Source organism: the organism of the source record quoted next, unplaced genomic scaffold (assembly GCF_019419815.1).
Source record: "Pyrus x bretschneideri cultivar Hongxiangsu unplaced genomic scaffold, Pyrus_bretschneideri_v1 Contig2, whole genome shotgun sequence".
NCBI lineage: Eukaryota > Viridiplantae > Streptophyta > Magnoliopsida > Rosales > Rosaceae > Pyrus > Pyrus x bretschneideri.
The window spans coordinates 1546627-1618715 of NW_025999501.1; the positions used below are offsets into that span (position 1 = coordinate 1546627).

At 38.4% G+C, this 72089-nt stretch overlaps 4 protein-coding genes and 1 pseudogene across 6 annotated transcripts; 3 read left to right on the forward strand and 2 right to left on the reverse strand.

The window, feature by feature from the left end:
- Positions 1 to 30158: 30158 nt before the first annotated feature.
- On the forward strand, positions 30159 to 32370 carry LOC125476699 (uncharacterized protein DDB_G0290685-like). The gene is made up of 3 exons (XM_048583071.1): positions 30159 to 30436; positions 30645 to 30832; positions 31760 to 32370. Exons 2-3 carry the CDS (start codon positions 30780 to 30782, stop codon positions 32313 to 32315), a joined length of 609 nt encoding a protein of 202 aa, XP_048439028.1. The 5' UTR covers positions 30159 to 30436; positions 30645 to 30779; the 3' UTR covers positions 32316 to 32370.
- Positions 32371 to 32381: 11 nt separating this feature from the next.
- Positions 32382 to 37918, reverse strand: LOC125476698. Of its 2 annotated transcripts, none has more exons than XM_048583070.1 (14): positions 37753 to 37918; positions 37331 to 37446; positions 37114 to 37201; positions 36309 to 36408; positions 36173 to 36222; positions 35989 to 36060; positions 35654 to 35731; positions 35274 to 35398; positions 34907 to 34979; positions 34364 to 34425; positions 33903 to 34283; positions 33497 to 33599; positions 32868 to 33079; positions 32382 to 32578 (listed from the first exon to the last, which is right to left on the reverse strand). In XM_048583070.1, exons 2-13 carry the CDS (start codon positions 37405 to 37407, stop codon positions 32903 to 32905), a joined length of 1386 nt encoding a protein of 461 aa, XP_048439027.1. In that variant the 5' UTR covers positions 37408 to 37446; positions 37753 to 37918; the 3' UTR covers positions 32382 to 32578; positions 32868 to 32902. The 2 variants fall into 2 exon arrangements, with proteins under 2 accessions (XP_048439027.1, XP_048439026.1); XM_048583069.1 differs by having other exon boundaries at positions 36149 to 36222.
- Positions 37919 to 38972: 1054 nt separating this feature from the next.
- Positions 38973 to 45176, reverse strand: LOC125476678 (annotated as a pseudogene).
- Positions 45177 to 46556: 1380 nt separating this feature from the next.
- LOC103934468 (pentatricopeptide repeat-containing protein At4g18520, chloroplastic) lies at positions 46557 to 48777 on the forward strand. The gene has a single exon (XM_009344214.3). It carries the CDS (start codon positions 46817 to 46819, stop codon positions 48668 to 48670), a length of 1854 nt encoding a protein of 617 aa, XP_009342489.2. The 5' UTR covers positions 46557 to 46816; the 3' UTR covers positions 48671 to 48777.
- Positions 48778 to 56424: 7647 nt separating this feature from the next.
- LOC103934469 lies at positions 56425 to 62568 on the forward strand. 2 transcript variants are annotated; one of them, XM_048583072.1, is made up of 7 exons: positions 56425 to 56664; positions 57537 to 58859; positions 59162 to 59217; positions 59604 to 59834; positions 59960 to 60251; positions 61710 to 61906; positions 62102 to 62568. In XM_048583072.1, the coding sequence occupies exons 2-7, from the start codon at positions 57630 to 57632 to the stop codon at positions 62253 to 62255; spliced, it is 2160 nt and encodes a 719-aa protein (XP_048439029.1). In that variant the 5' UTR covers positions 56425 to 56664; positions 57537 to 57629; the 3' UTR covers positions 62256 to 62568. The 2 variants fall into 2 exon arrangements, with proteins under 2 accessions (XP_048439029.1, XP_048439030.1); XM_048583073.1 differs by having other exon boundaries at positions 57603 to 58859.
- The last annotated feature ends 9521 nt before the right edge of the window (positions 62569 to 72089 follow it).

Sequence of the window (72089 nt, forward strand, 5' to 3'; positions counted from 1 at the left end):
TGTAAGTGGTGGGAAATTTTATTTTTTAACACAAGAATCTCATCACTTATATAGAGACGTGGTGTATCACTCCATGTTCTGGACACATTGAAAAATCTCTCGTCATCTCGACTACTATTGGGAAACAACACCACAAAAATAAAACTGGGAAAATGTAATTCAATTTGAAGTCTTTCTCTTATTCTAAGCAAAATAATAATAATAATAATAATGGCTTAATGTTAGCTGACAATGGAGAGAAAACAAAGTGTAAATAGGGGGTGGGGTGGGGTGTATGCGCACCAGCTCATGTGGTGTTTTTTATGCTCTTTTTATTTCCTTTTTATTTTGTTCCTTATCATTAAATAAAGTTAATGAATGGTTTTTTTTTATTAAAATGTAAAGATTTGAAACCCCTTTTTATTAGTTTTTCTTTATTTTTATGCATGTCAGAGTACTTTTGATTTTTTTTTTTATGTATTATGCTTTTCTAGTAGGATAAAAATTAAGATTGCTTTACTATACCTAATCTTTTAAGGTTTAGGATTACTTTCCTGTTTATTTTATTGTTGGCCTTAGTTTGAGATCGATACCATCAAACCCTTGAATATTCATATTCGGTAAATCTATGTTGTGCATGGGCATTAAATGAACATGCATTAACCCTAATTACTTGTATACAAGTCTAACAAACCTAACCTGAGTTTGTAGCCATCTTTAGCACTTGATGAGTTAATTCTTATGAGAATGATTAGCCTTCTCCTCTCTTGTGATCACGTTAGGATTCTCTGGTTTGTAATGGGACAAACCAATCTATATGGAACAAAGGATAGATCACTGAGAAGAGGGACCAAGCATCACTATATACACATTGCAACTGCTTCCTCCCATTAAGTGAGCAGTTGCAATCAGTTGTCAAAGAAACCATAACCGCATCATTCTAATTTCAAATTAGTTTCTTATATTTTTCCTCCAAATGGTTGTTATCCCTGGAAGGGGGATGAGTTTAGCCTCACAATAGGCTAGCAAAAATGTGGTTCAAATTCACCTTTTGCGAGAATTGAACCTAAGACCTTTTACTTACAAATGAAGAAAAATAGTACTAGACCGTAGTACCAAGTGGAAACCCTAAATAAAGTCTTGCTTCATATATAGCACATATTACTTATGTTATTGCACGACTTGGTGTTTGATCATGCTTACTAAAGAAAACCACACATTTATTGCTTTCTTATTTGTTTCATATTTGTCTTTATAAATACACCGTTGTAACACAGTAATTAAGTATAGCAAATTCTTTAGCCATGTTACCGTCTTGATTATTTATAGTCTTTTTTTTTTTTTAATTTTATTTTGTGTCTATAAAATAAGAATCAGAATTTGTCTCTGTCTTTTGAATTTGTTAACATGAGCAACAATGACACATGTACAAATGCTTAAGCAATGTTTCAATATGGATGCATTTTTTGACTTGAAGTCAAAGCATTTGGAATTTGTGGCTTTCACATGAACAAGTTTCCATTTCTTCATATTCCCTTTTATAATTTACGTGTGATGTATTTCCAAAAGATGGCACAAGGTACACGCAAAGTGCAGCAGAACATGGCCTAACTAGCCAGTTGATTAGTCCTGCGATAAGATTCTAGTCCCATGTAATTTTGTGAACCAAGCGATCCACACGAATGGACCTTTGAAAATTCACTAAATACAAAAGCAAGAGCATTTCAGAGAATACCAACCATTTGGGTCTCAATAGATCCCTCCATTTATACCTACAATCCATTATAAATGGCCTAAAAGATTCTCCATTAGCATGCTGGTGATTGTCGAATTACTCAAATTCCTATTCGTTGTGGGGAAATCATAGGAATAATTAATTGAATTGATGATCATCAACCCCGCGCTGTGAGTTCTATCACAAAATCACTCGTACACCAAACATGTCGATACTCCTCTTAATTAAATAATTTAAGTTATTGGCTCTAGTTTGCGGTTTAGTAAGATATTGTAGCTGTGACTATCATGAATAATGAGTTTAATATCAATTCTTATGACTGCACATTGTAACATATAGTGCAAATTCTCCAATCTCTCGCCACTAGTAAGGAAGTATTTTCTTAATTTATCCAAGCCACTTTTTATCACCATTTGGCATAGAAAAGAGTTAGACATTGCTTTAATCTAAGCCGCTTTTTATCAACGTTCCTTTCTCTTTTGATTGTCATGGCATATATATATGGAACACTAGGACCCTTTGACGTCATTCACTTAATCAATAAGTAGCTAGGGTTTAAAAAAGAAAATAAGTAGCTAGAGTTCATCGGGGCTGCAATAATTTGGCACTTCATACCCTTTGTCCCCCCTCCATTCTTTTTTCTCTACTTTCTGCAGAGATATTTGCCTCTAAAAAAATTGTATAAATAATCCATTCAATTTTAAAACGCCAACAATAATTGAAAAAAATAAATGATTAAAATGATTAGATACTAAATTTTAATTGTTGATTTGATTAAGATTAAAGATTGACGACTTAGTGATCGAATATTTGATGATATAGCGATGGGATTTTGATGATATAGCAATCATATTCCAATGACATATGAAAAGATCATTTTAACCATTTATTTTCAGGTCCAAGTACCATGAGTGTGATCCAAATTGTGTTGGTACTTTGTACTACTGTTTGGGAATATAGAGCAATTTGGTTAAACAAAGAAGGTGTTCAACAACAACCATACATGTTTGCTTGATTCTGTTGATCTTTTGCTCTGTCCTCGTGCATTATGCTTATTTTGGTGGTGTAAGAGGAAGACCTTTATGAACCATATATACTGGTTTGATTTGGTTCCCCTAGGCCTAAGTCAAGTGGCACTACACTACAATTTGGATTCCTTAGTGTAAAAAGACAATAAAACAACAATAGTAAGGTTTTAACGCACTCTTTTCATACAAATGTGATTCATATACAGTAATATGATTCACTTATATTACAGAATGTATCATTAAATATGTCGATTTCCGTGACCAAAATTTTATTGGAATAGTAATAAATTAATTTTAGATGCATTTCTTCCTATCAAAAGTCAATTGAAAGTTGTTTTCTTATTTGGTTTGAATCTATGAGCTTAATATATTCATTCTTAGATATCAAACTTGGGCTGAAAAGGGACAATCCATGTACTAAAAACAAACCAGCTGAAGTGTTCTCTTAAAGTTATGGACAATAACTTGTCCAACTGTCACCCTGAGGAAAAGAAACTTTTTTTACTATTTCCCATAGCTGAGGAACACTCTTTTCTTTATCCATTCTTCATATTACCGTTTAGGATAATATTAGGTAGATCAAATTTTCTAACTAAAATTAAAAATTATATAACGTATCACTAATAGGAAATAAATACGTTAATCAACACTTAAGTAATAATTCAATTATCAACAATCACGTCATATAATTTACAAAATTTGATTTAAATAAAGGATCTCTCTAACATTAACCTAACTCTTATTGCAATTCAGCTTGGAAAATGAACGAAAACAAAAGCAAAATTTGAGCGGTGAAATTGTCAATACCACGTTGGCAAAAGGAAAAGACAGAGTCTTTTGCTGATGGATAACCTAATTTATTTTTTCTTTTTTCTTCTGGATAAATGCATGTAACTTTTTGAAGAAAAACTAATAAAAATAGCTTGAAAACTTTGAGGTTTGACGATAAGGACAAAATAAAGGGTAAAGTGAATAGTACCAAGATTGACTTTTTAGTGTAAAAATGTGGTTTTTCGTTAAAGTGAACAGTATCAGAAACTTTTCGTTAAAGTTCTCCTTTTCTGATGAAGTTGAAAGTTAGGGGTGTGCAAGTGCAACAACAATAAATACTTATACAATAATGAATTTTGGGATATATATTTTGTGATTTTCAATTTTAACTTATTGACCAGTATTCCGCGAAAACAAATTCACTTGAAAATTTTCCTACTACCTATTTTACCCACAGCATATCATTAATTTCACCGAATCTTAAATTTGTTAGTTTATTTTTGTTCTTAGTTTTTATGGTCTTCTACGGAGATTAACCAAGTAAGATCATCTATGTACCACACTACTATATGGCGCAGACTCGATACCACATAACTTCGTGACACAAAGATAACGTTCCTTTATAGCACTCACATTTCACAATTATCTTAAATATGCATACGATAAATCATTTCATAAAATAGATCGATGACTGAATTTAAAAACAACAATTTAGTAGAAAACATTTTATAAGTTACTCTTTCAGAAATTCTCTTTACTTGTTTCGAAGTTCTATTTTAACGGTATATCACAATTTCATGAACTTTGGGCTTAACCAGCTCAAATAAACCTGGAAACCCCAATTCTAGTGGGTGAACTCAATTCCCAAGAGAACCCAAAAGAAAGCCCATTCTGGAAACCAAATTCTAGAGATCCACCCTATACCGAATAAGAGATCCATCCCCCTTCACCAAAATAATATGAGATCCATTCTTCTCTTTTCAGATTGATCCAATGTTCTTTATATGATTGGATTTCTTTCTGTCTGCTGTGTTCTTCTCTTTGCTTGTTCCCAAGTTCTCAAATCAGAATTGAGTTGTTCATCCGATTACAGTTTTGTTGTATCCTAGAGGAAAGACCGTCATAACCTGCGAGACATTGTTTTCACGACAAAGACTAACATGCCTCAACTTAAAATTTTGTCAATTCCGGCATCAGCAAAGAAGAGTTTTTACACTATAAAATTAGTATTTTAAAGTTATTTTGTTGACCTTATTTAGCACTGAAAATTATCATTAACTTATATTTATTGTATGTGAGTACTTGCAGGAGAAGTAGCTCCAACAAGAAGTGTGTGGGATCGTTGGGTCTCTCTCTATCCCACAAAAGTGGCAAGCAAAAATGGTATGTATGTTGAGAACTTATTGAGTCTCTCTCTCTCTCTCTAAAATTAGGATCCTCTGCAACAAATCAACTTCATCCAGATCATTTCTGGCGGCTCTAAAAATAGGATCCTCTACAACAAATCAACTTCATCCAGATCATTTCCGGCGGCTCAGATTTCGCTCCTAAAACTTCATATATATCGGCTCTCACTACTCCACTTTACACAATCTGACCACTTTTCTTTAGTCCTCACTCACACCTTATGTATCACTTAACTCATCACACGTGCTTTCTTCCTTACCATTTTTTTTCTATTCTTCAACAATTTATGATATACATGTCCATATAAGAATTTAACATTTCTCTTCTGGATTGGGTGAAACTTAAATTGGGTGAAAGAATGAGCGAACTTTCAGGTGGAACATAGAGTACAGACCACCCTATTATTTATCAAGATCAGACATGACAGATCACCTAGAAGATTTTCCCTCCCTACAAGGTTCTGTGATTCTAGAGAGCTTAACTTTTTCTAAGAAGTCGGGTGAAAGGGTTAACAACGAAGACTTGCAAGCTACCATGGTGTAAGTGTTGAAGAGTATGAAGAAGATATCTTTGGAGACTAAAGGAGAGGTCAGCACACTTTGTTCATTAACCGGAAGTTTGCAAAGAAGGTTAGAGTTGAAGTATTCTACCCCAAAAGATGGTCATGTGAGGGAGGTAATGAGAGAGGCGAGACCTGAGAAAAAGAGCCAATAATTCCCCTGTTTTCTATGCTTGAGGATATGAGGAAAAAGAAAAAAGAGCCTAGAACCAGCCAGCCAATAGAGGAGGAGATCCAATTGTGTACAATTTAGGGATTGGACCCATGACCTAATAGTTAAGGGAAGCTGTTGTTGAAGAAATCCTAAGCAAATATGATGATTGACATATATCCATTCCTAGAAGCCCCAATCAATATGATCAACCTTAACTGGGTTGAGAAAAGAAAAGTAAAGGCTATATGGGAAGAGATGAATGAAAGAAAGCAAGCTGGTAGGCCATCTAAAGGTATTAGGAGGTTGCTCAATAGACCATAAGTAGTTGTGATTAAGGGAGTAGTCTTATGCAATAAGTGTCAATATGAATATGAATTGAAGGTGCTCTCATGGGGCACCATTATTGACCAAGAGTTAGTTAGAAGGAAAGAAATAGAGGAACAAGATGCCCGTAGAAGTGTTATGCAGGCAGTAGAGAAGGAAACCTCCAAGAATGTATTCCAAAGGTTAGGTGGAGACTCTAAACCTAAAGGCTTATCTGAGGTATTCAAGAACTATGAAGTCTCTGAAGAAGCTGAGGATAAGGAAGCCAACATGCCAAAGGGGGTAGAAGTTAGACCTCCCCAGCCAAGTTATCATAATAGTTCAAGGCAAGGATGGAGAAAGAAGACCAAAAACTCAATTCCCCTAGTTACTAAGAAGGATTCAGCTCGACTTGGTCGTAAGTGGTACATAGTTGGGAAGGATGGGAAGCCTATTAGAGAAATGGGAACATCTATGATCAAGAAGGTCTAAAGGCAGCATAAGGTTCACATGAACTCATTAAAGATCTCTACCATTTCAGAAGCCTTTGGAAATGTCAAGTTTGAAAAGGCTACGCAAGGTGGACAGCTCTAATAGGGGAGTAAGAAGGAGGTAGAGAAGACTAATAGTAAAATGAAGGGTGAATGAGATCATGTATGATAGGAGCATATTTATGCGACTTAATTGGCTTGTTCTCGTGCATTTACGTTGTGTTTCTTTAGTTATTTTAGTCCTTTATGCCAATTTCGTGTGTTTCTAGGTTCATATGGCTAAGGAAGCAAAAAGGTGCATTTTGGAGCATTTTGGAGCAAAATTGGGCTTAAAATGGATAGCTTATGTTTGGAGCCAAAGTGTTAGACGAAATTGAAGCCTTGTATGCACTTTAGGACATAAAACAAAGGGCCTAGCCCAATCAAACAAAGCCTTAGAACCAGCAAACCATCTATTCCCTCTTTAATCCACATGCATTCATCATCATTCACCCTAGCTTTAATTCACATGCAAACACATTCAATTTCAGCATCCACAAGCCCTTGCCGTGCATCCCATTTGCATTTCCAGCTTCCCACATCATCATTGCACCACATTCTCTTCCATATTCCCTCTTTAATCCACATGCATTCATCATCATTCACCCTAGCTTTAATTCACATGCAAACACATTCAATTTCAGCATCCACAAGCCCTTGTCGTGCATCCCATTCCATTTTCCAGCTTTTCTCCTTCATTGCAGCCACACTTCCACATGCATTCCCTCTTTTAATCATTCCCTCCTAGCTGTCATATTCCCTCTTTTAATCATTCATCCATCTATAAATAAGCATCCATTGCAGCCACAAAAGATCATTCATTCCACACCTCCATTCACCACAGAAATTCTTCCATAATCTACACCATCTTCCCCTTAGAACATCTTGTGTCGTGCATTCCCCTTCATTTCCAGCATTTCTCTTCCATTTCAACCACTCCCCATCCCTCCAAAACACTAGCCAACCATTCCCCACTCCATTCCACATACAAACACCATCCCAAAACCTATCCTTAGACCTTGTGCCACAACAAAGAGGAGGAGAATGGCCTAAACGTTCATACAATTCAAGTTTGAGTTGTTGGAATTTTTAGGTGTTTTCTTTTCCTTGATTTCAATGATTAAATTTACTTATCTTTGTTTTGTACGTATGAGGAACTAAATCCCCCATTAGCTAGGGGGTGATTCGAAACCATGTTTACGCTTGCAATATGAATTGATTACCTTTGGTTGGAATTTCATGAGTTGTGGATTCAATTTGTTTAACTATTTGATTGATAACCTATTTATGTATGTTTATTGAGAGTGCACGCTTAATTTTCATGCATGAATATGACGCTAGAATATAAGTGAGTTTCACCTAATAGTTATGAACTTATATTCACAAGTAGTGGAGGTTGCTTATAAACAATCGCGTTAAATGAATTCTTGGCACTAGTTTCATGCTCATCATAGTAACGAATGTCTCGTCAACACTTATAGTTTTCATGATGCTTAATGATTCTTGCTTGTATCTCTATTATGCAATTCATGTAGGGAACTTGTGGGGAATGCTTTGGGTTGTCGCATGCAATCATCCAATTCATTAACTTAAGGAAAACTTGACGGTTAATTTAAGCGGACCTAATTAACCCGGAGTGTTGAGTTTCATAATTCATCGAAAGACCAACCAAAAATCATCTTGTATGCAAGTGTAACATGTGTGGAGAAGAACCTTCTAGCTAGCATTCATCCATATTTTCATCACATTCATATTTACATTTTGCCCTTAATTACAATTTGTGCATTTTAGTTTAATTTTGTCAAAACCTCAATCCCCCCCCCCCATATTTTGTTAGTCTTACACTATCTTATTTTGTGTTTTTAAGTATTTGGAGTCTTGTGGACTTATTTTGAGTTTTCGTTAAGTGAATTAAGTGTTTAAAGATTAGTTTTATTTATTTAAGTCAAGTGTTTAGCACCCCTAGTTAATCCCCGGTTAGAACGATCCCTACTTACATCATTACTACAATTGTCACAAATAGGGTTTAATTTATGTGTCACATTCGTAACGCATCAAATTTTGGCGCTGTTGCCGGGGATTAGCAAAGTTGCTAATCCCTTGGATTGTTATTTTCTGTTTAGTTTTATTTTGTTAAAGTTTTTTTTTTATTTGTGTTTTGTTTTGTTTTGTTGATTTTAGGTACTAGAGAAGCAAGACATGGCACTTGCCAATACTCAAGCTCAAATAACAAATCTTACTTCTCTTTTGTCACAAACGCAAAGAGTTGGTACATTTGATCATAATCAATCAAGGAACGACATGTTTTCCAATACTTACAATTCGGATTGAAGTGATCATTCAAAAACTATGTGGTGGGAACCTCAACATATTCAACAAGAAGGATATTGGCAGCCATATGAGGAGTTCTATTCAACGTCTATGCAGCCACCACAACCTCATATACAATATGCCCAACCAAACTCAGGTTTGTCAATAGATTATGATAAAGTTCTTAATGAATTAATTTCTTCGGTGCAGGGCTCACAAAACCAAGTCAAGGAGGCTCAACAAGGAGAATATTGGCAACCATATGAGGAGTTCTATACAACACCTATGCAGCCACCACAACCTGCCCAAAGCAATGTACGTAATTCAAGTGATAATGATAAGATTTTTCAATTACTTACTACTTTGACGCATGAAGTCCAAACTCAAAACAAAGAGAGGCAAATCCAAGACAAGAGGGTGGACAACTTGGAGAAGCAAGTGGGACAAATTGCCGAGTTCATGGGGCAATTTCGTGAGCAAGGAAGGTTGCCTAGCTCAACGGTGGTCAATCCAAAGGGTGGCTTTGAAACCGCCAATGCAATCACCTTAAGAAGTGGCAAGGAAGTTGGAACCACCTCGGAACCACCAAAATCAAGCCAAGACAAGGAGGAAAAGCTGTTGCAAGAGGAAGAGAGGAAGGGCAAAGCCACGGAAAGGGTGGAGCAACCCTTGCCGCAACCACTTCAAGCTCCTAGGCCGTCCAACAAATGTAAGGTTGTTCAAAATTTAATTATTTCTAACCCCGTTCCACCATATGTCCCTATTCCTTGCAGGATCATGCAATCCAAGGAAGAAGAGGGTGAGAAAGGCATCTTCGAATCCTTTCCAAAGAATCAAGAGCAAGATGTTACTGGGGAATGTCTAGAATTCATCAAAGAGGATATACTTGAGACAACAATTCGCAAAGAAATTGGATTTTATGACACAGGACAAGTCATAACTCTCAAAACACCAAATCTAGCTGAATTTTCTAGTCCTACAACTTTCGAAGGGGTGTTTATTCTTAAGTTTATGTCGGAGCACACAGGTAAGCCACTTCCCTGAATTTCAATTTCCTTTTATACTAACAGGTTGTTGATGATTCAGGCACCCAATCTTGAATTTAAACCTTTTACCGGATCAATTCAAGTATCACCTTCCATTCAAAGATATATTCCATGCCGTGGGTTCCAATTGAGCCCAAGAAAAATGTTCGTCCGGCTGCAAGACGTAAAAGAAAGCGCTACTTGGGAGGCAACCCAATACACTGAATAAAACAAAGCATGTTCATTGATTTCCAAGAAATTACAAGTGCGAAAAAAAAAAAAAAAATTGTATCTAACAAAGAAAGAGAAAGATGGAGCCTTCACAAAGGTTGTTTACGTGAAGCCCCACTACGTGGCAAAACTCTCGGAGCGGGAGGCATCGGAGATAGATCATTCGAGGCCCCAATACTTGGTGGAACGCTAGATGACGCAGGAAAGAGGTGCCTCTGGAAGAAAGCCGCAAGCCTTTGACGGTCACTTTGAATTCGACCTTCAGATTCTTGCAGCTCATCAAGCTTCCTCTTCATGCCTGTCGAATAATTATTGGCAAGCAAGTGCAAACTTTTATTCTCGTACTTAAGCTGTTTGATCTCTTACTTAAGATTTTCCACCTCCGCCATCAATGATTCAACTTGACGGGATCGAGCAAGTAGACCTTGGCCCATGTTGGAAACATAGCCCGCACACTGAACACTGAGAGCTAGGGACTCTTGAACGGCCAACTCATCGGACCGTCCTGAAAGCAGCCTACTGTCTTTAGGAGTGAGGAGGTTCTTAGCTACTATCGTAGCTGTTGTTGCATCCGTCATCACGGAGTCTTCACCTGTAAGAGGGCCATTAGGAGATAAGAAAGACGGGCACCATACATTACCTTGACGCGGCGCAACCGGATCACTGCTGAGACTCAAATCTAAGCAAAGGTTAGATGGGTTAGCCATTTTCAAAAATGTTAAAAGAGAAGGGTTGGATGGAGTAAAATCTCAAAGGGCCGGAGACGATTTTTTCACGGATGGACAATCTTCAAAGTGTGCATGTTAGAGGTGATCGATCACCTCTATAAAGGAAGAGACGACACAACCACCGATTCAAATTGAAAAGACACCACTCTTCAAAGCCGGATTTTCCTGCGTAAAGTTTGCCAACTCTTCAGACGCAATCCCGACTTTTCAGATAAAGTGTGCAACTTTGTCAAAAGATCTCTGACAAAGTTGAAGACGCGTGGAGGCCGAGAATGCAGCTACACACTTTTGCCGACAAGCGTGGGTGACAAAGCCGAAATCCCGGCTTTTCAGATAACGCGTGTAACTTTGTCAAAAGATCTCTGACAAAGTTGAAGACGCGTGGAGGTCATTGCCGCATCCGCACTACTACTTGCCATTACAATTCCTATATACATCAACATTCATGGCAAGGCATACACCTAAAAACGCATGACTTTTCTTCTCGGCAAAGAATGTAGCTGCAACCAAACCTCTCAACATGCTCAGTTTTCTTCTTCTCTTGAGAACATATATTCAACCATTGATGTACCCCCAAAGAAGATACCAGATGCCTGGAGTACAGATGAGGCAAGAGGAAACGGTGGATCAAAGCATGTGGAGACAAGCGCAACAAATATATGTGCTGATTCTTCAAAAGCAAAAGTATCTCATATCATCAAGGGCGAAAGCAAAGGTATCTCATATCATGCTCTTTCCCTGTCTTTTCCTTTGTCCTTGTTATTACTCGCATGGCAAAGTGAAAAGAGCAATCAGCCGGCACTTGGAGTCAGTCTTCCGATCTGGAGTCGACTACCTGGAATCTATTCCCTGGTTGCTTACCTAGCGTTGCTCTTGAGTAGTCATCTTCAACGGTTGATACACTTCCAGAGAAGGGACCACATCTGCTTGGAGAACAGCTAAGACGAGTGACAAGGAAACATCAATCTTGTGGATAGTCAGCAAATGCAACAACTGCATATGCTGAGTTATCCTCTAACCCTCTTCAATACGAATTGGAAAGATTGAACAAAGAAACAGGTCATCACCTCCACCTCGTGCTTGCCTGCCATGTGTCAGAATCCTCCAGCCCAGTTCAAGAGTAGCCTGTGGAAAATCAACGATCGGAAGAAACCAGAAAATCTTCCAGTCAAACTAAAGATCAAGCCTCAATGCAATCACCAAGGAGAAGATGGAATTTACACTCCATAACCAGATTTGCGTCCCTAAACTCTTCTCTTTGTTAGTTACATTCTACCATGTTTAGTATGTTTAGTTGCTGTTTATGTGTTTACTTTTGTTTGGTGTGAATTTAGGCTTAAAATATTGAGGACAATGTTTGATTGAAGTGTAGGGGGTAACTAAGTATGTTGAGGCAAATTCGTGGGATTTTATCACCCATAACTTCAAGTGTTGTTCCTTGCTGTTTTAAAATGTTTTTAAGCTGATTTGGAGTGTTTTAGTGTGTTTTGTTTTATAACTCCGAAAATCACATAAAAATTTGAAAAACATGTTTTGAAAAGCCTAAAAAGAGTGTTTTGAGTCGTTTTTGTGTTTTTGTGTCTTAGGGTACCTTCCAACACAATAATGAGGATTTGGTTTTTAATTGCATGACTGTTAAGAAAGAGTTATAAACATGGAGAAAAGTTTGATATACTCTTGGTATATGCTTGGTTATGGTTATAATGTATGACTTCACATGCAATCCTAGAAGAAAAAAATTAGTTTTTGTAACATGCTTGAAGGAAGGAACTCAAACAAACATTACAACCCTGAGAGACTTGAGCTTTAAACATTCTTTGGAGAGTATTAATCTGTGATTCTTGTTTTCAAACTCGTTGCATGATCTCATTATTCTTGCTTGGTTGCTAATTAGAAGGCGTTTCATTATTTAGTTCCAAATGCTAGAACTTGCATCCATTCCAGTCAAAGCATGATTGCATAATATATATCAAGATGAAGTGTGTAGTGAAGCCGTCAACCAAACAGCCAACCCATGCACTATATATATATTGTAGGTCATAACCCCCATTGATGCCATTGTTAGCCTTTGTTCTTTGTTTACCCATATCATCCCCACCTAGCCTAGATTAGGACCACCCATACCCTTGTTCTTGAAGCATAGTAAGCATGACTTAGAGGGAATCCTTTCGAATATGCAAAACAACAAGTGTGGGGGAATTTGTGTGTGTGTGTTGATATGCCACGAAAAGAAATAAGGAATGAAAAAAAAAAAATATTCGTGGAAAAAGAAAAAGAAAAGAAAAAGTTGTGAAAAGAAAGAAAAAGAGGATGAAATAAGTGAAAATAAGCTCACATGTTTGTGGTAGTTGAAGAAAGGGTCCAAAACGTTGAATATGGCCCTAAGAGTTGTGTGAATTTTCCCCTTCTGTGTCTAAGTGAGTTTCTGCTATCATAAGTGGTTCTAAGTGTCAAATTTCATTACTTTGCTTGCTATTGCTTAAAGAACGTTTGTTATTCTTACCTTTCATTGTTAGCCAATCACCCTTACCCCGTTACAATCCTTATGCTTCAATCTTGATCATTATGTTGTCAATAATGTGGAGTTTGGAATTGATGTAAGCATATAGTGTCCCTTGTTCTCGCATCTAATTGGTAGCATTCCATTCATGAGATCATATCTAAACATGCTTATTAACTCCAGAAATTGCTTTCTTTGCGATACATATATGTGAGTGTTCGTTTTCATGTTTACATCAATCTTCTCACATATGACTAGATTAGGGTGTGTAGTTAGAAAATCTGAGTGAAAATTAAGTGCATATCTTGTAAGGAATTGAGCAAATTCTCTAAAGCATGTTACTACATTCAAAACATGGTTTTAAATGCTTAATTGTGAACTAGTATGTGGTGACTATGATTAAGAATGTACTTAAGTGTGAAGATGACTAAAATCTGTGGAGATAATGAATTTTTAACATGTCATGCGCATTGAAAATCCCTGAGACCATTGTTGGAAGGTTTAGGTTTTGTTTTGTTTTTCTGTTTTGCTCGAGGACTAGCAAAAGCTAAGTGTGGGGGAATTTGATAGGAGCATATTTATGCGACTTAATTGGCTTGTTCTCGTGCATTTACGTTGTGTTTCTTTAGTTATTTTAGTCCTTTATGCCAATTTCGTGTGTTTCTAGGTTCATATGGCTAAGGAAGCAAAAAGGTGCATTTTGGAGCATTTTGGAGCAAAATTGGGCTTAGAATGGATAGCTTATGCTTGGAGCCAAAGCGTTGGACGAAATTGAAGCCTTGTATGCACTTTAGGACATAAAACAAAGGGCCTAGCCCAATCAAACAAAGCCTTAGAACCAGCAAAACCATCTATTCCCTCTTTAATCCACATGCATTCATCATCATTCACCCTAGCTTTAATTCACATGCAAACACATTCAATTTCAGCATCCACAAGCCCTTGCCGTGCATCCCATTCCATTTTCCAACTTTTCTCCTTCATTGCAGCCACACTTCCACATGCATTCCCTCTTTTAATCATTCCCTCCTAGCTGTCATATTCCCTCTTTTAATCATTCATCCATCTATAAATAAGCATCCATTGCAGCCACAAAAGATCATTCATTCCACACCTCCATTCACCACAGAAATTCTTCCATAATCTACACCATCTTCCCCTTAGAACATCTTGTGCCGTGCATTCCCCTTCATTTCCAGCATTTCTCTTCCATTTCAACCACTCCCCATCCCTCCAAAACACTACCCAACCATTCCCCACTCCATTCCACATACAAACACCATCCCAAAACCTATCCTTAGACCTTGTGCCACAACAAAGAGGAGGAGAATGGCCTAAACGTTCATACAATTCAAGTTTGAGTTGTTGGAATTTTTAGGTGTTTTCTTTTCCTTGATTTCAATGATTAAATTTACTTATCTTTGTTTTGTACGTATGAGGAACTAAATCCCCCATTAGCTAGGGGGTGATTCGAAACCATGTTTACGCTTGCAATATGAATTGATTACCTTTGGTTGGAATTTCATGAGTTGTGGATTCAATTTGTTTAATTGTTTGATTGATAACCTATTTATGTATGTTTATTGAGAGTGCACGCTTAATTTTCATGCATGAATATGACGCTAGAATATAAGTGAGTTTCACCTAATAGTTATGAACTTATATTCACAAGTAGTGGAGGTTGCTTATAAACAATCGCGTTAAATGAATTCTTGGCATTAGTTTCATACTCATCATAGTAACGAATGTCTCGTCAACACTTATAGTTTTCATGATGCTTAATGATTCTTGCTTGTATCTCTATTATGCAATTCATGTAGGGAACTTGTGGGGAATGCTTTGGGTTGTCGCATGCAATCATCTAATTCATTAACTTAAGGAAAACTTGACGGTTAATTTAAGCGGACCTAATTAACCCGGGGTGTTGAGTTTCATAATTCATCGAAAGACCAACCGAAAATCATCTTGTATGCAAGTGTAACATGTGTGGAGAAGAACCTTCTAGCTAGCATTCATCCATATTTTCATCACATTCATATTTACATTTTGCCCTTAATTACAATCTGTGCATTTTAGTTTAATTTTGTCAAAACCTCAATCCCCCCCCCCCCATATTTTGTTAGTCTTACACTATCTTATTTTGTGTTTTTAAGTATTTGGAGTCTTGTGGACTTATTTTGAGTTTTCGTTAAGTGAATTAAGTGTTTAAAGATTAGTTTTATTTATTTAAGTCAAGTGTTTAGCACCCCTAGTTAATCCCCGGTTAGAACGATCCCTACTTACATCATTACTACAATTGTCACAAATAGGGTTTAATTTATGTGTCACATTCGTAACGCATCAATGTACCTCAGAATTCTCATCCAGGAAAATACAGAATGTTGAGGAGAGCTTAAAAAAGTGTAGTGATGATGCATACACTAGATTAGAGACCAGAACCTCTTTGTTTTGGGACCATCTCCCTTAAGAGGGGGATACCTACACCTTTACTAGAAAATACACCATGTCAAATGACTAGACAATTACTCAATTTTGACATAACAGTAGAGGAGGTGCCCAAGTTACTGGTGCCAGAGGATGCACAGACAGGGATGGATGAATTTGTAGTCAAATTGGAGGAAATGAAGAAAAAGCACTGGACCCAGCAACTTCCACGTAAACATAACTTATGTTTTATCAACCATGTTCTATGTTGAACCAGATCAACCTGCCACGATGGAGGGTGATTATTTGGCTACAAAATCAGTGATTGTTAGTGTTACGGAAGTTAGGAGAAAGGAATTGGGCATGGTAGGTTTGCCCGAACCCACAAGAAGCCCAAGAGGATATATTCAGACATAATGGCCTTCAGCAACCCAAGTATGGCCTTAGCCAACCATTTCATACCCATATATGTAACTGCTCATCTAGAGGGAGTACCTTACAAGAGGGTGTTGATTGATGATGGAGTTGTGGTCAATGTGCTTCCACTTAAACAAATGAAGAGGTTATGTAGAAGTGAGGAAGATCTTATTCTCATTGATTTAACAGTTTCAAGTTTCTCTGAAGCCATCACAAGAACACAGGGAATATTGCCATTGGAAGTTGACTTGGGGTCCAAGTAAATCATGCTAGCTTTCTTTGTGGTGGATAATAGTTCTACTTATGGAGCATTGCTTGGCAGAGATTAGATTCACCAAAGCATGTATGTGCCATGCACCTTACATCAACAAGTTACTATCTACCACTAGGCAAGAAACAGGGAACCAGGATTTTGGGAAATTGTGGAGGCCGAGGCACGACCATTTCTCCTCACAACCAATGTGGTAAAAGCAAGCTTCTACAACTTCAGTACTAGGGGAATGTTTAGAAGTTAATGAGAACGGCCGCCCGACTAAGGTGACAACCTAAAAGCTTCTAGAATAAAAATTGACTCTCATTCAAGAAGAATGGGATAGACCCCATATTGTCGAAGTTCCTCAACACCAATGATGTTAAAGCAAATGAGGAAGGACCAAGTAGTTGCAGTCAAGTTCTTAATCAAAATATTGTTGGTGTATGGGAGAGAAAGAAAAGAAGTAAGAGAGAGCTCAATTAAGGAGGAAGCAGAATGGGAAAGAGAGGCTTTAAGTGCCAAAAACAAAGAAAAAGAAGAGTTTTTGGAAGAGAAGATAGAGGCAACCATTCACATAGCTGAGTGTATATATGACTCGGACTGGCCAAATGATGTGCCTGAGGCTTCAAAGTTAATTGAATTTTTGTGTACATAGCCTAATGAACCAACATCAGAGGTACAAGACTTCTTGGAAACCATTAATTTGGGGACTAAGGAGGATCCAAGGCCAATACAACTCAGTGGCTTATTGGAAACCGAAGATCGGGCAAGAATAATAGACCTTTTGCATAATTTAAAGATTGTTTTGCATGGCATTACACAGAGATGCCTGGATTGGACCCTAGTTTAGCAGAGCATAGAATGCCTATCAAGGAAGGGTACAAACCTGTGAAGCAACCTCCAAGGAGAATGTCCAAAGAGATAGAAGAAAAGGTTAAAGAAAAGATCGAATGGCTGGTAAAGGCAGGATTTATTAGGCCTGCCAAATATGTCGAGTAGTTGGCCAACATTGTACCTATAGTAACAGCTGTAACTAATGCTATCAGATGTTGTGTCGACTACAGAAACATTAATGAAGCCACACCTAAAGATGAATACCATATGCACATAGCTGACCTATCCATTGATGCAGTTGTAAAACACAAACTTTTATCCTTTATGGATGGGAATGCTAGCGATAATCAAATAAAAATGGCTAAAGAAGATATCCATAAGACAACCTTTAGGTGCCCAGAACATGTATAAGCATATAAATATGTTGCTATGCCATTTGAGCTCAAAAATGCTGGTGCAACCTATCAAAGGGCAATGAATGCCATTTTTCACGATTTAATTGGCCATAGCATGGAGGTGTACATTGATGACATTGTAGTCAAGTCTAAAACTGAAGAGCACCACTTATGAGACCTTAGACAGGCTCTAACTAGAATGAGGACCCATAAGTTGAAAATGAATCTTAAAAAATGCGCTTTTGGAGTTAGATCAGGCAACTTTTTGGGATTCTTGGTACATCAAAGAGGTGTGGAGGTAGACAAGAACAAGGCTTGGGCTATAATAGAGTCACCTTCTCCCACCAATAAGTGCAGTTGCAAAGGCTACTGAGGAAAATCAACTTCTTAAAAAGATTCATTGTTAACTTGACCGGCAAGATTTAACCATTGACCATTTTGCTAAGATTAAAGAATCAAGAAGAGTTCGAGTGGGGCCCACAACACCAGGAGGCTTTTGACAAAGTGAAAGCTTACCTAGCATCTCCACCAGTACTTATGCCCTTTCAGAGAAGGAAGCCTTTAAAGCTCTATATCTCTGCTTCTGAAAAGTCAATAGGAAGCCTGCTAGCCTAGAAAAATGAAGGAGGTAAGGAGCAAGCAATATATTATCTCAATAGGATCCTTACTAAGGTAGAAACAAGATATATCGTAATGGAGAAGTTGTATCTGGCTCTATATTTCATTGCCTGCAAATTAAGGCATTACATGTTACCTTGTCATATTCATATCATTGCCAAGGCCGATGTGATTAAGTATATGCTGTCAAAACCAATGCTAGCTGAGGGAATTGGAAAGTGGATTCTAGCACTTTCAGAGTTCAGCCTTTAATATATACCTTAGAGAGTAATAAAAGGACAAACATTGCAGATTTCTTGACCGGGCACCAAAAATCACAAGATGAACTTGTTAACATTCTAGGAACTTTGGAGGTGGCCAGCATTTATATCCCACCAAGTAGTACTCACTTGGGCAATGAAGAATGGATTCAACAAGAGGTAAAGAGAATAACCAGCCTCTGGATCACTCATTGGAGGTTGTATTTTGATGGATCTTGCACTTAGCATGCTGCTGGAGCTTGGATTGGCATCATTGATCCCTAAGGGGTTTATCATTGCTATTCATTCCTTCTAGATTATCAAGATACTACCAACAATTGGGAAAAATATGAAGCATTGATAATTGGCTTAGAAATCTTGATAGAGTTAGGGGCAACTGAAGTTGAGGTATTTGGTGAATCAGAGTTAGTGATCAATCAGTTAAATGGAGATTACAGGTGCAGACACATCACCATTGCTGGTTTTACTTGGCAGCTACTCAATTATTGAGTTATTGGGGTACTGAGAGTTCAATTAACCATATTCCCAGAGAGTCAAATTTAAGTACTAATGAAATGGCACAGTTGGCTTGAGCACAGATCTAAGAAAGAAGGTTCGAGGTTGATGTGAAAGTACAAAGAAGAAACTTCCCATCTATCTTTGAGAGAGAATTTAGCCTAAATGTAATGACCAAGGAGGCTAAGATAGAAGATTGGAGAACACCCATCATTCAATACTTAAAAGATCTTTTTTCCCACAAGTAAGAAGATTAGGCAGCAAGCAACTAAGTTTGTCATGTGGGATAGAACTTTGCTAAGAAAGACTCCAGATGGGCTTCTCCTAAAATGCTTAGGCCTAGATGAGTCAATGAGAGTGATGGTTGAAGTGCATGAAGGAATTTGAGGAGCTCATTAAGCTGGAACCAAGATGAGGTGGTTGCTAAAAAGATATGGAGAATGATTTGCCAGAGGTTGTGAAGAATGCCAAAAACATGGACCACTTCAACATGTACCCTCAATACCCTTGAATCTAGTAGTGAAGCCTTGGCATTTCAGGGGGTAGGACAATGGACTTCATCGGGAAAATTTACTAGGTTTCTAGCAAGGGACACACCTTCATAATAGTGGCAACATACTACTTCACGAAATGGGTGGAAACTTCAACTATGAAGACTATTACTTTAAATGCTGTGAAGAAACTCATTGAAACTAAGATCTTACATAGATATAGGGTGCCCAAGACAATTGTTACAGACCGAATGCCATCTTTTATCCCGAAATAAGTAGAGGAATTTGCAAACAAGTTCAAGATAAAGATGATCTAGTCTAGTCCTTATTACCCCCAATCAAATGGCCAAGCAGAAGCTAGCAATAAGATCTTGGTGAATATCATTAAGAGAATGGTAGCAGATGGTCTAGAGAAATGGCATGGAAAGTTAGGGGATACTCTTTAGGCCTACAGAACCTCCAAGAGGGTAGGAACTGGAACCACTCCTTATGCCTTAACCTTTGGGCAAGATGTTGTGCTTCCTATGGAAATTAACATGAGTTCTATAGACTTCAAAACCAGTTTGTGGTCTACACAATGAAGAATACATTCAAGCTATGTGTTAGGAAGTTGAAGATTTGGATGTAGCCCAAATTGAAGCCTTGAACAAAATTCAAGAAGGGAAAAAAGTTGTTGCCCGAGCTTATAACAGGAAAGTAAAGTTGAAAACCTTCAAGGAATGAGAGTTGGTATGGAAGGCAATTCTACCTTTAGAAGCTTAAGTTAGAGGCTTTGGGAAGTGGAGTCCCACTTGGGAAGCTTCTTTCATTATCAACCAAGTGTTGGATAGAGGAGGATATTACTTGGTAGATTTAGAAAGAAATTTGCAAAGGCATCCAGTCAATGCTAAGTTTTTGAAGAAATATCACCCAACTTTGTGGGATGTCAGAGATTATTATATTGAGGAAGTCTAAGCATTTTGAGAAAAGTTGAAATTAGTTTGTGCATTTACCACAGTTAAGCTTCAAAGAACAATAAGACAATTTGAAATGAAGAAGGAAGTCATTTCATTTCATCAATAGAGAAAGTTACAAAGACCTTAGCTCAACAGTTTTACATATTTTGCCAAGGCAGTTATCCTAGAGTAATATGTTTACATAATAGTAAAAATTTTGCTAGGCTCTTCTAAGGCAACGTTACTGTTAGCTAATTGGGCTTCAGCATCTTCTACTTCTAGATTAACTTTCTTCATTTCCTCAATTTTTTGGTAAAGCTTGCTGGAAAGGGTCATCTGATTAGCCTTCAATGCAAATAATCTCTCCTCTAACTTCTGAATCGAAGAAGTCACCTTCACGATTTTGGCTTCCATGGCCGAGACCTTATCCACCAGTCATTGCAGAAAGGATGAAGTTCCGGAATGTTTCTCTTTGTAACACTTTACCCTGTTGGCTTGCCTTTCTGCCTGAAGGTGCTGATCTCTCAAAGCTTTTAGGTTCTCAAAGAAATTGAAGAAAGGCTCGTACTGGACCTTCGACATTTGCTAAGCCTTGTACAGCTCAATCAAAGCCTTTTCAGCATCTTGGAGACCTTCAAGGCTGAAAGAGGCTATGAAATCCCTTTGCATCCATTCTTTGAAGATCCGACGCTAATCTTGAAGGTGTTGGGGCTCAGAATGATACCTTGGAGACCTCAACTTGGTTCTAATTTGCTCGAACTCTCTAACAAGCTCAGGCAATGAGGTCGTGGCCGGAATGAATGCAAGGGGTGGGGGCATTACTTTAGCATCCTTCGGAGGCAGCATCAGTGGAAGCAGCTTCAGTTGTAAGTGAATGAGGATGACCAGAAGTAGAGGAGGCAGAAGTAGCAGCAACGTTGGTCTTCTTTAGTTGAGGGATAGGAATCCCTATGATCCTAGAGGCCTTAGGAGGACTAGGAAAAATTGTCTTGCACACCGCGGGCTGGGGAGACTTACTGGAGCCCTGATTAGAAGCTTGTTTTACAAGGAAAATTAGAACTTAGAATCTTAGTTCATATTTAAACTAAAGAAAAGACAAAAACTAGGAATACTTATATACATGTAATGAAATTTAAGTGGGAAGATGAGGCACCTCTATTGTTGCAGCAGGCTGAGAAGCCTGCGGGCTAGTTACTTCTGAAACCATAGGGATCTCAAGGACTATTGTCTCCCCAAAAGTGGTTGGTGGTGGTTGGTTGGCCTCATGCACTGGAGAGGATTGAAAAAAGAAAAATATAATGATAAATACAAGTTAAGGAAGAATCTAGATGAGATTTTAGAAGAACTTAGGGAGAAAAAAGCTTACTAAGGTGTTGTCATCCTCAACATAGTGAAGCATCTCCCCAGTCTTTGGATTAAATTGGGAAGTGAGAGCCACCACCATCGCTGAAGTAGGAGAAGGAGTAGGAGAAATGAGGACTGAGCTTTGCTCGATAGTGGGCATGTGTATCCCAACCTTTGCCTATAAAAAGAATAAAGATGTTTATTAATTTCAAGACTAAGAAAATCCCAACTTTAACTAAGGATAGAGGGAGGTATACCCTTGAAGGCTTAGCTCGACAAGAAGAATGATGCGCTACTCGGGCTGAAGAAAAAAAAGAAGGCTCGTGTTCGGTGGTATTTCAAGAGAACAAGTAAAGAGTCAATGCAAGTATAGACGAAAATGAACTTCAAGAGTAATTTCATACTTTAAAAAAACAAAAGTTATACCTTCAACTCCTCAAGGATTGTCTCAATGACTGTTTTATCCTCAAGCTGGAATTCCCTGCTTGACTGCCCCTTTTTGAGAGTAGGGGTAGGTTTCTTGGTTGCTGGATGACTTAGTTACAAGAGAAGAAATAAGTGTTACTTCATGACCTAAGAAAACAGAAACGAAGGAAGAAAAAACGTAAAGTACTTACGAGAGGATTTATGTTTTTCCTATGCACTTCAACTAGAAGGGCAGGGGAGGATTTAGAGGCCTTGAAGGTCTAAGTTATGGTCATCTTCCTGGTAGAAGTCGCCCTCGGGCCAGGCAAAGCAAGTTGAGTTGCAGGCTTCTTATCGGGCTCAGACTCCTATGATTCCACTATGGTTGCCCTCGCCCGCTGGGGTGCCCACGTCTCGACTTCGAGCCTAGCCTCGGCCTCTGAATCTCCAAAGAGCTCGGAGATGTCCCCAGCATCTTTGACATCATGGTTGGACCCTGTTTTTTGTCTTGCAGCCGCGGCCGCAGCTTCTCGAAGGACAAGTGCATCTGTAGCTTTCTCTTCTGACCTGACATCCACCTCTTTAGTGTTGCCTTGGGCTGCAAAACCAAAACAAAAAAAATTAATAAGTGATGAGTTATAAAGGCAGCACAAGGGGAAGTGAGATAGAAGAGATGAGGCAATGAGGTATACTTATTAGAAGAAACTGGTTTTTAAGCTCATCATTCTTAAGGTAGGATTTGAAGAAGAATTGCCCAAAAAGACGATTATGGGTTTCCATCAGGTCTCCCTTATACTTCTTCTGCCACTTGGCCTCCCACCAAGTGGCGAAAGAATGAGTGCACACAAAGTTAAGAGCCATAAGCTTATGGGTGATGTGGCTCATCACCTCTAGGCTGCACCGAGCTGCTTAAAATGTCATTTTCGAGGGAGAGCGGAGGCGGTAGGAGGTTCCACAATGCATGGAATCAAAGAATGGCACTGGGATGGCTTGTCTGAATCTCAACTGCCTACCATAGAAGTTAAGGGTGGTAGACCTCTAGCCCGTGCTCGTATCCTATGATGTCACTCCGCACTCCCCATGCCAGATCTCTCTGTTGGATGCAACTGATGAACTTTCCTTGCAGAGGTTACTGGTTTTTTCCCTGAATGTGTCCTGGAAGATTTGGTCCGAGAACCATGGATATCTTCGCAACACAATGGCATTCCACTTCAAGTTCGCCCGAATCCAACAAACTCTGAAGAAATAGAGGTAGGCGAAGGTAGAATGGTTAGTAGTAGACGCTTCGGCCAAAGTGTGGGCTGGAGTCACTCCTTTAGGGAACTCCAGGTTGGGCCCCCAAAATTTGGGGAAATACCACTAGACCCACAACTAGACCATCTAGGTTGGCCTATTGAGATTGATCTCGAAGGGCTTGCCTCGGATCATTTCGTACAGTAGGTGGTTGAGGTGTGCAATAAGAAATGTCTCTTGGCCACATCATCCAAGGAATGGAGGGCTTTCACCAGAGAAATCCACTCCAGCTTCACTCCCTTGAATTTGTTAGGGAAAACATGCTTGTTCAGCCAGTACAAGAGAAAGTTCATATGCTTTTGGTCCTTATTGGCAGTGGTTGAAGGCGTGTTGAAGGTCTTCTTCATAAATGGGATGAAGCCTACTAATGATGTCTCATAGCTCTTGAAGGTGGATGGAGTGTACTCTAGGTGAGTGATGGACTCAAGAGTGCCGAAAGTTTCAACAGTCCGACAAAAAAGGGAAGAAAAATCATGGGTAATGTCCACACACCTGCCCGAGGGCCTTAGCCCGAAAACTTGAGCCATGTCAATGACAGTTGGAGACATGGGACCCATTCTAAAATTGAATGTGTTGGTCCCATTGTTCCAAAAAAAAAGAGCTATGGTCAGGAGCTCAGGCTTGGCGATGACAATGACCTTAGAGAGCATGATAAACTCGTAGATTCCATTGGCCATCCATTTCTGCTTCCATATGGACTCAAGCTCATCCACCCACTATGACCAAGACTCATCTTTCATCAATGGGAAGCTTCTCCGATGAGTAGACCATTGAGAGGCCGAAATGCCAACCTCGGCGAAGTATGGGTTAGGGGTGAACCAATTGGCAGTGGGCATATTGTTCTTTGCCGCAATTGGGACCCTAGAGATCCAGGCAAGTCCTAGAGAATGGACACATTCTTCTTCGAAGAAAATGGAAGAGTTTAGACCAACTCGATAGCAATGAAGGTCGTTGATTCGGTGACGCATGGTGGCGATGCCCTCACCAGACTCACATGCAGGAAGAGTTTTGGGTGCCATTGATGACTTCTGGGTAGGAATTGAAGAAAATTGAGACAAAAAGCAAGAAAGAACTGCGAAGGCAAGAACGTTATGGAAAATCTAGGAATTCTGAAAACTCGAAGAATAAGAATTGCTAAGGTATTTGGTCAAAGTGGAGCTTATATCGTAGGCAGTTAGTTAACGTTGGAAATCGTGGGTTAGTGCAAAGGAATTATTCGAAAACGACTACTTAAATGGTGCAAGTCCCAAGGTAAAGCATGTGGTTGTTTAATCATTATTAATGTCTCGGATTGTAGACTTAACAATGATTAAATGGAGCATTGTTTGGGTTAATATTTGAATATTAGGTTTAGCATAAAGGAAGCCCATAGGCACCAAAACAAGTTGAACTTGCCCGAAGCCTAGCGATAAAGCTTGAAACAAATTGAAGTCTTCTTAGCTAAGGCATAGGTCACATGCTTATGATTGAAGTGACAAGTGATAGAGACTAGCTCACTACTAACCAAAAAGCACTTTCTGATGGCATAAAGGTGTAAATACAAGATAACTCACTGCCCTTGGAAGCCCTCAGCCAATAACAAAGCCCAGATAGTCGGGCAATTGCCTATAAAAGCCAAGAGAAGCACAAGAGACAAAGACACTCAACCTATCAAAGAAACCACATACAAACTCTGCTCTCAAGCCAGTTTTGCACGCAAAAAGCAGAAACTCACCCAGATTCAATCTTTTAGTAATTGTTCCTTTAGAAAAGCTATCTTTTGTCTAGTATAAAAGCTCTGCTACCTTCCATAGTGTTGTAGCATTGATGTCCTCATGTAAAACCTGTTTACCATACATCCCTTTTAGCTTACAACCTCTATAAACTTAAAGAGAAGTGGTTGTAAGAAGGTCAACCTTGCTCGAGTCTCTTTGTTCGTCCTTTAAATTAGTAGATATGTCGCTTAAATGTACTTTTCAGCATATATTCAAGTTATTTCCAATTGTTTTCTACCTAAGAGTCTCATTTGCATTCGAATTTGGTTAACTTAATAAACCTGTTTTCATTAAGAACAAACTGAGATCAAGGAAATGGTTTAAAGGGCTCTGGACTCCCTCATTTTTGGACATACAAGATTATGAACTAAAAGTCTTTGCTTGCAAGGCAAGAAAATGAACTTATGACAGACTTAAGCAATCTATGACAATCCTTGATAAACAAGAAGTTTAAGTAACTTGGGGCACAAGTAATTGACTTAAAACACACTTGTTATATATCTGTTGTACTGAGATAGTAGTGGCACGCCAAGGTCCCTTTTGGTTTTGATTGTGAGCCTCAATGCCTACACCTAAGGCCCCACAAAGGCACCTTTCAAAACTAACTACTAACCTATCTTGCAGAACACCAAGCAAGAGCAAGCCCAACAACACATCATTACACGCCAAGTGCCATTTACCCTTGGGGAGCTGTGCAACAGGGCAATTTCATCTTTGCCTTGAACACATTTTATGATAACTCAGTTGTGAATAATCTTGATTACTCGGAGAACCAAGTGAGCATGTCAATGCTAGTGCCCGCAATATCAACATTGTTGTCAGAATCTCACGCAACATCTAAGAGGAAGCGCCATTTTTTTGATATAATGAAGGAGAAAATGATAGAAATGAGGCAGAAGCAGATGATCAAGAACCGTGAGTCAGCTGCCAGGGCTACGGCAAGGAAGTAGGTCATATTGAAGTTTAACTTCTCAAATTGTACACAAGATTTGTGGTGTAGTTAGAGTTCTGGAAATACTCTCTTGTCATACTATCAAGTAGTATATGTCACATTGTGAATTTGGACCATTGATTATGTTGATTTTCACCTGAATGCAGGACTCAGATTCACAGTTTGACAACATAAACATGTTTAGCAAGAGAATATTATCCGTTACAATTAATTAGATATTTAATATGACTTGCAACTTATATTGAGTATTCTTTTTGTTTAATGATTTAGGCTTATACCAACCACTTGGAGCATGAAGTATTCCAGTCGCGAAAAATGAATAGCTAGCTCAAGAAGCAAAAGCTATCACCAGTGTCTCAAATTTCAAATAAATGACCACATGAAATCCATACCCTAAATTACGCTAGTGCTGAATGAAACTAACCCTAATACTATACTTCTTTTTTTTTTTTTTTTTTTTGAACAAAACCCTAATACTATAATGTAGCAAAATGTTAATTTTATCTAGCTCAAGGAAGCAAGACAGATTGGATAAATTTACCATTACTGCTGCTTGGTGCTTTTGGTTGCAGGAGCGAAGATGATCATATCTTCAAACCCTATTTCTATGCCTAAATACCAACTCCGGTGAACCAATTCAGCTCCCTACTAGCATCTGTTTCTACATGTTCTTTTGTTTATGATTGAGCTTCATCTATTCTTTTATTTATGGATTTCAGAGATTTTGGTTTTGCATTTGTGAGAATTGGTGTTTTTCATAAGATGGAAATTTTTTTTCTTTCTTATTTCTCATGTTAAGTACATGAACAAAACAGAAAATGAATTAATTCAGCATTGAAGCTTTAATTGGAAGTTTTAACGAAAAGCCCATGATATTGTTCACTTTAACGAAAAACTACATTTTTACACTAAAAAGTCAATCCTCGTACTATTCACTTTACCCTTTATTTTGTCTTTATCATTAAAACTCAAAGTTTTTAAGCCATTTTCATTAATTTTCCTTTAATTATATCATTTCTAATTCCTCGTTCGAGGTATGAGCAATTCAGTTTCCATTAGGTCTTGGCTTAGCCCAATGTCTTCGGCTTCACACTTGTGCATTGGGCTCTATTTTCGGGATTCTTGGTGAAATTTTAAATTTCCATATAATATTTTTGAAAAAGAAATCAGGTACCACAATTGCTTTAATTATTTTGTTAAATTTTAGGTTTCATCCATGCCTTTCTTCTTTCAAAACAAAAAATATTAGCTACTTACGTGAAAATAGTCATTTTTCCTCATTAGTTATAAGTTATGCAGTTTGACGATTCTAGCCACATACTATATATATAGCAAGATCACACGTATATTAATTTGAATAAAATTGAGTACAAGAAGTCAAGTTGATCGAGTTCATTCTCTTTTTTTAACCATATGACATCGATTCTAACTATCAAATCTTCTTATATCTGCTGAGGAAAAATTGTCAAGAGGTAGCTCAGCGACCAAGTCACTCTTCTTCCTCACTTGGCACTTAGTCTCGCGCCATCTTTTCCTCCAACTAGGATCCTACTTCCTCCGGGACATGTATCAACACACAATAATCTTAGAGTCACACATCGATCACGTTCAATAACTTCCCCGAACTACACCCAAAAAAGGCCATTTTTGGAGGCCGCTTGCTCCAGGACATCATAATCTCACCGATCCCTTCGACACTTCATGTCTTCCTTGCAGATTGTCGAGGCATAACTATACCAACAACTGAAGCACCACTGCGGAGGTTCACTCCACTATTCTAAATTATCCACTTTTTGGTATCAGAGGCCTGTTTTTCTTCTTTAAGAGTGTTTTCTTTTTTTTTTGGTAAATTCGGTAATGGAACTACGTTAAGAATTGGACGAAGTCCAGCCCAATTCAGCATCCTGGTGGAGGAGTAATTAAAAGAAGAATCAAATAAAAAGTGTGGAAGGCTTTAGAACAAACATTATCAGTGGTATTGAAAGTGCCCTGTTCACAAAGGGTATCCTTTGTCTCAAAGAGTTTGGGAAATTAGTGCGGACAAATGCTGAGATTATGATATTATTCTTTATCTATTATCTCTTTCTATTTTGCTTTTTCTAGTGCTTCAACAAAAGTGGTTTGAGATTTGAGTAATGAAGAAGCTACTAATTCACAGGAATTATGCTGCTGCACTGCACTGCATTATCACAGAAAAAGTGAAATAAGCAAGATAATGACAGATCATATGTATCATGTATTAGGGTTTGTTGACTCCTTTTTGTGGAGGGCACTTGGTAGCCCTAGCCTATTTGAAGTATCACCAACGAACTTTTTAAGGTTTTCAATTTATTTTTCAGGTGATTGTCACACAATCACGTTTTATTATTAATCTATTTGTCATATAAGATGTGGATTTAGTTCTTAATATTATACTTCAGGTCTATGACCTAGCAACCAACTATATTTTCCACCAATATTATAATACGCATACTAGTAACATTCTGTACTGAAAAGTTTATGAAAAATAAGCATTGTTTCATTGTCTTGTTAGGTTACTAAGAAGTCTAATTAATAATGGGTCAAACAAACAATATCTTCAAACATAAAGTATTTGTACCCTCTGTTATAAAAAATCTCGTCTAGAGCCACTTAGGCCCTGCCTAGCTAGTGACTTATCACTGCCTCGATTAATCCTTAGGCATTTGAAAATTAAGAAATGATGCTTAGACCTACCTGACATACGCCTAGGTCACGACTCTCACTTAGACAGAAAATAGATAACTTTCATTTTGTATTTTTTTTCTTCAATAGATTGAAAGAGACTTCTTGAATACTTGGATGAATTAACACTCATAACATGTTGGTTTCCCATGTTTTCAATATGAATACTTTGTAATCTATATGTCATTCTATTTTGCAAATAATAAATCCTAGTACAATTATCTATTTTTTTAAGTATAAGGAAACATTTATTTATATGTTTTTACAATAAATTTAATTAAAATATTGAAAAAAATTGTCTAGGCCTGCCTAGACACCTAGGTGCTAGACCCTTATTTCGCTGCCTAACTAGCACCTAACATTTTTTAGAACGTAAATTTGTACCACATTTTTCCTTTAATGAATGATATTTTGATTTTACATGAAGAAATTCACTATTAAAAATTAATAATTTGTATAGTACATTGTGGTAGGGCTTATATTGGAGTTAAGTTCCCGTCTCTTAAAAGGCAATACTTTGCTTATTCTTCGAAAGGAGGAAAGTCTTCTTGCCTCACTCAGACCTATCTCCAATGGTTGGGCTACAAGTCAAATATTTTAATTCAGAAAATTTAGCTTTTAGCACAGAAACAACTTTTCTACTCCAACCGTTCTAGCCTAAAATTTTAACCCGGGATTATTAAAGAATGAACTTAGGCTTTTTTTTTGTTAAATTATTTTTTTTTTAAAATAAATATTTAGACTATCGTAAATTAATTTTATGAACATTTTAATTTAAAAAAATTTAAATTTCGATAAATATTGGGTGAAGTCCACTTTGATTTCTGGGCTAAATTTTGGAGGGAATTTGGCCTTGATTGAGCATTTAGCATTTAGCTCAAATTTTCCCCTTGGGTTGGAGTGGATTTGGAAGGAAATTTTGAAAAGTAATTTGGCTTTTAGCCCATCATTGAAGTTAGTCTGACGCACTAAACATTTAACCGAATAATAAAGATGATCGGAAATACTATTGTGTACATGTAGAACTTACACTGTGTTTCTCTCTTATTATATGCTCAAAGTATTTACTTTTGTCCACGAAACATGATCATTTGGTTTACTGTCACAACGTCACAACTCTAATGAAAAATATCTAAGTTCAAATTTTATAAACGACAGATGTTGAATTGACGATATAAAATAAAAACAATTCCAAAAGAAAAAATTAATATATGGGAAGTCTGACTGCTCTTCGGGCAGCAGAAGCATGACACTGCATCACTGCCCATGCTGCCCCATTGACCATACTTCATTCATTTCCAACTTTAAGCTCAATCTCTCTCTCTCCCCCCCCCCCCCCCACTCTAAGAAACACAGAGAGAGAGAGAGAGAGAACCTTTCTCTCCAGGATCACAATCCAACGGTTCAAAATGAAAGCCATTCCTACGCAAAGCTTCCTGATGCTTTAGGACAAACAACTCACTCTCTCACCACCAAACCACAACAGCTGACGAACAAGCTTCGCAACTCTCAGATCTCTCTCTCTCTCTCTCTCTCTCTCTAAGAAAGCCAAAGCTTTCAGTACCAGCTGCTTCAAATTTCGCTAGCTCTCAGCTCTCTTCAGGTAACCACTCTCTTCGACGTCGTCGTTTCCTTCCCTTCCTAGTTTTCCCGGAAACACTCCGGCTGCCTGCTATAGCTATTATTACAGTTAATTTTATTTTATTTTTATTCAAGTATAAATTTAAAATTAGTGAAAAAGTTGTAATTTTACTGGCGGATCTAACGGTGGGGCCGAGAGGGGGAACAGATCTGACGGTCTGTCTTGACAGGGCGTTTTCCGTACGTCGTTGAGTCCGTACAAATGGAGACCAAAAGGCGTACGTCGACGAGTAGTGGTGGTGCTGCTGTCGTTCAACTAGTTGAAGCTACGTTTGGTCAGCTCTTGCTGCTAACGTGCGCCTGGGATGCTCTTCTTGCGAATCTGCTTACCGCCTCTGGCTTGCTTTCTTTCTCTCAAGTGAGTAGTCCAGTTTTAGCTTTTTTTTCTTCTTCGTTATATATATATTTTTTTTAAATTCGAAATTACATAAAAATCTCCTTTCCTTTTTCCTCTGATTTTTCCTCAAAAATGTTTAATTACTACTGCAGCTTATCATTATTTATTTATTTTGCTGAAAATATTCATTATTTATTAAATATTATTGCGAAGAATATGATGATAGGATATTCTGTGTGTGTCGTTTGTTTTGTTATGCCAGTCAACGGTCCTCGTACAAGTTTATTTGATTATTTAAAATATAAAATAAAATAAAATAATTATATTTTTTCTTGTTGTTCATCAGATATTATCTCAGCACCTGTCATGTCAGTTTGGATTTGGAAAATCTTTGGCACCTGTAATATATGTTAAAATTCCCCTTTCCAAACAAACAAGAAAAATAAAGAAAATCTAAATTAGGATTATTTGTACATCACAAATCATTTTTGGTTAATTTTTGCCTGCCCGCAGCAAGTAATATTTTACTATCGTGATAGAAAGATGTTGAGTTATTACATGACTGCGTGAATTTAAATTCCTTCAGTGATTAACTATAATATCTAATATAATAAAATCGATCGGTTGACAAAAAAATAAAAAATATTTGTCTGCCCACAGAAGGTTGACTGTCATCCGTTAATTATCATTTTCAATAAATGAGCGGCACAGATGTATGTAAATTGTGGACAAAGAGTAAAATATGATGATATTGCATTTGGTTGCGCAAGGGACCATCAACTGATGATATTGAACTCCATTAACTGTTATACTCTTAAAAGAAGAATATCACTAAACCGAAAGCTAATTAGTCATATTATTTACATTTTCGCTGTAGGTATTGGGTAGCAAAATATAACCTTTTAAGAACTCCTGTGGTCCATTAATCCTGTGGTCCTTTGGTTTCAGGATCCTTTCGTGCTCTCAACAACTTGTGGACAGAAAAGTCACGGGGTACAATGAGAGTGAACATTCCAACTCCGAAGCAGTTGATGGGGACGAAGATGGAGACGAAGAGAAGAACAATGACGGTGGCTTTGGAGACACTGATGAGGAGCTATCTTCGGAAGATGGAGGTGGCGCTGGGAACAACCCTAATGGGAAAAGTAACAACTCCAAAGCCGGGTCTGGAGGAGAAGACGGCGAAGTAGGCAAAGATGGTGAAGAGGAGGAGGAAGATGGCAATAATCATGACGACAATGACAATGATGGCAAGGATGACGGAGATGAAGACAATGAAGATGATGAGGACGATGAGGACGACGATGAAGGTGAGGTCAAGGACGAGGAGGAAATTGTGGATGAGGAGGAACCTGAGGACGATGAGAAGAGGACGAGGAAGAGGCCCTTCAGCCCCCGAAGAAGAGGAAAAAGTGAAAGAAGCATTTTTCCAATTTACCAACTCCGCAAATGTTGTTACTCTTTTCATAGGGGAGGCTACTGTTGCCAGAACCGTTTAAGCTAATTTTATTGTATGTCGTACACATTTTGGTCCAATAATATTCAGTTTACAGAGAGAATTGACCCAGGATTTCATTTGATCACATCTTATTGGCTGCTAATTTGAAGGCTTATAGCATAATTAATCTCAAGGATAGAGATTACTAAAGTTAATAATAATAGTAAAACTCCTCGATCTATGTTAATTTACAAGAATATACAACCACCAGATTATCCCGTCAAGGTCCGCCGGCCTTGCGTTTTGTTCAAGTCTCCACCTTGATTTACCTGTCCGGTCCAGAAAAAAGAGAAATTAAGAGAAGAAACATTAAATTTCAAGGATGCATAAATTGGTAGCTAGAAAAAAGTTACGATTATAAACAAACAGAGGCTGTCATAAATATAATAGTATTAGGAACATAATATTGGTTGTGATTAGTAAATATACAATATTAACTAGTTTCGATTGAAGTATGAACAATTAGACCAATTTTTTACTTTTTTTCAGTGAAAATGTTAGTATTCAAAGAGTTCCAAGCATAAATTGTGCACAGAAATATTCAAGCGGTGAACTTACAGAAAGCAGCAGATAGACCCCGTTGTAGCACCAAATCATTTTCTTTTAGCATCGATGATCATGGCTCGAGTCCAATGCTCAATATCCTCGGACTGTGATGGTGGAGGGGGAAAAGTCGGATGTTCCACAAGATCCCATCCTTCAATAAGGGATTCATTCTTCCCTTCAGACAACTCAGTGGAACAAAGAAGGTTGTTTTCATTTAAGTTTTTCTGCATAACAAGAGAAAAATGTATGAAAATCGAGTACGGTATCCATGTATCTAATGAACAGCTATGTAACAAGATCATTCCTACGAAAGCAAATATAGACTTTCAAGGTATTAAAGTATCCCGTCAGATTTAGGGACCAATCAAGGATTCTATGATTGTTTATCTTTATATGCCCCTTGTTGGAACTTGGATCACATCATGTCAATTAACATGCTGCCCGGCAGCATATGCCAGCAGCTGACCATAGTGAAGGAAAGGTGAGAAAGAGGAGAACTAAGGACATTCCTTCAAAAGTCACGACAGAGCATAAGTCCTACTAATAGGGTAAACCAATGGCGTGATTTATTAGGAAAAAAAAGTACACAAACTAAGAACCCAACATCTCCTAACGAAACTGATTTTAGCCCAAAAACATACCATTAGTGCCATTGCATGTGCGCTATCCAACAGAGTGGTTGACGATATGGCAGAATTCACATTCCACACAGACTTGTTTAATTGTTTAACTTGCTTACATGACCTGAAAGTTAAAAGAGGAATTCTAATCAATTTTTATATACCATCCATGGCATGCCTGTAGAGTTCTTTGACAAGATATTGAATATTAAGAAAACCATTAAAAGTCCAGGAATAAAGATCCAAAAATTGTTAAAACTAGATAATAGTTATTACTTTGCAAGAAAAAACTCTCTCAGAAGTTCAGGACTTCATGTCTGTCCAAATTTTTTTAAAGTTAACAGTTACTACTTCGTTTCTGCACAATGAAACTGAAATGAAAACACACAACATATTTCACAAAGAAAGGAGCTATTGGACAATATACCTCGAGCAAGCCATTTTCAACGAGAACACAGAATGAACTTCCTTGGAAGAAGATAATGTTGCCAACAATTTAGCAAATGCTTCAAATGTAGATACCTCAGAAGGGACATCTAAACATAGTGAGTTATAACAATACGCTGTAATGCATGCCGCACTTTTCTTAAGAAGTGAAATCCCTCTCTGCAAATCTTTGTGCGTTTCAACACTGTGTGCAGAAGCAGAAGAATAATTAAAGCTACCACCAGAAGAATCCAGACGCGGTTTTCTCACGGATTCTATTGAAGCAACACCAAAATTATTACTTGAGCTCCTGTCAGACCAACAATTTTCCCCGCTACAGGAGCAATAATTTTGGCGTGGTATAAAGAGGGGATATTCATTGCTGCAATAACATAAGTTTGTCAGTCAACAGGGTGAGAAGTCCAATTATGCCATGTCATCTGATATATCTAGCCAAAGTACCTCCGAGAAGAAGGGGATGCATCCCAATAAGAATCTCTTTGCCATATCCGAGAGCAAGAACCCTGAAGTAAGACAATCCAAATTTAGCACAAAACACAGGTATAACTAATCCATAACTACTACATAAAAAACTTATTGGCACATATGGTTTGCAGGATTCAACGGGCAGGTTTTAATGAAGCTTCAAATGTCTCTCCAGAAGCAAAGCGCACCTCCAAAATATAAAATATAAAAATGCTTTCACTGGAAGATGTTCCCAATGAAGGTATGCTTTCCTCCCGAACCAAAAGTGTTCCCAGTATTGAGAAAAATAAAAACACAAGTTATAAGCTAACAATATGAACAATTTAATTTGACACATGAATCACTTTCATTTTATATACAAGAAAATTTCTGAGAGTGTAAATTATCAAAGTTCCCCATTACTTCCAGAACGTTTTTGATATATTTTATAACCATCATTGGTACTTTTAAGCCCTCAAACATTTTGTCCATGGTCTTCAAAGAATATTTAAGTTCATCAGGAGGGTGAACAATGCTTACCGCAAAACCTGAGTTATGAAGTGCTGGAGCAGCTAAGTTATGAACAACAAGATTCAGGAGTTGAACCATGTACCTGCTCTCCAACCATAGCGATCGGTTATCAGTGTAAAATGCGATATCACCTTAGCTAAAAATGATCCAACTGGATAGAATTTAACTAATAACAAAACATTAACTTCATAACAATAGAATTTAACTAATAACAAAACATTAACTTCATAACAAATACAACAAGAGGAACAAAGACATTTTCCAGGAAAAGGTGATGAATCTCAGTAAGACAACATAGCAATTAAATATTGTCAAGTTCCACAATAGCATCCTTCTTTAAAGCTTATCTGGATATACAACTTTAAATAGAGATTACCCCAAGGAAGCAGCAAGCTCTTCTGATGGAACAGTGTGTGGATCTAGCCCTCTTGGTAAGCATGCATTGCAAATTTGATCATATAGACCACCAGATCCATCATTCTTCTTTTCATTTACAATCACCTAAATGAAACAATAAACATTAAAAAATTTAGATTTAACAACCCTAGCCCCAAACTATAGTAATGCTGTTTTTTCAAAAATAAATAAATTGGGTGCTCTATAATTCTACTTATAAGAGTCAGCCAAAAGCTTAACACAGTCATCAAGGTGTATCAATATAATTAAAAATTGAGTTCATAATAAAGAATACAATTATGATCATAACTTATAAGTCGTGCAAATAAGTCAAGACACGTTTACTTTTAAAGTGCTTACCCGACGTTGGGGAAATAATTTGCATATTTGTTTTATAACTACTGACTGCTTATGAAGGCGTTCAGAGGTAATGGCCATCTGCATTCAGAGAATGCAACAAGCATTATTATTTTTTTCAAATAAGAAACATGTCAAGAAGAGAAGGAAAAAATAATACAGAGCAGAGATAGATCTCAAACCCATCAAGATAGCATAACTTCAAAGTGAAACAGATCAAAATAAAGACGTAGTTATTTATCATCATGCATTCTTGTACAAGAAAGCTATACTAACTTCCATTAATTAGTGAAGATCAAAGAAGTAATTATAGTTTAAGGAGTATTAAAATGACTTACATGCCCTAAGTTCTGAGTGCATATAAGGTTAGGATAGAACTTATCCAATTGCTCCACACGATTCTTTCTCAACTGCAAATAGGAAAACTTAGAAGTCAAGATATATCTTAAAGGTCGTTTGATGGAGTTAAATACTAAATTATTCAAAAACATGAGGTACCACAGAGAGGGCCGAATCAAGCACCCCATATTTGACTTTGAGGTCATAGGATGTCTTCTCAATCTTAGCCTTCCCTGTAAACATCTCAGTCAGTCTAACAAATTCATATAAACACATCAATGATATTCAGCCTAGACAGTATTTGAGAAGAGGAATCAACCTTGCACAAGCTGTTCTTTATTACACTGGAGCTTTTCCCTTAATCTCACAAGCTTCTCATTTTGAAGCACTCTCCAATTTATTTGATCATCAGCCTTACCCTGACATATGTGTAAAGCATCAGTATAAGTGAACTATTCTGATGCCTTGAATTTGGAAATAAATTGTACAGAACTCTGATGATTTCATATCCTATAATCTACTGGAAAAGTGACATTAATAGGTTAAAGAACAAGAGAATACATACTCGTGTACACACTACACACCTAAGAAGCAAAATGGAACTTCCCAACAACTTTTTATCACAATGGACAAATTTCACATATATGGGTTACCCAACATTTATTCAAGATTAAGTTATTTAACGAAGATGAATGAGTAACCTTATCTTTATACAATAAATGATCATTTTAATTTTTAAGTAATAGTGGAATCGTTTCATGCCACAAACCGTATTCGTACTCAGAGCCTATTTAGAGTCCATGACCCATCTTTGCATCCTCAGAATATTTGCAGTTTAGTGATATTCCCCTTGGAATAAAATGGACACTCTACGGAACACTTTCGAATTTCAATCATGTCAAAGTCCACAGGCATTTGCAAATACTACACTGCATAAATAATATCAAGAACACAAAAGATAATATCTTGTGAAAAACCATTTTCATTCTACTTAACTTACAGGATTCTAGCTGATCATTCTATTTGGTGGAATACAGGCCATTTGAATGCATACAAAAACAAAATGAAACAACAGAAAAGAAAGGGAAACCTCGTTTCTTCCAAGCTCGAAGACAGATACACACCTTTGCGACAAGCACTTCAGTCAATCTTGAATACAATGAATCACGACGACTCTTCAGTACCTTTAACGAATTGTTATACTCATTTAATCTGAAAACAACACGCACAATTATAAGACGATTAAAGAGAATTGTTATACTTATTTACTCTATAATGATTCGAATAAATTCATAATATCACCCATAAATTCGAAAAACGATCAAAGTTCACATATCATACCTGTAATTCACACAAACAGCACAGATAGAAGCAAGATTTGAATTCTCACAAATAGCACAACTAGATTTCCGGTTCATCCCTCCGAAACAGCGAATCAACCTACACCTGGTTGTTTGCTGAAAAAAAATCAGCATCCAAATCCGTTCAGCACCAATTCAACTAAATTGATTCATATACTGCTAATCATGTTAAGACTTCAAATTTCTTATACCAAAATTTGAACAGACGAACAGTAATAAATAATTGAACAGAATTGAGGCAGAGATTAGATAGCAATTCAAATTTTAGCTAAAAAAATTATGTGAATGAAACCTAGAAGTTGCATATTTTGCTTTTTTTTCCTCTTAATTCCAAGCTGTTGGCAGCAAGCAAGCAATCGAAAATCCACGAAAAAATAGAGGGAAAACAGCAAGAAAAGTTACCGGCGGCTGAGTCGTCAGCGTACAATCTATACGACGGAGGTTTGAAATTGCGCGCAAAAATCTGTAACTTGAAGTGGAGTCGAAATTTTTGGGATTCTTTTCGTCTTCATCGTAATAATTTGATTACTGATGAGAAGGCGACGCCTAGCTGGGCGCTTGGCAGATGGAAAAGAATAAAATAAAACATACGAAACTATAAAATATTGAGTGGTTTTTTGGGCCTGCAATGGGCCGGATTTTTACAGTTATACCAAGGCCCGCCTTTTGAGCCCAAACCTCCAAGGAGAAATATTTTACTGTTAGTCACGTGGGATTTTGAAGACATTTTACAATATGAGTAAACAACATAATTGATACGATCATGTGGTAACATGAGTGAATTGGCAAAGCCCTGATGATAGGAATGATGTGATGTCACACAAAAATATTAATCGAATGGACACTATGAACATCTTAATCATGGCTGAACTACTTAGGGTAAATTGATCAACATGAATACGACCAAAGGCAACATACTTTAATATAAATGTACGTGCTATAACACAAATGGATTGATAAAACAAATGTATGGCAGTCATGCTGAAAAATTACCCAATTTGAACCTACAACAGGTCTACAGGAGTTAGGGATATGGCCAACCAGTGACATATCATCAGAGGTAAATCCTCAACCTACCTCAATCCTTGGTTACGGTCGAAAAATGAAATCAAGGTCAACTTTCTTATTGGGAGGTCAATCCACCTAAGTAGCCTCAACTCCATAACTTACTTGACCAAAACAAAAGTTCGCATGTCTTTTTGTTATGTGAATAGGTTAAAATTCATAGTCTGACAGCATAAGACAACAAGTGAAAGCATATTAACAACATGGTGTATTCAATTGTGGAGAAATAAAGCTTCCTGTTAATTAATTTAGCACGGAGGATTAGCAGGACTTACAATTGATTAATTTTCACACTTATGAGCCAATAATTTAACAGCTGTGTAGTTTACAGTGAAAAAAAGGCTTGGTGTACATCAGACTACAAAATTCCAGGAAATAACTACAACATGTTTAACCTATAAGGCTGACAGAGCATTTCGATGTTTGAAGTTCCAGGCTTCGTAGCTCATGCTACCAGGAACTTGAGAAAATCCGAAGATTCATGGCTACGGTTCTCTTGAATATCCAAAGTTGATCTGAGTTAAATGGATGGCCAAGGAGATTAGTATTGATCTTTGTCACAGGAACTTGTGTTCGACTAACTTCTTCAACTCCTCCATTTTTTGAATGATCTTTGGATTCATGAGGTCTCTTGCTCCCCTTATTAGAGTGCCTTCCTGGCTGAAATGGTAAGCATCCACAATAGCCTTCATCCAGGTGTGAAGCTGCACCGGGGTCCTGACAAAATATGGCAAGGAGAGAAAATGAGAGCATAGATGAGCTTTTGAAGTACGAGGATAACCATTAAACTTCTTACTATACCACGAACTTAATAGTAAGAGTAATTGAGTTCATGATGCATACGTGAAAAGGTTATCAACATCCGTCCCTTCAAGTTCCTCTCCTGGGGTAAATGGATCGTGTAAGGCAGCCAGAAGCTCCTCAGGATCCTCAATTGTGAGAAGATACTTTAGTATCCGAATTTCTTTTGGCATGGATCTCTGAAGATTACCTCTTGCGGTGACGTACAAATGATAAAGTAAGTCCTTTACCTATTAAAACAAAGAATAAAATTAGCAGAAGCATTACACCACCAAACAAATGAAAAATTGTCTATCTTTGGCTTTTCTTGGTTCCTTTCCATTGGAGGGGCACAGATACATAATTCCATTCAGTAGACTCTGTGTCTCCATAAACTGTTCATATAAATAATTCTAGGATCGTCAATGACCCTAATGCCAAAATGTAAACTATAGCAGAGATCTACATGAGAGTCCAACTTTATTATATTGCCTGAATCCATGTATATGGAAGAGGTTGACCCCCTTCTCTCACTAAGTAATCAAAATGATACTTGTAAGTTGTATCCATCTTGCACCTTTGATTTGTAACGATAGTGCTGCGACAGCTTAAATGTAAATTGGGAGAGACAAGTATTTCTGAGGCAAGCCATCATCTCACCTTATCTTTCGTCATGCTCGACTCTTTGGCAGCTGACTAAGCTTTTGCGATCATCATCACCAATGCTGAGTCGAGTTGATTTTTCTCAGCCAAGTGATTGATCTTCCTACAAGCGGCATCAACAGTAGGAGAGTTGATAATATCTTGAAATTTCAACTCTGCAGCATTCTGTGCTTCAATGCTTTCAGTTGCAGAATCATATGCTTTTACAGCAACCAAGCACTTATTTCCAATACTTGCCAAAGCTAGTCGTATAAAAAAAAAACTTCAACAATTTTTACCCACAATATAATGGCTACGAAATTTTAGCCACACTGCTGATTAGAATTTAGGACACATGTATGACATGATTACAAATGAAGACTTGACAATTATTTGTCTCTTTTAACAATATACTAAGTATATGATGGATGAAGGCGAGGAGGAAGATGGTGATTAAATGATACCAATATTTGTTAATGGGTTGCACATTTGTAGAAAAATAAATAATTAAATGATACATAGTCTCACCACTTTGTTCTGTTGGATTGTTGTAATAGGATTCGGCAATAGTGTGGAGATGCACAAAAAATTCTTGAGTGAAATCTTTGCGGCGCCTGGAAACTATTTCACTAATTTCTGATTGAGCCCCTCTAACGACTTTAAGAGGTTCATTGTGTCTTTGCACATCTTCATCAACCTGTGAAAGAGTAGCATCCAAACACTATCAATTTAGCAGCAAACAAACTCAAAATAAATTTAACCATCCCTTGAATAAAACAAACACGAACATATCGATTCCTCATAGTCATCACTAAAAGGGAAAGACTAATCATAATTTCATCACTACAAGTGAACAGTCCTGAAATTATAAACATCCTTTTTAATCTTAACTCCCACAAGTATTGTCTTAAGAAAGTGTTTGGACCCGATTTTACACTATAGGCCGGAGTAATCTGGACCGTTGAATGAGCATAGCTCTTAACCGTTGGATGAAAATGAAGATATATTTGTTACAATTAAAGGATAATATTATGGTTTTTATCATAATAATTATCTTTTAATTTGAAGCATTTTTGCATTATATGTTCGAACAAGTACAATTCAAGTGGACTTGGGATTCCTGTTATTAGATTGGAGCAACATGGTAAATAGGGTTTGAAAAGTCAAGATGCGTAATTTGGGGTAATGATGAAGTCATACAAATTAGAATGTCATTGGTGCATGGAAGTTGGACCATAGAGATTCACGGCTTGTGAGGCATTCAAACATCATCAAAACAAATCTTTGGTTTAAATTGGTGCCATGCAAAAGATAAGGAAGGAGCACGTGGCATTGAGGGAAGGATATGCAGGGTAAGATACCATCAAATATCAGAATTGTTCCCTGGGGCCATTACCACAAATGCACGTGGTCTACATTAGCTCATTTGGGATTTTGGATATCGCAGATTATATGGAGAAGGTGGCAGAATCCCAATTGAACTCTACATAATTATCTAGCCGTGTCAAGCAAATATTAACCATATAAATACAAGGCGTTGTGCAACGTAAAAAGGACCTTCAACATCAGCATACAATTGCCCTGCGCAAAACCTCTCAAACACCTTGAGATTTTTCCTTTTCTTTTGCTGCCGACACACCTTCAGTTTGGATAAACAGCACTGTAGAAGCACCCGGCGAGCATCTTCAGTTTGGATAAACAGCACTGCTGCCGCAGAATCAGCCGACCGAGGAGCACCTTCAGTTTGGATAAACAGCACTGCGTCGAAGTCGACCGATTATCTATCTAAGTCTCGGCCGAGAAGGGTTTTCGAACCCTTGTTGGTAAAGGTCATCTTACTAAGCCTTTCCGGCATAGTTGGGTGTTACGAATTGCATTGCTCGGCGCATTGGACGCCGAGTGAGTTTATGATTGGATACTCGCAAGTAAGTTTCAGGGTTCGGCATTCCGACGGCCGAACTACGTTTACCATCAAGACATATATCACATTCGAGTATCTGTGCCCATATAGTTTGGTCTCGATTCGGCGTGCTTATACTCTTACGAATATAATCACAGTGACCGAATCAGGCTTCGACGACTTGTGAACTCCGCAGAATTAGTAGCCTTGTCTTCAGGCTATAGAACCCAGAGACCGAGAGCGTTTCTTCCTCGGTCGCAATCGCAAGATACAGAAGTCGACAGCGCACCCAACGCGACAACAAATTTTACTCCTCGGCCGACGAGTTGGCACGCCCCGCATTCGACCGAATGACGTTAGTTAGCTCATTAGTTACTCGGCCTGCGCGCCACGTAGGTTTTGTAAATTTTAGAGTCAACAGAAAGACATGGTTAACTCACACACATCTCAATAAAAGACATTTAGGTAACAAGTACGATAGTATCACTCTTAAGCAATTCATAATACCTACCTTTTTCAATTTTTGTCCAAGCCATAGTAGCTCATGCTTCATTCCAAGATATCCTCCGTATCTGCATGGTCCTAACACCGCTTATAGAAATGAGGCCGGATATCGTCCCATTCCTTGCTGAAAGCTAATAATCTTCTCCAGTCAGTTGGAGTGGGCTTGTCAACCAAAAAAACCTCAATAAGCTTATCGCATGCTTGAATCATTTTATGGTCATCCAAACCCCCAACACCAACTTTCCTTTCCCCTTCCTCACCATTTCCGTTGTTGGACTGATCTTCAACAGACGTGGGATTAGAAGACCAGAAATGAGCAACTCTTGCCCACTAGAACAACTATTTTGCATTGCAGTTGTATCACCAACCGTAGCAGCAATAACGTAGGACCACCGTAACCTGACTGGTTTTTTAACTACCAAGTCACAACCTAGCAGTAGATAACAGATATCTGTTAAAATTGACTTCAAAAAAGTAACAAACACCCTCAACATAGATACAACAACAGTACCTCCTAAGAAACCAACATAATATTTCCCAGTTTCTTTGACGCTTTTCGAACACGAGTTTTTTTTTCTTTTCGAACAAATGATATTATCTACACTAAAGGGGTGGGGAGTGCGCTAAGCCTCATAATGGATTAGCAATAATGTGGTTCAAATTCGCCTTAGGTGAGAATCGAACCTAAGATCTCTCTCTCACAAGTGAAGAAGAATACCACTAGACCGTAACACTAAGTGGCTTTCAGAAACGCGTTATATATGTTGAGAGTTGTCCCATATCTATGAGGGAAAATGTTTGCTATGTGCTTATATAATATTGGGCTACTCCCCATATTGCCAATTGGTTTTATGGTGGAACCACAATTTCATCATGGTATCAGAGCCAGGTTGTCCAAGTGTGAAGCCTAACGGCCACACGCGCTTCACGTCACCCAGTTGTTGTCCATGTGTAGGCTTGCAAATCCGCCACATCGGTGAGAGACAAGGTTTGCTATGTGCTTGTATGATCTTGGGCTACTCCCCATATTGCCAATTAGTTTTATGATGGAACTGCAATTTCATCAATATATACATATTTAGTTTTCTCACTTCCTAATTTGACAAATGACACACACAAAATTATTGATACCACAAAAACACAATTACTAGCATGCTTAGTGCTAATTAAAATTACCCAGTTTACAAAGAATCGAAAGCAACGTAGCTCTTTGTTGCAGAGTGCCTTCAAACCAGCAACAAAAACCCTCAAACCAAAAGCTCAAATTGTGAATTTGGGACCCCAAATGGGGATTAAAACAACAATTACTTGCACACTACCAATACCCAATTCATGAAAATCCCAGTAATGGAGAATCAAGCACGTAATTATCAAATAAAACAACGGATAAAGTTCATACCCTTGGTAATGCTAGAAGATCGGGAGATAGATTTCGGCGAGGTTTTGATGGAAGAGAGAGAAGAGACGCGATCTCTGGTGGTGGTTTTAGGGGCTCTAAGTGGGAAAGAACATGAGGGTTGGAGGGTGGCAGTGGAAACCATGGAGGAGTTTGCGCCAATGAACAGAGTTTTAGTGACACCTATTCAGGCCAATGAACAGGGTTTAGTGACAGTATTTATTTATTTATTTTTAGAAGGTCTCTTTGATAACTTTCAAATTGTTGGAAATTCGGCTAAAAAACAATTTTTGGACAAAATTAAAGAAGAAATCATTCTTTTACCTTCATTTATTTTTTAGTGCAAGTGATATTCGACACAAGGAGAGGAGAGATGGTTTCAATCGAGATGTAGTAAGTTAAAGAGAAAGATTATAATCTCCGGCAATTCACCATTTATTACTTTCGTTTGTTTTTTTAGCTTTTATTTTCCAGTTTGCTTTTATAATCTCTTTTACTAAAATACAATGACTTTAATAGAATTACAAAAAGATGAAATTTTGAGCCTAACAACAAAACAAACATCTGGCAAGAGTATATTTCTCAATTTGAAGTGCCCTTTTCTAGTGATTGTATTCATCGAAAGTTAAAAAGAACTTGTGATCAAATTAATTAAAAATGAGATGAAGACCAAATTTATTTTAAGACAAAAGTACATTGTGGGATAAAGAAATGGAATAGTAAACCTCATATGCAAATATTAATGCCCCTTTTTATTATGGAAAATAACTTTATTAAAGAAAAAAAATCTCTAAAACAACCTGCTCCAATACAACCAAGGTTCAAAGCATTTAATGCCGAAGCAGGGAAGCAATAATCCTAAAAGTGGGGGTTAGACACCGATATCCCATCATTAGCAAGCTTATCAGCTACAAAATTGACTTCTTTAAAAATATACCACCATTGAATGTTGAGAAACCTATAAGCCAACCATTTAATGTCTTCAATAATTGAGATGAGGCATGTCACATCCTGGCCTGGGGTCCACCACATCCCGAGCCCGCTCCACCATATTGTCCGATTTGGGCCTCGACCATGCCCTCACGGTTTTGTTTCTGGGAACTCACACAAGAACTTCCCAATGGGTCACCCATCATGGGATTGCTCTCATGTGCTACTCGCTTAACTTCGGAGTTCTGATGGAACCCAAAGCCAATGAGCTCCCAAAAGGCCTCGTGCTAGGTAGGGATGTGAATATACATATAAGGATCACTCCCCTGGGTGATGTGGGATCTTACAATCCACCCCGCTTAGAGCAGTTCCACCCGGGGTTGTTAGGTCGACACTTAGCCAAAAAACAAGGCTGGCACTCAGCCCAAGCTGGTCTCCAGGCCAGCTCGAAATTGACAGACCTTGGGATCGACCCAAGTGATGCCTTATTGACTCCAGCGTGGCGTCTGAGGGCAAGGAGCCACGGAGGGAAAAAGGAGGGAGAGGAGGTCGTCGCTGCGTCGATCTTTGGTACAGCAGGAAGCTCCTGATGTAGAGCGACTTGGACATGCTTTCCGCAAGACTCGATATTCACGCAAGAAACCTATTGGAGGTTTACAACACCGGTGTTTTGACACAACGGTTCGCGATCGTCGTTTCGAGGCCTGGCAACAGAGCTTGCAGAGACGACATGAGGTTGTCTGCAAAGATTGTTTCTGTTATTTCTGGGTTTCGTTCGTACAAGGTTGTTCTGATCGGAGCCGGGATTATCATGCTGTTGATTCGGGTTTTGGAGTGTGGGAGTGAGGTTGGGAAAGAAAAAGCTGCAAAGTGCTTAAAGAGATTAAAGTCAGAAATTAAAAATAAAATTATTATTTTTATTATTTTATAATAAAAATTAATAAAATTTTAATAAAATTGACTAGACTATTTTTTGTTAGGGTTGGAGATGCTTTGGTCTATTACTATTTACTGGGGTCTATTACTGTTTACTTGGGTGGATAAATGAGTTGGGTGCTGGCACAAAGTCTTTAGGGGTGGAATTGCTCTTAGGGGCCCGACGTCCTCGTCGGCACACCACGGCCAGGGTTAGGCTCTGATACCAAATTGTCACATCCCCGCCGGAGGTCCACCACATCCCGGGCTTGCTCCACCACCGTAGCACGATATTATTCGCTTTGGGCACAGACCACGCCCTCACGGTTTTATTTTTGGGAAATCACACAAGAACTTCCCAGTGGGTCACCCATCATGGGATTGCTCTCGCGCGCTACTCTCTTAAGTTCGGAGTTCCGATGGAACCCGAAGCCAGTGAGCTACCAAAAGGCCTTGTGCTAGGTAGGGATGAGAATATACATATAAGGATCACTCCCCTGAGTGATGTGGGATCTTACAAGGCACCAAGGGGGCTTCCATATCCCCTTGTCCAGATCAATGATAAGCAACTTGAAATTTTTGAAACAATAATTGATACAAACTAAATAAATAACTATTTCGCTAACAAACTAAACAATGTTTCTCTTCTCAATATTAAAACCCTTTACTAGATCCAAATTTTTCTCCCAAACCTTCTTTCACCCCAAAAAAAAAATAAATTAAAAACATATTTTTCTGTCATAATTTTATTTTTTATTTTTTATTTTTTTCTAAAACAATAGCGTTGGTGGGAGAACCATCATTGAAGACATTAAGTGGCTTGCTTCATTTTTGACTCGGTGAAATGAAATTATGTCTTTAGGGAAGCAAACCTCACAGCAGATATTATTACCACCTTTGAGCACAATTGTACTCATTTATATGTTTGGGATGAGTGTGTACTTGCCCAAGCAAAAAACACTTTTTTGTTTGATTTTTGAGGCTTTGAGTGTTATCAAGGCTTCTCTTTAAATTAATTTTCTTCTTCTTCAAAAAAAAAACAAGAAATATCATTGGTCGGTTAAATAATTTATCATCAAGAGATGAGAATTGGTAGAAATCGAACCTGCATCTAAAAGTATAAACATAATTATTTTTCCCCGAAGATCCATGTGCAAAGTTATTTTGGGTAAACAAAAAGTTAAGAAAAAATTAGGGGAATATTTTGAAAGCTGGCGGCTACACCACCTACACTGGTTTTTTAATGCGAAGCGGAGCCCAGCTCTCTCAGACCCAGATTCTGTGTCTGACTTCTCCTTTGCTTCGCGGGATTTTTCAAACCTGCAAAACAGGCAATGCTTTCGCCGACTTTCTTGCCGCCACGTATTGGTATCAGCCTTTATCAAACACCTTCTCTGCTCTCCATTCGACCGCCAAAACACACAAAGCATTCGAATTCAAAGCCTAATTATCTCAAAACCTCATCAAATTTTCGCTGTTTTTCTTGTGAAACTTCATCTTCTGCGTCAGATTTTCAGAATTCGAACTCCCACGAAAACCCAGAGGCTGAATTTTCGGGTACTCAATCGCTGAGCCAAAGCTTACGGCCCTACTTGCTTGCTCTTTGGCTTCGGTCATGTCGCGGTCTGAAAGAAGTGAGGAGATTGCATGCGATTGTTTTGAGGTGTTTGGCGAACCCGGTTACGTATGTTTTCAACAATTTGATGTGTGCGTATTTGGTTTTTGGGAAGTTGGGGGACGCCCGGAAGGTGTTTGATGAAATGACTGTGAGAAATGTGGTTTCTTGGACTGCCATTATTAATGGGTACTTGAACTTTGGTTTTGACGATGAGGCTTTGGGGTTGTTTGGGGAAGCTATCAATGATGGGGTTGTGCCGAATGGTAAGATGTTCGTGTGCTTGTTAAATTTATGTAGTGAGAGAGGGGATTATGAGCTTGGGAAGCAAATTCATGGTGGTGTTTTGAAAGGGGGTTGGAGCAACTTGATTGTTGACAGCGCCGTTGTTAAATTATATGCGCAGTGCGGAGAGCTAGTGAGTGCTTTCTGCGCATTTGATCAGATGCCGAAGTGGGATGTTGTTTGCTGGACAACTATGATCACTGCATGTTCGCAACAAGGGCATGGACAGGAGGCTTTTTCGCTGTTCTCGCAGATGTTGAGTGATGGGTTTTCTCCGAATGAGTTTACAGTGTGTGGTGTTCTCAAGGCTTGTGGGGAAGAGAAGGAATTAGGATTTGGGAGACAGTTGCATGGTGCCATAGTTAAGAAGATTTACAAGAATGATATTTTCATAGACACTTCTCTAGTTGATATGTATGCAAAATGTGGGGAGATGGTACACTCGAGAAACGTATTTGATGGAATGAGAAACCGAAACACAGTTACATGGACATCTATTATAGCGGGGTATGCGCGGAAGGGCCTCAGTGAGGAGGCCATATATCTCTTTCAAGTAATGAAGAGGCGGAACATATTGGTCAACAACTTGACCATTGTAAGCATCCTCAGAGCTTGTGGTGGGATGAGGAATTCGGTGATGGGGAGAGAAGTTCATGCACAGATAGTCAAGAACTCGGTCGAAAGACTCAAAACCAATTTACACCTAGGAAGTACTCTAGTGTGGTTCTACTGTAGGTGTGGAGAGTACTCCAATGCCACAAGGGTCCTCCAACAAATGCCTTTACGAGATGTTGTCTCATGGACTGCAATCATTTCTGGTTGTACACAACTTGGTCATGAGGCTGAAGCTCTGGAATTCTTGAAAGAAATGATGGAGGACGGGGTGGAGCCCAACGCGTTTACTTATTCATCCGCTTTGAAAGCATGTGCTAAGCTGGAAACTGTTCTGCATGGGAAATTGATTCACTCCTCTGCAAACAAAAGTCCTGCCATGTCTAATGTGTTTGTAGGTAGCGCTCTGATTTATATGTATGCAAAATGTGGGTACGTAACAGAGGCATTTGAAGTTTTTGACAGCATGCCAGAACGTAATTTGGTTTCTTGGAAGGCTATGATAGTGGGTTATGCAACAAATGGTCTCTGCCAAGAGGCTATGAAGCTCATGTACCGTATGCGAGCAGAAGGTTTTGAGGTGGATGATTACATCCTTTCCACTGTTCTTACTGCATGTGGAGATCTTGGATGGGAGATAGATCCTTCTTTGGAGTGTAGCCTACGGTCTAGTTGATCCTGTCGCCTGATAAGAACTTCAGGTTAAGCTTGAATTGTGTCTAAGATGCCCTGCCCGGATCAGATATATAAAACTGAATTGACGGGAGGAAGAGGAAGCCAATGTCAAGATTGAATTGCCACGGCCTCCTCTTTGAGATCACTTATACTCGTTAATATAAAGGAAGGGATAATTCAGCATTGTAACTTCCAATCAAGTTATGTATCGGTCCTCGCGTTTTGTTCAGAGTCAAAGAATGTTACTGCATTACGGGAGGAATTAGCATGTAGAATGTAGCAAAACTGAACGTAGCTTATGTAAATATACATTCCGTTTAATTAGCCATGTACTTTGTGCTGTAAGATCTTCTGAATTTGGTCCTGCATTCTCAGAATTCTTAGATTTTTGGTTTCCACGTATATGTTACTAAAGTTTCTGCTGCGCCTTGCTATTCTATGCCATGCGTCAGGACCGGGGGTCACATTACCATCCTCGCCCCCGCCCTCCGTCCCCTCCTCCATCGGTGTTTAGAAATTTTGTTGAATCCCCGTCCCCATCAGCACAAAGTCCTGCTCTCCTAAGGTCCTCATTTTGAGGACTTGTAAGAACTTAATGTACATTAGTGACAAGATCGTATTAGTTTCAATCTAAAGGCTTAAAATATTTGACAAGTTAATAAAGTAAAACAAGAAAATGGATTTTCTAATAGTTCATGAATTTTAAGTTGATTTTGCTTTATTAAGTTGTTTGTTGTAAACCTATTTGATTGAACTAATCTAAGGTATTAGAAAGAGGGGGCCGGCAGTATTATGAGAGAAGAGAGAGTGATTTAATTGTGAGGTGTGTGTTGTATCACCCCCATTGTGCCTTTATTTATAGTAGTAGGATAGGCAAAAACCTTACCCTTTTAGGATTACAACTCTTAATAGGTAATCAACTCCTAATAGGAATATAAGAGATATTCCTAGATGTACTAGGATTTACACAATCACATTCCTATTCTAAATATGATTGCAACACTCCCCCTTAAGTGTGTAAATACTCAACAAACCATCGCATCAGATCTTCAGCAGAGAAGGTAGAATAATTGATAAAGTCATCAGCACAACGGGTGAATGCGAGTCTCAAATATAAAGAAAGTATGCATTGGTAGTAAAACTCACAAAACCTCGCTATGGTAAAACCCAAGGCATGGGGAAAACCCATAGACTAAGGAGAAAAGTGAGAAGTATGCATAATGTCTAAAACAAACGTCAAACAAACGTCAAACATGACAAAAGTAGTGAACTCAATGGAGCATGATCTTTCATCTCAGATTCCATCCGAACAATGCTCGATCTCTAGGCCAAGGCAGTATTGAGTTTTTCCAAGATCTTTCATCTCAAATTCCGATTTCAAGTGCATAGCAATTTCCTCAAGCTCTGCGGGAGTTCCGATAAGGTTCTTGTCATCGACATAAACTGCAACGATTGCAAATCCAGAATGTGACTTCTTTATGAACAAGCATGGGCATAATTCGTTGTTCACATAACCCTGACTTGTCAAATATTCACTTAGACGGTTATACCACATCTGCCCGAATTGTTTCAATCCGTAGAGTGACCTCCTCAACATAATTAAAAGAGTGTTCTGTGGTTTAGAACTATTTGAACTAGTCAATGGAAGTCCTTATGGAACTTTCATGTATATTTCTGTATCTAGATCCCCATAGAGATATGCAGTTATCACGTCCATAAGCTGCATATTCAGTTTTTTAGAAACTACTGACAACGTAGCAGAACGTTATAACGTTCATTATGGGGGAATACGTCTCCTTGTAATCAATCTCAGGGCGCTAAGAGAAGCATTGCGCTATGAAGCGTGCTTTGTATTGCACTATTTCATTCTTCTCATTACGCTTCCTCACAAAAGCCCACTTGTAGCCAACGGGCTTCACACTTGGTAGTGTAGGAACAATAGGTCCAAACACTTTATGTTTTGCAAGCGAATCGAGTTCAACTTGGATTGCTTGTTTCTAGTTTGACCAATCTGTTCTACATTGGCATTCATCAACGGAACGTGGTTAAATTTCATCGCTAAGCATGATGTCAGTAACTATTGTGTACGTAAATGCATCGTCGACGATCATCTTATTCCGATTCCAAACCTCATCCAATACTGCGTAGTGGACAAAAATCTCACGATTCTCGGGAGAGCCAGGTTGTCTCGTCTAAGACTATCATTGTAATCTAGAATAACCTCATGCGTTGGAATGGATGAGTGAGCGATGGTCGGATTCAAACTAGGGTCACTAGTTGGTGGGACTAGGCCACGCGGAAGGTGTGGCCTCCCCATCTTTAGGGGCAGTCCGGCCTTCCCAAGCCGGCTGGTGACGTATGCGAGGTAAATCTATCCTTACAGGTGCGTTTGGAGCAGGTATATGTGATCTTGTAACCTTAGCTAGATCATTTAAAACATCTAGCATACTCTGAGCAATGTTGTGAAGATCTATAATTCGTCACACCTTAGTTTTAGACTGGGCAGTGCGAGGATCTAAATGAGACATAGTGGGAGCATACCACGACAATTCGTGAGGTTCTTCAGGAACGTTAGCATGCTTATCTCCCCCTAACGATGAGAAGATTGTCTCATCAAAGTGACAATCCGCAAAACGTGTGGTAAAGAGATCTCCTATCAAGGGTTCTAAATAGTGAAAAATTGATGGTGAATCATAACCGATATAGATTCCTATTTTTCTCTAAAGACCTATTTTGGTACGTAGTAGCGTCGCTATTGGTACATAAATGGCTCACCCAAACACCCGTCAATACGAGACATCAAGCTCGTATCCAATGGCCAATTGTAACGGTGAATGTGGTTGGGTAACGGTGGGCCTCATGCGGACCAATATAGCTATGTGCAATATTGCATAGCCCCAGGTAGATACCGGCAGTTTGGTTCACATAACCAAAGTCCGAGCCATCAATTGAAGGCGCTTTATGAAAGTTTTTGCCATGCCGTTTTGGGTGTGAACATAAGGTATAGGATGTTCCACATCAATCCATACTGACATGCAATAATTGTCAAAAGTATGTGACGTAAACTCTCATGCATTATCCAGTCAAATCAACTTAATCAGATAATCAGGGTGGTGAGCTCTTAACTTAATAATTTGTGCTAGGAGTTTAGCAAATGCAGCGTTGCGTGTGGACAACTGGCAAACATGTGACCATCGTGTCAATGCATCAACCAACACCATAAAGTATTTAAGTGGTCCGCAGGTTGGTTGGATAGGTCCACAAATATCCCTTTGAATCCTCTGAAGAAACTTAGGGGGGTTGTGAATAATCTTTGTAATTGAATGTTGAGTATTTAATTTCCTTAAAGAACATGCTTTGCATGGTGGGAATCCAATGTAGGGAGGTAATTAATGCCCATAAGATGATTTGAGGATACGGCGCATCATGTCATGTCTAGGATGTCCCAAATGGTTATGCCAAAGCATCAAAGTGCTCTGGAACTCAGGCATAGGGCCGACCACATAATGGGCTTCTATGTCGCGAATGGTTGTGATGTACAACCCACTCGGGAGACGTTCCAACTTCTTGTGAATATGCTTCTGGCCATATTCATACGAAGTGATACAAAGAAATTCAGAACCATTATCTTCAGTGGTTTCAACATGATATTGATTATCTCGAATATCTCTAAAACTCAGCAACGTTCTTCCGGAACATGGAGAATAGAGTGTCTCTTTAATGGTTAAGACTGTACCATTGGACAACATGATATGAGCATTTCCGTATCCTTCAATCAGGTTGGATGGGCCTAAGAGAGTTGTCAGAGGTGCTTTCTTAGGTACAAAGTTAGTAAGATAATGTCACTATCAGCCAGACAACTAACTTCTCCACTAGACATATACCTAGAAATAAATTGATTGAATTGGTCACATGCACAAATATAATTCCATTCATTCAATTAAGCAATTTGAGCAATAATATCCATCAAATAACAATCCATAATTCAAAACAAATTATTCCCAAGATTTAGAAAAATTGAAATTAAACCATAAACCTAGAAAAATAGGGAAGATGGGCTAGCCACTCTTAGTGGGTTCGGCCACTAGGGGTAGGCACCCTATAAAAATGTCTAATTTATTCGTCCATAGACGCTGACACCTCTTGAAAATCCAATATTTCCATTGATGTAGTAGCATCTTTCGGATGATCCACATGTGCAAAGTTAGACTCACGATGGGAATGATACTTGACAATAGCCTCGGGGTTAGCTTGGCATATGTGTGACCAATTATCCTTTGATCCACAACAATATCACATATCCATTTCAATGGAAGCCGATTGAGCGAGAGCTTTACCCTTCTTTTTGAAGTTCGGGGCCTTAGAGGCAAGGGGGTGGGCATTGCTGGGTCATATATCCTCCCTTGGGGCCGGCGTTCTATTGACCTTGGGCCCGTGGTTGGGCTTGCCGCCCATTACCACGACCACGACGGTTTTTTCGTCATTTGTGGTTGCTAGAATTGGTCGCATGCGCTTCAAGCGTGGCGTTTGAGTCAATCAGTCGAGCTTGATGATTCTTCATCAAAAGTTGGTTCTGGTTTTTAGCGAGAAGTCAAACAGAGATCAAATCCGAAAATTTGGTGAACTTCTATGCCTTATATTGTTGCTACATGACAATATTGGTGGTGTGGAAGGTCAAATAGGTCTTTTCCAAGAGATCTGATTCGGTTAGTTCCACTTTACAGAACTTCAACAGTGATCGAATTCTACAAACTTCAGAGTTGTATTCATTCACTGACTTTAAAGTCTTGGAAGCGAAGATGATGCTAGTCGTGTCTTGCTTCAGGCAAGTATATGTCTTTCTAGTGATCAAAACGGTTAGCCAAAGCAAGTGAAAGGTTGCGTGGGTCCTCCTCAGTGACAGGTTTGTCGTTGGTTTAATGCCTCGATGGTGGCTTTAATGCCCTTTACAGTAAGATGGAGCTTCACAGTCTTGAACCCACTTCAGGTAGTTTCCTTCAGAGACTTCCAGAGCGGTCAAATCAAGTTTGTTCAAGTTCGACATGTCCCTAAAACGGAGGGTACAAAAAACGTGATTAGTCATATGGTGGTCCATAGACATATATTGTAAAACATTCGGGTTCTATAGAAATGTATTGGTTTAATTTATGAAAACTTTGGGTTTCAAAGGCACTGAATATGAAACTATAGGTTCAATTTAGTTTTTATGAATGACTAGTTCATAAATAAGAGGTTCTTGCAAGAAATACAGACTTCAATATGCTGATTTAAGTGTAGTAGATTTGAGTTTCTTCGAGAACTCAAGTGTGAGAGCTTCGTTACTACGAAAGTATGTCAACGGTTCAAAGTATAAAAATAAATTATTGAATCGATAATGTCCAAAAGTGATATTCAGGTCAATAATTTTGGATTAATTATCAGATTAGTGGATTGCATGTCACTTTTAATTAATTCAATAGATCGGGACCAAACAGGGTTGATTGTGGAAGCAAAATAATGCCAAAATAATAGCATTAGATTGAAAAAACCATAGCCCAAAAACAATTTGGGTTGGGTGCTGTGAGTAGGGTAAAGCCCTATAGGCATATGGGCTTGGGTATGGCTACAAAAGCAGCCTATATGTCGCTGCAGGCCACAGGTCGAAATACAGGAGCCCAGTAGCAAGCTGCTGGTGTGATTGGGCTGAGACCATCGCCTGGAAGTAGGCCTAAAGGCTTGCAGGTGCGAGAGAAACCCTAGTCGCAGTTAGGTTTCAAGTTTGGGCCGTAGGGACTAAGCCTAACCCCGTGGATTGGCTGACTAAGTCGTGAGCTATGGCAAGGGCTAAGCCCAGCAGCAAGCTGCTAGCGTGGGTCGAGATGGAAGGACCAGTCCAGCATGCATTGGTGTGGGTCGGGGCTGCAGGTCTATGGTAAGAAACTAAACTAGGCACATGGCCTGGTTGTCCACAGGTTGCAGCGAAGCCTAAAGGCTTCGGTAAAGGTCCGAGACATCAAACGACGTCATCTCAAGGAGGGTTTCCATGCGGCTGGGCTTCAGGCCAGCATGGTGGTCCTTGTGGTGGTGCCACGACGGTGATGCCGCAAAATCTTAAATTCCTTATTTTTTTTGTTCAAAATTTTCTAGGGTTTGAAAAACCCTAATATGCTTCTAATTTATTTATATGCTTTGACTCACAATTCCACATAGCAATTTAATTACGTAATGCATGAAACATATATATATATATATATATATGTATGTATGTATGTATGTATTGACAAATATATGAAACATGTATAATATATGTATTGTAAGGAAAATATAAACATAGAGGAGTTCATGCATCATGGGGAATATTTTTATGCTTCATGGACATTTTAACTATCTTCCTTTATTTTAAACGTACCTAATTAGCAGAAAACAAATAAGAGCCTTTGAATTTTGTGGAAGATAGTCTCCTCTTACAATCTTTTAGTTCCTCAGCTTCTGGCAAGAACGTGCTGATAACGTGTTGTAGGCCTATTTGATTGAACTAATCTAAGGAAATAGAGAGAGAGGGGTCCGACGGTATTAAGAGAGAAGAGATAGTGATTTAATTGTGAGGTGTGTGTTGTATCATCCCAATTGTGCCTTTATTTATAGTAGTAGGATAGGCAAAAACCTTATCCTTTTAGGATTACAACTCTTAATAGGTAATCAACTCCTAATAGGAATATAAGAGATATTCCTAGATTTACTAGGATTTACACAATCACATTCCTATTCTAAATATGACTGCAACCTTGTCAAATATTTTAAATCTTTGGATCTAATCTATTATAATTATATGGCTAATATGCATTTGGTCCTCACAGGTCCTCAAAATAAGGACCTTAGGACAGCAAGATTGCGTCAGCACATACTTCTCCCCTCCCTCAATTTTTTTAGTACATCGATATTTTTACACTAAGGGGAGGGAGAGTTCGGTAAAGCCACACAATGGATAATTCGCCATCCACGAGATTCAAACTAAGACCTCTTACCCACCCACTAACCCGTCCAAGTCCCCATTTTATTTCTTTACAAAGACCTTTCCTCGTGGTTCTTCAATTTTAAAATTACCATTTAATTCCTTTGCGTGTCTTTATATAAACGGTTTAGTTATGTGCATGGAAATAGACCGAGAAAAAAAAGAAAAAAATTAATTTACCCAATGGGTAACTTAATTTGGTATGTGATAACTTTTTATTTTTTGAACAAACGATATTATTGATAGGGGGATGGGGTAGGCTACGCTTCACAATGGGCTCGTAATAATGCAATAAGTGGCGATATGTGATCACACTAGATGGTAGTACGAAGTGGCAATATGTGATAACATTGATATATCTACTTTTTTTTTCTAATGATCAGGTATGAAAATAAAAATTTTAAAGACCTGAATAGAAATAGACCGAGAAAGAAAGGAAAAAAAAATAATTTAGCCAACAAATTAAGAAAATAGATTATTTCGACGAAAAAATGAAACTTTAACGAAAAGTTCCAGTACTGTTCTCTTTAATGAAAAACCATATTTTACACTAAAAGGTCAATCATGATTCTTTATTTTGTCTTTATTGTTAAAACTCAGAATTTTCAAACATTTTTCATTAGTTTTCCATGGAAAAAAAAAAAAGAGAGGAAGTAATGAATTTTGCATATGTGGTATGAATTTAATTTGGAATTAAGAATTTCATTACCCAAATGAGTCCACGAGAATATTCAAAGTCCAAAACCCGGACCGTCAAAAATTCATGTTTTCAGCCCACGGACTTCCCGCTCCCTCCTCCGCTCCTTTCTAACCGCGGTTTCATTTCATTCTGCTTCTCCCCCTAAACCCCCAAATAAAGACTGTAACTTCCCCCAACATTTATTACCCATCTCTCTAACTCCTTTGAGATCTCTCTCCATCTCTCTCCTCTCTCTCTCTCGGAGTGGTTCGTCTCCAACCCAACGAATCCAACCAATCGGGCTCTCTCAGTCCCTTTCAGATCTGTGAGATTTCTCTCTCATTTTTTACACTAATTTTGAGTTGATTTCTGTAATTTTTTTGTTAATTGTTGATTTGGCTGCTGATTATATCCTTTTTCCTGTATTTTTTTTATTACCGAGAAATTGATAAAATTAGGATGAAAGTTTATTCATTTGGTCGAGATAGTTGACAATTCACATTTGCTTAGTGCTATTTTATTGGTGAACGTTGAATTTGATACTTTATCCTGGGGCTGCAAATTTTGTATTATTTCAACTGAATATACTCATACTTTGATTCTACCTGTTTGTTGGGTAATAATCTTCTCCTAAACTAACAAGCTGACTATCTGCTGAGCCTGTAAGTTGTAACTAGTCAAATGGGTTCTTGCTTTTGGACTTTTTTTCTCAATCTCGGATTCTTGTTTACGCTGTTGAATTTAGTTGTGGTAAAAGTAGGTCAAATAATGTGTATCTCTTTGTTTGTTTAGGTTTGCATATTAACACGGTAGTTTTGTTTTATTATCATGGTGGATTAGGATTGATGTTTCAGTGTGCGTCTCTGTTAGCAACAGAAAGCAGTAATTCTTTAATGTACAAAGAAATATTTACCAATATGATCAGCATAGATAACGATTTTCACTTCTGATTTGTACGTTACGTAGAGAAGGAACATTTAACCTGAATGCTTATTCTCTTACTTATTGAGCCAAATAGTTCCTTTTGTCGTTTAATAAGCAACTACGTTCACCAGTTTGCTATTAATGAAGGTCAAGGGTTAAACTAGTTGTTTGCAAATATATTCTCTTTGACGATGACTTATTATTAGTTTATTATTATCAATCAACATTCAACATCTTTGCATAGGGATTAAGTTTTGTCTAAAAGTATTGCAGGATCCTGCTTAAATTCATTGAATGTTTAAAGTTTAAAATTTTAAGGGCTGTGTTGTAATGAGTTAGTGCTTGAACTTCATTCTTCCCAGCCTCATGGAGAAGGAGGCTTCAGCTAAGGAAGATATCACAAGTTCTGGAAATTCTCAAGATTTGGACAAAGATACACTTGCTCTTTGTAAAGATCTGGGTGAAGCATCAAAGGAGACGACAACTATGAGCATCAGCACTGGTGGTCCCAAGTTAGACGAGGATGGTGGAGAAGATGTACTAGTTGATAAGATGGCCAGGAGCGGGGATGTGAAGTCTAAAGATGGGGGAAAAAAATTAGGCAATAATCCAAGTCAGAGGGACATAGGTGAGAAGATCGATGAGAGTAGGGATTTGGAATCAAAAATTCAAGAAAAAGAATTAGACTCTGATCATAAGGTGGAGTCTGAAAAACAAGAAGCAAAAACGCACAATGATGGTTTACAGAATAACTTGGGTAGGAAGGCAGATGAAAGTAAGGGTTCGGAGTCCAAAACTCAGGAGGAGACAAATCAAACCACAGATGAAATTCTTGGTGAGGAGGAAGAGCAAGAGCCGGTGTTTGATGGAACAGAGATTCCTGGGATGGCAGCTAACAGAAGTATGTCCACTCGTTCTTTAGATCTTGATTCAGAGAACCAGGGGGTAGTTGAAAAGGCAGTGGCGCTTAAAAACCTTGTTAAGGTTAAAGGTGTAGTTGCAGTCTCCACATTTCTGCGTCGCCTTTCTGGCAAAAGAGATGAAGATGGTGATGCAGAAAACAAAGCTGCGCAGAGGGAGGAAGTCACTGAAGGACCAGCACAAGCTATAGCCATAAAAGGAAGAATTATTCTGTTCACAAGATTAGGATGCCAGGACTGCAAAGAGGCTAGGTTATTTTTGTATAGGAAGAAGCTCAGATATATAGAGATCAATATTGATGTATATCCCAGCAGAAAGCTTGAGTTAGAGAAATTTGCTGGGTCTTCTGCTGTTTCAAAGGTTTTCTTCAATGAAATCCTTATTGGAGGCTTGAGTGAGCTAAAGGGCTTGGATGAGTCTGGAAAGCTTGATGAGAAGATTGAATATCTGATTAGTGAAGCACCGTCATGTGAAGCTCCTTTGCCGCCACTTTCGGGTGAAGACGATCTGTCCAGTAGTGGAGCTATTGATGAACTAGCTTTAATTGCCCAGAAAATGAAAGAATTTGTTGATGTGAAGGATCGTTTTCATAAAATGCGCAGGTTCACAAACTGTTTTTCAGGTTCAGAAGCAGTGGATTTCTTATCAGAGGATCAGTATCTGGAAAGGGAAGAGGTTTGCTATTTTCATTTTCTTTTCTTTTTTAAAATTTTGGAAAGCAAGTTGAACTTTTTGAGTGGTCATAGGAATTCCACCTTTTAGTGGGCTAGAGTACTTTACATTGTCCTAAGGGGTTACAGGGCATCCTTTTCTAAAATTTGTTGGTCTTGATTCGTGAATCTACATTTGGATTATCTCATATGGACGAAATTGTTTCATCAAGTGTGCTGTATTTACTATGTATGCAAAATCGATTTCTAGTTAAGGTTATCGCTGTTAACTCTTCTCTTTTCCTTTTGGTTTGTGTTATGATGCAGGCTATTGAATTTGGGAGAAAGCTTGCAAGCAAACTTTTTATTCAGAATGTTCTTGAGTGAGTCACTTGAAGTTTTCCTTGAAGTGTCTTTATATTCTCTTTCACTTGGTTTTATTGCTAGGAAACTCTGAGTGGAAAGTAGTTCAAAAGAAAGTACTCAAGCAAAATTACATTTGATATAAAAGAGGAGATTTTAGAAAAATGAGATCTCAGCTGTCCATGATTCATTGTCCTGTTAAAGGCTACAGTTAGTGGTTGGATGACATATTTTATTTTTTTCCATAGTCGGATGACTTATTTATTAAACAATTAAACGAGTGAAGTATTAGTGGACAATTTCAATTTTTGATTTTCATGTCAGACCAACTTGTTTCACATATATTATTCCATTGTTGACATATTTTCTTCTGTTTGTTCTCAACAATGCTTTTATGTTGCTCTAGGGAAAATCTATTTGAGGATGGGAACCACCTATATCGGTTCTTGGATGATGATCCCATTGTTTCTCAATGTCAGAACATTCCGAGGGGTATAATTGATGTAAAGCCAAAACCCATCCTAGAAATTGCATCAAGGTTGAGGTTTTTATCTTTTGCAATTCTTGAGGCCTATGTGTCAGAGGATGGAAAACATGTTGATTACAGAAGTATCCATGGAAGTGAGGAATTTGCAAGGTTTCACTTTTCTTTTCTCTTTTGTTTTTGTCAAATAATTTTTAGCTGGAAAAAGTATTTTGGTATCTCAATAAACTGTTTTTGGTTTTATATCCAACACATTGTTAACGGTAATATCTTTGTAGATATCTGAGAATAGTAGAAGAGCTTCAAAGAGTGGAAGTGAAGGATATGAAGAGGGAGGAGAGACTTGCTTTCTTTATAAATCTCTACAATATGATGGCCATCCATGCAATATTGGTATGGGGTCATCCAACTGGAGCAATAGAACGAAAGAGGTTGTTTGGGGACTTCAAATATGTTGTTGGTGGGTCCACATACTCACTTTCAGCTATTCAAAATGGCATTTTACGGGGAAACCAGCGACCACCATACAACCTCATGAAGCCATTTGGTGCAAAAGATAAGCGTTCATTGGTAAGATGATAATAATATTCTTCAGTATTTACATGGCATAAACTTTTACTTGGCCACATCAGTCATGTAGGTATTCATCAGTGTATTAAAAGCGTGAGGTGTGGGCGAGGCATCCGAGGGATAGCCTGGCCTAGGAGTGAGGCAAAGCCTCACGGGACCAAATTTTTTTAATATATACACTGAGTGTACACATATTATATTAAAAAAAAGAAGATTATTAATCAATAATCACCCTGAGCACACACATATATTATAAATATATATACACCAATGTATTAAAAGCGTGAGGCGTGGGCAAGGCGTCTGAGGGATAGCCTGGCCTAGGCCGCCTCACGGGACCTAAATTTTTTAATATATACACTGAGCGTACACATATATTATATTAAAAAAAAAAGATTATTAACCAATAATCACCTTGAGCACACACATATATTATAAATATACACACACACACATATATAGACATATATATATATATATATAAAATAGAGGATGAAAAGCACAATGAGCACACATATAACAATGCACGCAGACAACACACACATCCATTATATAAAAAATAAAAATAAGAAAAAAAGGCAGAGAGACGATAGTGCAAGGAAGAGGTATGAGACAATTAAAACCCTACCCAAAATTTGGGTTTGGGAGTTTAGAAAAAAAAAAAGAAAGCCCTGAGGCGCGCCTTCCACCGCCTAGGCAACTCTGGCGAAGCCTTACTCTCACTCCCTCAAAACAGAGGCGGCAACCCTCAAGCCCAGCCTCAGAGGGCGCCTAGGCACGCCTTAAGGCGAGCCTTTTAAAACATTGATATACACACATATATATACATATATTTTATTATATTATATATATATATATATATTAAATAGAGAATGAAAAGCACAGTGAGCATTGAGCACACATATAACAATGCACGCAGATAGCACACATCCATTATATAAAAAGATAAAAAGACAGAGAGACGATAGTGCAAGGAAGAGGTATGAGGCATTTAAAACCCTTCCCAAAATTTGGGTTTGGGAGTACCAAAAAAAGAAAAATAAAGCCAAACAGAGTCGCCTGGACGCCCTGAGGCGCGTCTCCGCTGCCTAGGCGGCTCCGGCGACGCCTTCCGCCCACTCCCTCAAAACAGAGGCGGCAACCCTCACGCCCAACCTCAGAGGACGCCTAGGCGCACCCTGAGGCGAGGCTTTTAAGACATTGGTATTCATGTAGTTTACATGATCAAAGAAATTTGGCATTCCCGTGTGTAGCATTTCAAATTTCTATTGGCCATAACATTATAAAACTTGCCTGTCTGGTTTTCTAGTTTGAGAATAGGAGGTTGATGATACACATTCTTTTCAAGTCATTAAAATGCAGAATTGCAATCTGCTACTAGGCAACTCTTATCTCTTAAGAGTTGAGTCTCTCTGTCGTCAATTTATGCTACCTCATTTTTATACCTTTCCGTATCAGGTGGCTCTTCCTTACCCAGAGCCTCTTATTCATTTTGCACTGGTTTGCGGTACTCGATCTGGCCCTGCTCTTCGATGTTATTCTCCTAGTGACATTGATAAAGAGTTGATGGAAGCAGCCCGTGATTTCTTAAGAAATGGAGGTCTTATTATAAATTTTGATTCGAAGGTTGCTTCAGCTAGTAAGATTCTTAAATGGTAAGCTGTTCTAAGCAAGTGTTCTAATTTTTTATTTCTTCATTTAGGAGTGGGGTTTTTCTGAGCACATTCTGTGGTTTTCTTATTTATCTTATATATAACAAATATAGGAACACGCACACTGTCTTTAATTTGGGGTTCTGAAACTTTCGAATAATTAACCTCTCTCGTCTAATAATACTCGTTAACGGTCAGGTTTAGCATAGATTTTGGCAAGAATGAGGTAGAGGTACTGAAGCACTCATCAAACTACCTTGATCCAGCTGTCTCGGAAGCTTTACTGGAGTTTCTTGCCGACTCTCAGTTGAAGGTGACGTACCAGCCTTATGACTGGGGTTTGAACTGCTAACGACGTTAGTATACCTTTCTCCCATACCATATACAACTTTAAATAGCTTCCTCTGTTTTCCAAAATATAGCATGAGAGAAGTGATGGATATGTACTTTCATTATTTCCATTTGTAGTTTGATAGACACACCAGATGCATTTTCCGATAAATAGTTTGGCGAGACGCATTGAAAATGTTCTTTTCTCATATACATGAAACATGATGGTTTGGCTTAAAATTACAACGATGCAGTCTTATGTCTTTTACCTTTTTACAATGTAATTTGTTTCTTTGGTCTTCTAATCATCAAATACATGACTATTGACTGTCTAATTGTACATTTGTGAGTCCTGAATATCGGTGTAGAATTCTAGTTCCAACATGTTCTTTACAATGGTTTCTTGGGAAATCTTGCATTCCTTGATTTGGAAAATATTGGGCTTCATTTGGAGTTGTAAGATTTCAAATTTAGGGAGTTTACTTGATGACTGTTTGATAATCATTTCGTTTTTAGGTTTCATTTTTTTTTTTAAAGCGGAAAACTTGTTTGGTAATTGTATTCGGTTTATGAAAAGTGAATTATTTTTTTGAGTTTCTAAAAGTTTGGCTTCGTTTTGGTTTTCAATTTTTTTTTTTTTTTTTTTGAAAATGAAAATTGAAATGATTACTAGCATAAACTTGTCAAGTCCTAGTATGTGGCCTTTTAGTAGTGGGGTAATATTAGTGTTTTAAAAATCGGCCTAAGCCGCGCCTATACATTGGGCAGAGATCAACCGCCTCGATTAACTTGTAATCAGTTGCAAAATCGAAGAAGGTATTAGACGGACGTTGGGTGGGATTAGGAGGGGTTAGGCAGGTCTAGGCGGAGCTATGCAGGTTTGCTTGGGGCTGGACGGGGCTGGGCAGAGTCTAGTTGGTCGTATTTGAAGACGTCGAAATCAGGAAAAATTTTGAATTTGGAAAAGTCAAGTTTCAGTCGAGAGGAAGAAGATGACTGGTGGGGTCCATCTTTTTTTTTTTTTCAATTTAAATGGACAAATGTGGTCTTTATGGTCCCACCACACTGTTTGGTTCCGTGTTTCACTATTTTATGTTCTTTTATTTCTGTTTATTTTTTTGGGTCAATATTCTTTTGTTTATTTTCCCACCCAAATCAATCATCATTTTTTACTTTTTAAATATTTTTGAATTGTTTTATTATTCCTTTTCCTTTTAAGACCATTTATATTAAAAACCCTAACATTACATATATATTGTTTTTAAAAAAACATATTATTTATATAATAAATTTAAATTTTATATTAAATTAACTTAAATCCGCCTAGGCCACCTTCTAGCCGCCTAGGCGCTAGGCCCCTTCTCGTCGCCCGACTAGTGTCTAGCGTCTTTTAGAACCTTGCGTAATATTACAGAGATCAAATTTGCAAACCAAATGATGTGATTGTAGATGGTTAGATTATTAACAGTGTCGATTAACGGGTTTGTTTTTTTTATTGGTGATACATCATTTGGTTTAAAAATTTGGTCTCTCTAGTGTTACTCTTAGCAATGTGTGCAGTTGCTAAATTTGGCATTTCTACCACCTGGGCTTGGTTAAGTTTTGTTCTTTTTCCAATCTTTTCTTAATTCAAAGGGGAGATTTAAACTCAAGAGTCTCTTGTAACACTGCAAAGTTAAGTACCACGAGATTAAAAAAACAATCTGCGATTCCAGTCTTATCCTTTTAAGAGAAGATCCTAATAGGAAAGAAAATAATTATTGAAGTGATTATTATTTTTTTGAACAAATGATATTATTTATACTAAGGAGGAGAGGGCCGGTTTAGCCTCACAATGGGCTAGCAATAATGTGGTTCAAATTCGTCTCTGGCGAGAATTAAACCTATGATCTCTCACTTACAAATGAAGAGGAATACCTTTAAACTGTAGTAAGTGATCATATTTATTAATAAATAACTAAATTGAAGTAGATGAATCATCTTTATTACTACACACGTAAGGTATGGGGGAAGGAATGTTTTCTTTCTCTCCTCCGTGAGAGCTCTCCGTCGTGAGCGTCTTTCTTTCCACTATGAGAGAAGTGAGTGAGTCCCTCAACCGTATTGATACCTTCTCAGCTATCCCCAACCATCTGGGTTCAATCAAGCGATTCGCAATAAACCTCAAATCTTAAATCCCAATTTGTTGAAACCCACCACAAATCCTTATTCTCTGTTTTGTGCCATAAATTCCCTTAGCTAATCCCAACCGACAAGGATGGTGGGATTAGGCAGTCGGGGGTTTGGGGAATTTACTCCATCACCTAACATTGGCATCGGGATGATGGCACTTAAGATATCCAGAAGATCTAGTAGCTTCGGAAAAAAGGAAGAAAGTTATTACCATCAACAACCTAGGACAATTAATAAGAAGATGACTGTTGCAACTATTAACGAGTCGGAAATTAAAAGATGGAGGGTTTCAAGTCAAACAAAATAGAGGTATCTTCAACCCATTATTCTTTTTGTGGTTATTGTGAACTTATTACAAGAACAACAAAGTACATTTAGGGGGAAAAGAAGACCAAAATTCCTAAACCCAAACCTGGGCAGATCTTCAACAATTTACCTGTCGTATACATATGTGAATTCAATCTGTGCATTGAGTTACGCCAAGAGATAAATGGCGCAACCAGAGGTAGAACAATTGGTGGTCCACCTGGAAAAGTCTATGGATTTGTCGACAATGAAACATGGGATTAAATTGGTGGGAGTAGCTTAACAGAACTTTAAACAAATTGGGGGTGGGGGGGGGGTGGTTCAGGAATATCCTTCGGTCCTCTTGGAAAAAGTTGGGCAAGATTGAAGTCAAATGGGTTCGGGTCAACACCTTCATCATAACTGTCCAAGATGAGAGTATGACCACAAAAGTTCTAAATCAGGTTCCTTAGGCAGTGATGAAACAAAATTTCTTGGTCAAAAGGTGGCCCAAGAGATTGCCCTAGAAGAAGTAAAAATGGAGATGGTCTCATTTTGGGTCTAGATTAGGGGAATGCCTCTACATCTGACCTCAAAAGCCAATGTCAGACGTCTCGCAAATGAAATTAGGGAGTTTATGGAGTTTGAAGATCTTTCCAAGGTGAGAGGTTTCCTTCGTCCAAGGGTCATGGCGAACACTTCTAAACCCTTGACCACGAGGTGTTGGCTACCAAGGGAGGACAATAAGGATACTTGGGTTGAGTTCAGATATGAGAGGTTGCAAGATTTCTGTTACCGTTGTGGGATATTAGGGCATACAAATAATGAATGCTCTTTCAAATCGACAAAGGGATGGGCTGCTAGATACAGGGAGTGGACAAAAACGAGGCCAATAAGATAAGTGGTGGATCTGGCTAAAGCCATATTATTTGGTGTCGGGGAAAGAATGCTTGCTGGGGTTATGAGGTATGGGGCCACACCCACACCGCATCGAAATGTGGAAATAATAGAACATGGTGTAATGGGGAAAATGACCCCAACCCATTAGACCCAATGTAAACAGAGGAGGTTCATGATACCAGAAAATGAAGGAAGAAAAGGTACGGGCAAGAATATAGAAAGGCTAGGGTGAGGAGCAATCTTGCACAATAGATCATGACTGGAGGCACTCCAAAAATAACTCACCACATGTTTATGGGATACAGGTCATCGAGCAATATTCAATCACACATCCTTGGAGTACAGTCAAGGCAGATGATTAACCCATCAATTATGATTCAGGAATTGCCATAAGAGGTTGATACTCAAACACAAAGGAAGGATCTAGGCCTGACAATAGTTCAAATGCTCCCACAATTAAGCATGAGGATTGGTGCAGGTAGGGAGCAACATTAAAATTTGGAAGTCTTCCGGGCTTCTTGGGCTGAGACACAGGAAAGGGAGATAGAGCAATCCAACCATATGGAGGCCATGATGAGCCAATCGAAACGGGGACCTGATACCAAGACCAGGAGGTGTTCCAATCCCCACAAAAGAAGGTTAAGAGTGGTGAGAGAAGCAAGGTTAGAAAAGGAAAAGCTACTGAGAGGCTTCAGAGAATGAGTATCAAGGAAAGATGCATGATGATGGAGAAAGCTATATATGTAGAAGAGGAACTCCAGGAAGTCTCAATTGAATATCAGGATATGTGGAACTATATGGATGAGGTCTCAAAGACGGAAAGGAAAGCACTTATGGCGAGAAGAGCGGGAAAATCTTCCTGAGGTGGTGACGACTGGCCTTATACAGCCGTAAGTTCACCATAACTCACTTCTTTTAGAACTGCCATGGTCTTGGGTCGGACATGGTAGTTCGGGCCCTATATGGGCTGATAAGGAAGTATAAGCCCTTTATAATCTTTCTATTTGAAACTAAGATAAGGGATCATAGAATTGATGGAGTGAGACGTTGTATGAGGGTTTTGGGTGGTTTTAATGTTGCTCCAATCGGAAAACCTGGTGGGTTAAGCTTATGGTGGGACGATTCACTGGAAGTTGATGTCATTTATTCCTTAAAAAATATTATAGATGCACAGGTTAGAGAAGTGGGTGAGCAAAAGTGGGGTCCATAAGACTTCGTATCGAGCGGAGAAGGAGGAATTCTGGGGGTGGATGAACTTTAACTTTACCCCTTCTTTTATCCCCTGGCTATGTGGACTTAGATGCTTTATAATCGTCCAAGATATTTGGTGAACTTTATGAACTGCACGGGGCTGATGGACCTGGATTTGAATAGGCATGCCTTCACTTGGAGAGGTACCCGATATGGAGTTCTTATTGAGGAACGTATTGACAGGGGTCTTCTCAATAATCAATGGCAAGAGATGTGGCTAAATACTATTGCCACCCATGATACGGTGATGGGTTCAGATCACTGTCCGATCGTCATGCAATATAAGCCAGGCACTAAGAGAGGAAGAAAGCAATTTCGGTTTGAGGTTTTTTTGGCCAAGGAGGAAGATTGTAGGGAGTTGGCTAGATCCTGTTGGCAGAGACCTTGCAAGGGGAATATGATAGATAAATGGCACAAAAGGATCAATGTTTGCTGATCAAAATTAATCCAGTGGAGCAGGAAGAAGTTTAAAATGAGAGACCAACAAATCGAAGAGCTATTTGCCCTACTGGACGAATTGCAACTGAGGTGGGGAGAAAATATTGAACAAAGCAAGGAGTTGTAAAAAAGGGTTGATAAGTTATAGGAACAGGAGGAGAGTTTTTGGCAGCAGAGATCCTTGGTTAAATGGCTTCAGAAGGGTGACGTCAATATTTTTCCATCAATCTACTCTACAAAGGCGAATGAGAATAAGACTTGGGAGGAGAACCCGAGGAAGGTTCAGAACTTGATCGAAAACCACTTTATGAATCTCTTCAAAACCTCTGGGCACAGGGAGTGGGGATCAATTATGGACTGCATTCCCCTGATTATCACTAATGACATGAACGAGTCTCTGAAAACTTGGGTCACAGTGGAGGAGATCAAAGCTGCGGCACACCAAATGGGGGGACTTAAGGCCTCGGGGCTGGATGGATTTTAAGGTGTATTTTATCACACATTTTGGGAGAGCATTGTGATTGAAGTTAATGAGTTGGTCAGGGCTATGGTGACTAGGAACGGTTGCCTTAGTCAGATCAATTCCATTCACCTTGTGCTGATTCCAAAAGTACATAACCCGAAGACGATTTCTTAATTCCGACTGATTAGTCTTTGCAACAACTCCTACAAGGTCCTATCCAAGGTGCTTTCGAACAGGTTGAAGCCCATTTTGCCGAACCTTATCTTTCCCATGCAAAACGCTTTTGTGGCGGGTATACATATACAAGATAGTATTGGGATTACACATGTGCTATTTCATTTTCTCAAGCTTAGGAAAGCAAAAGGTAAGTTCAAACTTGGTGTCAAGTTTGACTTACACAAAGCCTATGATCGGGTGGAGTGGGACTTCTTGGAGGCAGTAATGGAGAAAATGAGGTTTTGTCCTATGTGGCGGAGGATTGTAATGGGCTGTGTTAGCGCAGTTAGCTTTGTCGTCATCTTTAATGGACAACCCGGGGATAACTTTGCTCTATCTCGAGGATTACGATAGGGGGACTCTTTATCCCTATACTTATTCTTTCTGGTGAGCGAGGTTTTATCCCGGATGATTGAGTCGGCTGTGGAAATGAGACATTTGGATGGTGTGAGGATGAACCTTAATGGCTCGGTAATCTCGCATCTCTTCTTTGCCGACGATACGTTGATCTTTCTGACGCTAATTTAGTACAATTATTGGTTAAGTACTGCTCAGCCTCTGGGCAGGAGGTTAATATTTAGAAATTTAGTGTGTTTTTTAGTGCAAACATTCCAGCCGCTGCCTCCGTGGAATTGGGGGACATTTCAGAATGCCTACTGCTAGTGATCTCAGCACCTATTTGGGAGTTCCTGCCATTTAGGGTCGATCAAAAAGGTAGGGACTGGCCTATGTAAAGGGAAGAATCATGGGAAAAATCCAAGGGTGGAAATGAAGTACATTATCACAAGCAGGAAATGAGATTATGATAAAGGTAGTGGTACAAGCTATCCCTGCCTATCTGTTGAACTTATTCAAATTTCATGCGGTGGTTTGTAATGAGTTGGATGCTCTTATATCTGGGTTTTGGTGGGGACAAATATATGCGGAAAGAAGAATCCAATAGGTGGCGAAAGAAACTCTTAGCTTACTGAAGAGTAAGGGAGGTATGGGATTTAGGAACTTCCAGGACTTCAACGATGCACTCTTAGCAAAACAGTGCTAGTGCCTTATTCATAACCCAATGTCCCTACGGGCTAGAGTTTTAAACGCCAGGTATTTTCCTCACTGCTCGTTTCTTGATGCTCAACGAGGATGCTGAGTGTTGTGGGTTTAGTCCAGTCTATTGGTGAGCCGAGACCTACTGTTGAAGGGGGCACATTAGCAGATCATGGGAGGAAGGGACATGCGTTTATGGGTTGATAGATGGATCCTCTCCCTTCCTTTGGGACATCCAATGCCGAGGGGTGAAGTCGTGGTATTTAGAAACACTCGGGTTAAGTCACTAATTTGTGAAAATTCTAGATCCTGGGATATTGACTTTCTTATGGCCTTTTTATCATCGGAGGAGAAGATCACAATTCTTGATATTGTGATTGGAGACACTTCTAAAAAAGATAGGCTTGTCTGGCCTTTTGACAAACATGGAGGATACACGGTGAAGTCGGGGTATCACTAGGCACATTCGAGGGCTTACAACTTAGAGGGTCAGTGCCCGTCCTACATTAGACATTCCTTGGAGCAAATTTGGAAGGTCATTTGGAAGCTAAACACTCCTAAAAAAATTCAAAATTTCATATGGAAAACAATATATAGGGCCCTTGCCATGATGGTTAATATTTTCAAGAGAAAATCTTCCCACTCCCCGATATGCCCTATCTGCCAAGACTGTGATGAATTTGTGGAACATCTTTAATGTCCATAGGTGGAAGCAATATGGTTTGTTGGGGCTCCAAACTATGGGGTTGATAGGGATGACATCTCAACATGGGCGCATTGGTTAGAGTACCTTATCAACTATGGCTGCTGGGCTAACTAGGATAAAGATTGGCTGCTCTCTCATGTTGCCTTCATGTGTTGCCATATTTGGAAAGAAAGATGCAACCTCCTCTTCAACCAATGTGAAATCAACCCGTCAAAGGTTCTTCTTGCCATCTCAAATGCAATGGGCGATTTTCTCGAGGCGAACCATAAAAATGTGGATCATCCTGTCTTTATCTCTAGTGGTGTTGTTGAGGAAACCGGATGGTCCCCTCCTATTTCCCCCTTCATCAAAATCAACGTAGACGCAAGCTGGGTTACTTCTAGTGGATTGGGGTTTGTGGCGATAGTCGTATGAGACGACGATGAGAAGTTTTTGGCAGCTGAAGCCATGGCACTCCTACATAGTTGTGAGTTGGGCATCTCTCTGGGACATAGATGGGTTATTTTGGAATCCAACTCCCTCGCGTCTATCTCATGCTTGAATGGCAGTTGGGGGGCTTATCCTGTTTTGGTGAAGGTCGAAAAACTAGGGGATTCTTTCTAAGACTGTCACTGGTCTTGGACTCCAAGATCAACCAATATGGCAGCGGACTTGTTAGCATCGATGAAATCTCAGGAGATATGTGATGTTTCATGGGTTAATCGACCTCCATCTTCTTTGGTTTATGTCCTTAACAATGATGGCTTACCTTGCCCACCTTAAGTTGTTTTGGCAGTGCAGGTGGCAACATTTTTGCACTTGGTGCGGCGTCTATCTTCCTTGTATCTCCCTGCACTGCTCGGTTTGTTGTGTTGTGCTAGTTGTTTGCCTTGGTGTAGGCTTTCTGTGTAATCTTGGCATTTTTGCCTTGGTAATGAATCTCCATATTCCAAAAAAAAAAAAAAAAAGGTATGTGGTTTGTGGAGCAGGAACAACAAATGTCTTCCAAGGTAAGTGGTCGGTGAATGTGCCGCTTGTATGACATTGATTTCTCGACGGGCAAGAAAAAGAGGATTTACATGGCACAAGTACCCCTACCAGGATGGCGTCTCATGCCAACGAAATAAAGAAATTTTAATTTCTTCTTGTCTACATATCCTTGTTTCATTGGTACGAGACACCACATAACGGTGTATGTTGTTCCATGTAATTTTGTCTCCAAGAAAAATACCTGCTTGGTTTAGTTTGCTTAGACTTTCACGCGTTTTAACTTTTCATACATCCTTATTTATTTCTAATAATCAAATTGAATAGTTAGATGAAAAGAATAAAATATAATTAAAGAAAGAGATGTGTGAGATGCTAAAAGAAGAAAAACATAGGCTTTTTAGCCAAAATGGTCCCTGAGATTTGTATAACTCATCACTTTGGTCCCTGTGATTTGAAATCAATAGAATTGGTCCCTGAGTTTGTCCACAATCAATCATTTTGGTCATTCCATATAAAATCTCCATAAAATAAGGACAAAATGACAAAAATACCCTCAATTTTTGTCAAACCATTTTGGCATATTGTTTATTATATTGAGGGTAATTTTATCAGTTTGATCCTTATTTAACATAGTTTTTCACCGAATGACCAAAATGATGATGGTGGACAATCTCAATGACCACTTTTATTGATTTCAAATCTCATGGACCAAAGCGAGGAGTTAGGCAAATCTTAAGGACCATTTTAGCTAAAAAGCCAAAAATATAACATACCTCCAATAGAGGGGAAAAGTTTGTGACCATCTAAACTTTGATTCACATGTTTAATTTAATAGACCTCTCACAGAGGGAATAAAAGTTTGTGATCCATTATTTGAAGATGCCAACAAAGACATTAGCTACACCCAAAACGTAAATAAATCAATAAAATTATGTGGAAACCAAAATACGTGCAATAAATTGTGTGGATACCTGGGCGAAGAGTTTATTTTGAAGACTTACATTTTTTGGGGTTTCTCTAATATACACCTTAAGAATTGGGGTAAAATCAACTTCTTAATGTTTTTATTATAAAACAAATGCATAGGGGTGGGCTTCGATAACCAAAAACCAAAAACCAAAAAATGAACCGATTGAAAGTCAAATTGAAACTAAAAAAAAATCAATCTGAACTGAAAACTATTTGTTCGTTTGGGTTTTGTTGGTTCAAAAATCGAACGGAACCGAATGAGATATGAATTAATAATTTATTTATTTATGTTGAGTATTCTGAATTCCAAGTCAATCATTAATCTAGTTTCAATTCAAGGCTAGATAAGCCTAACCTTAGGCCCAAATATGTTGAAAGCCTTATTTTTTAATTTTTTTTTTCTTCATTTTATCTCCAGTTTCAATGTTAAAAAGACAAAATAAAAAAATTGA

Excerpts from the sequence above, each read along its gene's own strand:
- LOC125476699 (XM_048583071.1), top strand. The coding sequence starts at position 30,780 with ATGCTCTTCTTGCGAATCTGCTTACCGCCTCTGGCTTGCTTTCTTTCT. Across the intron at positions 30,833-31,759 it reads GCTTGCTTTCTTTCTCTCAA|GATCCTTTCGTGCTCTCAAC; the intron begins GTGAGTAGTCCA and ends CTTTGGTTTCAG.
- LOC125476698 (XM_048583069.1), bottom strand. The coding sequence starts at position 37,407 with ATGAACCGGAAATCTAGTTGTGCTATTTGTGAGAATTCAAATCTTGCT. Across the intron at positions 36,223-36,308 it reads TAAAGAACAGCTTGTGCAAG|GGAAGGCTAAGATTGAGAAG; the intron begins GTTGATTCCTCT and ends AGATGTTTACAG. Across the intron at positions 33,080-33,496 it reads CACATGCAATGGCACTAATG|AAAAACTTAAATGAAAACAA; the intron begins GTATGTTTTTGG and ends CTTGTTATGCAG.
- LOC103934468 (XM_009344214.3), top strand. The coding sequence starts at position 46,817 with ATGCTTTCGCCGACTTTCTTGCCGCCACGTATTGGTATCAGCCTTTAT.
- LOC103934469 (XM_048583072.1), top strand. The coding sequence starts at position 57,630 with ATGGAGAAGGAGGCTTCAGCTAAGGAAGATATCACAAGTTCTGGAAAT. Across the intron at positions 59,835-59,959 it reads GGAAGTGAGGAATTTGCAAG|ATATCTGAGAATAGTAGAAG; the intron begins GTTTCACTTTTC and ends ATATCTTTGTAG. Across the intron at positions 61,907-62,101 it reads GCTAGTAAGATTCTTAAATG|GTTTAGCATAGATTTTGGCA; the intron begins GTAAGCTGTTCT and ends GTTAACGGTCAG.